Below are 72,089 nucleotides of genomic sequence, written 5' to 3'. Positions count from 1 at the left end.
TGCTTAGTTCAACATTTTTTTTTGGCGATGCAATGCAATGCAATAATCATATGCAAGAAAATAAACGCTCATTTTATTAAAAGGAAAAAAGAAAAAACCTACAACATAAATTTAAGGGAAAAGAAAGGTGCCAATGCTAGACTTATCGGGGAAAGGAAAAAATGAAAAAGAAATAGAAAAAGAGGTCATGAAATCTTGTCGTTGCAGCTCGCCTCTTGTCTTGTGTTGTTTGCTTCATCATCACCTAGTCTTCTCGTTAGCTAGAGGCAATGGGATTTTGTTTGCTTCTATGAGATCTTGAATGAGATTTTGAAACTTGAAGCATTCATCAGTGGTATGACCGTTTCCTCGATGGTACTTGCAATAAGAGTTGAGATTCCATCTCGAAGATCGATTTTCTGGCGTTGGATCCTCGATAGGGCCAATAGGTTTGATTAATCCTCGATCATAGAGACGATCAAAAGCAGCATCGTAGGTCATTCCAATGGATGTGAGTTCTCTCCTGGGTTTCTTTTTATATCCTTGATTATCCATAGCTAAGACACTGTCATGGTCAAAGGTACTAACATTGTTACTAGAGTGGGCGTTTTCGGAAGAAGAAGGATTGTCGTTCTTCTTTTCTTTCCAGCCACTGTGGTTACTATTGTTAGTAGCTTTTTTCTTTGCGAGGTCATCTTCGATTTCAATTCCTATGTCATAAACGGCCTTGAAAGTATTCAAGTTGTGTTGATATTTTAAATGCTACGAATACTTTTCTTGTAAATTTTTTATGAACATCCTCACAGATTCTTTTTCAGAGGGCACCTCAATCATCTTAGCGAAAGTTTCCCTCCACTTATTAAAGAATGAAGTAAAGCCTTCATTCTCTTTTTGTTTTAGCATCTCAAGTTGTCTATAATTGGTTTCAACTTGAATATTACACTTATATCTATCAATGAAAGCATTTACAATAACATCCCAAGTAGAGGTTTTCTCTTTATCAAGAGAAAAGAACCATTATTGACAAACAGTTTCAAGAGATAAGGAAAAAAAGGAATGAAAGACTTTTCTATCAATCCCCTTAATGTTCATTATGGTTTCAAAAGCTCTTAAGTGAAAGTAAGGATTATTTGTTGCCTTGAACTTAGGGATGTCAGTGGCATTGAACTTCTGCGGAAGAAGCTCCTTGTCCACCGAGACCCCTTGCGAGCTAATGCCCTGAAATTTATAGTCATTGGATATTTTGCTCAAGCTCTCTTGCATGAGCTCCATCTGTTGTTGCTTCACAGGGTCATTAATTTGGAGGGTTAAAGTCTTCAACACCTCAGTCACGTCAGCCATTTGCTTCTTAAGCTCATTGACTTCTTCTTGACTTGCCATTATCTTCTTAGCTTTTCTTTTTCGACCAACCGGTTTATCAAAAAGTTGAACTTGAACAAAGGTGTTACCTTTGATTAATCGCCCTTCTCTCCTTGACCAAGTACTGTGGAAAGGGAAATTAGGGATATTCACTGTTAATTATTTGACTCAAACTCTATTCAACATGCAATAGATGGAAGGAGTTTGGAAGAATGAAGGTTGTGATATGGAGAAAGCATGTAGAGAATGGAAAGATAATGTAGATGGAGAGATGAAATATTAGGAATAGAATGTACCCCCAACTCAAATGACGGAAAAAACCGACTCATGCATGAACCTAAGACATGGTCATGGTGCCATATACTCAAAGTGTGTGCTAAGACTAATGAGTGTAGGTGACATGTTAAGACTCTTGTGTAAGACCATGTGGCTAGACTATGTGATTAGACTCAATTAAGGATTTAATAAAGGTATTGTTATTAAGAAAATAATCGAACTGATTAGCAAAATGTTCAATTAGACTCGTCGTGATGACTCGAGTAAAATACTAAACTGTCGCCAAAGCAACAAGACTGTCGCCGCACTCTGCAGTGCAGCACCAGACGACAGAGCTGTCGCCATGCGTTGCACAACATAGTGTGGCATTGAAGTCCAAATTGTGGTGTCGTTACTGGAGCGTTAATCTAGGACTGCTTTCAGTATTTCAACTCTACGGGACATGCCTAAAGTCGTACTAAGACAATTCTGATTAAATTATTAGACTTTAATTACTCAAATTAATTAATTAATTAATTAGGCAAAGTCCTTTTAGTCATTAATTAGTTTATTTTAGTCTTAAACACAAGTCAAACAAACGGTTAGGAAAAACACATAGAGTATGCACAACAAATAATGCACAATTAGGCAAGTAGGCACAATATTATGCAATGAGTTTGCAACCTAACCATGGCTCTAGTTCTCTAAAGTTCGGGATATGGGTTAGTCAAAGAGGGTCCATGGTTAATTGTTCGGATGCACCGCGCGGAAGCTTTACCTTTTGAAGGGTTGGCGCGAGTGGATAGGACACCGTGAGTTAAAAACTCGCTTCCATGGTTTGGTGAATTCAACATTCTCGGATGTACCCTTTGTTGCACAGAGCATTCAATCAAGTAGATGGAGCATGAATTCCCAGAGGGTTATGTCCATATGTAGAACACATATGGGTTTCGGAAAAGTGAGGAAAACTCAATCAGGAAGTAGAATCGAGCAAACGGTGTTAAAAACTGGTTGAAATTAGAACGCACATTTCTGGCTCGGTATTGGAAGAACTCGGCGCCAGCGAACAGAGGTTGTCGCCGCAATATGGCTTTGTCGCCTGGCGATAGAAGTGTCGCCTGGCGATAGAGTCATATCATCGGTGACAGACTCTGTTTTCTAGACGCCAGTTCCTACATGCCTCAGCAGCTTTCTATGCTCGATAAAATTTTCTAATTTCGCGCAGCATTATTTCGATCCTAGTTGTGAAAGATATTCCTCAAATTTCCTACGTGTAAAAATCCTATGTTTTTAACTCATTATAGATGGTCTTTCCAATGAGATCTTTTTTATGCATATGACAATAATGTTAATCAAAATTACGCACATGAAATACTTAGAACTTTTCTAGTCTCATTCACTCATTCTAAATCATTGCCGAAATAAATTTTTAGGAATTAAAATAGAAATCCTCCGAAGCGGAGTCGCCAAAAACTGTAGGGAATATTTCAAGCATTAGCCCAAACTTGAACCCCACTGTGATCATACACTTAAGTATAGTGGCGTCCAAAGGGAAGGAAGCTAGAGCAAAAGAGTCGCCAACAAGTTTTAGGAACTTTTAAACCGTTCACAGGGTGAAGGTTACACCCCTTAACGATCCAGGAGATCGTTAACTCCAATAGGTCTAGAACCAAGACTGGAAGTTCGGTGATGAAGGTACAAATCCAATCTAAAAGAGACTGAACCTGACTAATAATAGGCCTCTACTTTATTCTAATCGTATTCATGTGCGCTTTCTGATTAACATGCAATCCATAGGTTAACCCTAAACCTATTTATCTATGTTGGTTGAATATTAAAGCACAAATAAAACTATTATTGGCGATCACTTGAATTATAATCATATTAACCCTGAACAAGATTATTAATTATCTTATTAAGCGTGATTACAAGTACAAATTCCCTTTAATAATGAATAAAAGGTGTGATCAAGCAATAACAATAAATATCAAGCAACATAATAATAATCAAATTATATATAATCATAATCATAATTATAACCAAAATAATCATGTTAAAAATAAAGCATAATAATAGCAAGATCCTAGGTATGATACTAACAAGATTAATAACAAACCCTAGCATATCACTAAACAAAAAAAAATCAAAGCTTTAGTCCTAACATGATATTAAGAAAGACAATAGGAAGCATCATAGAAATCATAATAAGCATATTTGATACTATAACCTTTTCCCTAAACATGATACTGGGAAGATCAAAATACCCAAACATGACATTAGGAATCATAATAACAACCTAGACATGATTTCTATATCATAATAACAATGCAAACAATTAAAGCACTTACTTGGATGCCTCGTATCTTTTTCTAATAACAAAATACACATGTTAGTAACTTCAAGGAAAATAATAAAACAAAGCAATTAAATCAAATAATTGAAAGAGAGATTTGGGACTAAACCCTCATAAATTAAAACCTTTCACGTCTAGGGCGAAGGCAACTTCGAACTTGGCTAGGTGTCTCTAGATCTTGTGAATGTGGAATTTTGTATGAGAAAAAAGCTAGTTTAGAAAAGAGAGAGAGAATATCAAGAATTTCTTGATGAGAGAGAGAATTGGTAGTTGTTGATGATTGAAAATAGAATTTTAGGAGGCTATTTATAGAGAAAATCATCCGAACATGATAAAAAACGAATCAGGGTTTCGAAAAGAGTAAAACACGACATTATCGCCAAACACGCGCCTGTCGCCAGACATTGCAATCAGTTTTTCCACGCGTTTTCTTATTTTGATAAAATTTAAGCGTACGAGAGGGTAAAACTGTAATTTCCTTAAAAACACTTCTTTTATTCTAATTAAAACTCTTAAAAGTCAATTAAAGTCAATTTATCAATGCTAATCAAATTAGGAATGAAAAGAACCTTCTAGAAGACTCTTGAAGACTATAATAAATCCTAATCGCATTAGGAATGATAAATCATAATAGGCCCTCCTCTAGATCATTGGGCCGTATATAACAATCAAACCGGGCCCAGTGTAGTAATTTGGCCATAACTTCCTCATTATTCATCGGAATTGGGCTTATAATATATCGTTGGAAAGCTCTTTTCGAACCCGACCCAACTACACTATTATTGGACCCTTGCCATAGACCAAACCAAATTGGATTGGATGTTTTCTTAAAATAGGTTTTCAAAAACAGAGGGAAAGAAAAGAATTAAAACTAACCCCAACACAAGACCTTCCACACTTTCACTTCATTCGATTATGATTCGACATGAAAGGTACTCATCATTGGGTTTGGTTTTGGGGAGACACAAATGGGTGTCTACACCACCCTTTGGTCGGGTTTGGGGGAATGTCATTTATCCAGTTGGGCAGATAGACTTGCCCGTCTGTTTTGGCCAGAAGGAGGTAGGAAGGGACATGATTGTCCACTTCCTGGTGGTTTAAGAGCTTACTGTCTGTAATGTCATACTCGTCCGCCCCACACTGAATTCATCTAAGGCAGTCATTGTTCCTCATCTGATGCTGCTAAAGTTTGAAAGGACGGACGGGAAAATTGGATCAATTCAAGGAAGTCAAAAAATGGCTATGGAATGTAACCAGTTGGCTGTTAAGCCAACCATACGCGGACCAAAGTCGTCCGAGCCAAAAGATGGAGGACCCTCACTCCAAGCATACCAGGTCAGCCAGAAGCGTAAGGCGGCCAAGACAGACCAAGCATAACAGTTAATGACCGTCGGCCGGGCAGAAGAGTTAAGGCCCTAGCCAGCCGGCGATCACCAAGATATAGTGCTTGATCCCGATCAACCAAGACGGACGGTCAGTGAAGGCACTATAGCTTTGGTTCTGCTTGGGGATGAATTAGTCCAACTGTTGAGAGAATTCAAAGATGTGTTTGCATTTGAAGTTAGTGAGTTGCGAGGTATAAGTCCTGACCTGGCCGTACACAAATTAGTTGTTAATCTAGTGGTAAAACCTGTTCTCCAGAAGAAAAGAAATCATGGAGAAGAGAGGAACCAAGCGACCGCAGCCGAGGTGAAAAAGCCGTTGGACGCTGGTTTTATTCGGCAATGCTATTACCCTGATTGGGTGGCTAATGTAATCCTTGTGAAGATGCCGAATGGAACTTGAAGGATGTGTGTAGACTATACAGATTTGAACAAGGCATGCCCTAAGGATAGCTTTCCCTTGCCCAAAATTGACAGTCTGGTTGATTCCACGGCCGGGCATGCCCTAATGAGCTTCATGGACGCATACTCCGGATTCCATCAAATTCCTATATGGGAAAAAGATCAAGAGAAAACCGCATTTGTGACTGAGCAGGGGTTGTATTGTTACAGAGTTATGCCATTCGGCCTCAAGAATGCCTTTGCAACTTTTCAGCGACCTGTCAATACAGTCTTTAGATATCAGCTCGGCTGGAACATGGAGGCGTACATCGATGACATGATTGTCAAGTTAAAAGAGTCGGCCGATCATTTGAAGGATCTACGAGAAACTTTTACCGAACTCAGGCGGCATAAGATGATGTTAAACCCGAAGAAGTGTGTCTTTGGTGTTGAGTTCAGTAAATTTCTCGGATTTTTTATTGATCAACGTGGAATTGAGGCTAACCCTGAAAAAATTCAAGTCGTCTTGGACATGAAGTCACCAAGAACAATTAAAGAAGAGCAAAGATTGATCGGCTATTTAGTAGCACTTGGTCAATTTCTGTCAAGATCAGGGAATAAATGCCGATACTTTTCTAAACCATCAAAAAGAAAGCCATGTTCGAGTGAACAGAAGAAGCTGAGGAAACATTTGTACAGTTAAAAAGTCATCTGCATACATTGCCTCGGCTCGTCAGCCCACTCAAGAATGAGAAGCTATACATTTATCTCGCCATCTCTGAACACTCTTTAAGTGTTGTCCTGCTTGCTGAAAGGGACAACCACCAGATTCCAGTCTATTTTATCAGTCATGTATTACACAACGCCAAGCTTAGGTATCCCCCTGTTGAAAAGTTTGGCCTAGCATTGTATATGGCATCAAAGAAGTTGCGACCGTATTTCCTGGCACACTTAATTGTGGTCTACGAAGATCAACAACCCAAGAAGCCATTTGCAACTTTAGAAGCTAGTGGCCGCATGCTTAAATGGGCTTTAGAATTGAGAGGCTTCGACATCACCTTCGAGCCTAGAAAAGATATAAAGGGGCATGCCTTTACTGATTTTTTGGCTGAGATGACATGGCCAGACTTACAGCCGGCTGGATACCAGATCTGGAAAGTATATGTAGATGGTAGCGCAACAGCAACCGGATGTGGTGCTGGAGTTATTTGTCAATCTCCCGAAGGGGACAAGTTTGATTATACGCTGAGATTTCAATTCCAAGCCTCTAACAACGAGGCCGAGTATGAAGCCCTCCTGGCCGGCCTTAGAATGTGTAAAGCAGCAAGAGCAACAAAGGTTGATGTGAGCTCGAAATCCCAGCTAATAGTCGGCCAAGTGAATGGTGACTTTGAAGCAAGGGAGCCAGCCATGACGAAATATTTGAAGAAATTCAAAGAAGAGGCCGGGAGCCTAGAACACTTTACTCTACAACAAGTTCCCCGTTTGCCCAATCATCAAGCGGACGCCCTCTCCAAATTAGCATCCTCGACATCATGTGATACTCCCAGATCAGTGTTTTGGGAAGTAAAGGAAAAGAGGAGTATTGATGTCGAGCCAGTACAAATCATTGATAGAAGCTCAACTTGGATGGATGGAATCATTTCCTACCTAAGGGATGGATTGCTCCCGGCCGATCTGAAAGAGAGCTGGTTGATGAAAAAGAGAGCGGCCTGGTTCGAGATGAAGAAGGGGGAGTTATTTAAGAAAGCTTTTGTGAAGCCTTATCTGAAGTGTATTACCCATAAGAGGGGGCATGATGTGCTAGACGACCTTCACCAAGGGAATTGCGGTTCCCATATTAGAGGGCGAGTCTTGGCTGAAAAGGCCACCCACCTAGGATACTACTGGCCGAGCTTGAAGTCAGACACCATGAAAATGGTAAAGAAATGTGACAAGTGCAAGAAGTTTGTGACCCTAATTCATCGCCCAGCTAACAGTTTGTCGGCCATAAGTAGTCCGCTCCCCTTTGCAAAATGGGGCATGGACATCTTGGGTCCGTATACGCCAGCGTCTGGTCAAAGGCGATATGTGTTAGTAGCAGTTGACTACTTCACAAAGTGGGTTGAAGCCGAGGCCGTCCGAGGCATTAAATGGACGGATGTGTCAGCCTTCATATGGAAGAACATAATTACTCGCTATGGAGTACCTCAGTCAATGGTGTTCGATAATGGACCCCAGTTTAAAACACGCCAGCTTAAGGAATGGTTGGGAGACCAGGGCATAACTCATTACTTTGCCTCAGTCGGCCAACCACAAGCCAACGACCAAGTAGAGTCCTACAACAAGTTGATCTCCAATGGTATCTAGCGCAAGCTTGAAAAAGCAGGCGGCCTGTGGGCCGATGAGTTGGTTAATGTGTTGTGGTCCATACGAACAACAGCAAAAATTTCCACAGGAGACACCCCATTCTTTTTGGTCTATGGTGCCGAAGGAGTTCTCCCAATTGAGATGTACGAGCCTAACCTTCGGGTGATGTTATATGATGAATCGGCCAATTGGGAGGCCATGAAGACCGCCCTGGACTTTCTTCCAAAGGCCAGGGGAAATGTGGCGCTCAGACACAAAATCTATCGTTTAAGGATGACAAGGGCATACAATCGCCGAGTGTCTAAGCGTCCGCTAAAGATGGGGGATCTGGTGTTGAGAAAAATGGAAGCTGTAGGCTGAGAAAATGAGGATGGCAAGTTAACCCCAAACTGGGAAGGGCCGTATCGAATCAGCAAGGAAGTTTGAGATGGTACTTACCGTCTTGAAACCCTAGATGGCCGTCCAATTCCACGAACATGGAACACGGACAATCTCAAAAAAATATTATATGTTTAAGTTTTTTCCTTGTACTTAGCCAAAAAGATGTATATACAGCTAGGTCCTAACGACCGAGCAATGTAATTAAAGTCGTACGACCCCAAGAATGTAACCTTGACAAATTAAGGAAAAAGTCAGGCATTGTTATCTTATTGAGTTATTTGGTTTTGCTTGCATATGCTTTTCGTTATTTAAGCTGAAAGGCCGAGTGAAAATCATATAGTAAGCAGGTCACAAAGGGTCACCTTAATTAAAAAAAAAATTAAAAAATGAAAATGATCACTGGAAAGTCATAGGTAAACGTCTAACCCCCCATCGGGGCGGACGGTAAAGGCACCAGGTATCCTAAGTCTATCAAAGGAATTCACCTCCTAAAATGGGGGCAGGGGCATACCTAGGCATTCTAGCCCGGCTAAACTTAGAAATTTCCGAGTTGAGATATTACTTGAAATTTCCCGAGTATGTTCGAGTGATAGATTCAACGGACGGCTCACATAGGCCCATCAAGCGGCCGCATAAGCTGTTGATTCGGCGTTTCACCTAGTCCAAGGGCAATCATTACTATGATTTTATTAACTCGCTAGTTGTCATACCGGCCTTTAAGGTATAAAAACTACCAAGTCAATCAAACCACTCAAAATATGGACTAGGCGAACGCCGAATAAATGGGCGTGGCAATAAAGCGTAAAAATGCGTAAAAATTTGCTAAGTATGGAACAGATAAAATAAAAACCGCTTAGAAGGCGGCAAAATTAGCATTGATAAAAGCCGCTCAGAAGGCGGTAAAATATCTTACAAAGACGCTCAAAACAGGAGGCACCAAATAAAAATAAAAATGGTTCAACAAAAACAAAAGTTAAACACTAGAAGGCTTGAATTAGGGGACGACCGGTGGAGGACCTGAGCTCTATTTAGCCAAGTCTTTGTCTTGGATAGGTTCCTCGGAGGCAAGAGTGGATGCATCATCAACAGGATTTTTCTCTTTTCCCTCTTCGCCCTCCGCCTCGTCTACCTCATCCTCCTCCTCGTCCAAAGCGGTCGGCGTAACGTCAAGTTTGGGAAAAGGCTGTCCGGCCTTCTTGGCCTCCTCTTTGAGGCAGACAAAGTTGATACGCTTAGTGAAGCGCTCTTGATAATAGGCGGACTCCACTTCCTCCACCATCAGCTCAAACGCCTCGAAGATGTGGCTTTTCAACCTTTCCTTGGTGTTGTGCTCGATGCGGACGACCTCATCTGCACTGGGCGGCCGAGGTGCTTTCAACTGTTCTGTTTAGTCCGAAATGGACTTCTTTACAATTTCCACCTTGGCCCTAAGTGTGTCCGCCTCATCTAAGGCCTCCATGAGGTTCTTTTGAGCCAGGTCCACGTCCCCCTTCAGCTTCTCTGAAGCCTCAAAGCCCTCCTTCTAGCGTTGGCCGTCTAGGATGGCCGCATCCCTCTCTCCTGCCTCATGGTTTCCCTATCCAAAGACTCTTGTTCAAGAGCCTAACCTAATTTGACTAGGTATTTAGCCTGCTGCGCAACCTTGTCGGACAACGCAGTGATTTGGGTTTTGAAGTAGGTTCGCTGGAGTGAGGCCGTTCCAGTGACGGAATCCTCGGCATTTCGGACTTCATTCCAAGCTCTCTTAATCCTCTCATTTTCATTCTTTATCCTTCCATTCTAGGAAGGCGTTAAGGCGGAGGAAGAGCTGCATACAAGACAAATCAAATTAGCAAAACAATAAAGAAAATACTCTAAGTATGAAAGTGCAAAGGGTTGCGAAAAGTTACCTCGGCACTGCAATTAATCATATGACCAAGGAATCCCTCATGGATCCCCCGCAACTTGTCTCGTTGCTTTGGGGGGCGGCTTTGGCCATGGCTTCTCGCATGGCCTTCCTGTCCGCGCTAGTAAGGGACTGCCCGAGCAGCTTCATGTTTAGCTCCTCCGCGATATCTGCATACGACCGCAAAAGGGTGTTAGATCAAGCAATAGGACTTGTATTAAAAACGAGTAAAATTGTGCAACGTTATTTAAACTAACCATCCGAGAAGCTCAAAAGAGAAAGAGTGTTGAAGGTGAAAGGAGGAGGCGGCCTAGGTTCGTCGCCCTCCTCACCGGTGCAGCCGGGTTGATTACCAGTCGACTGAGAGGCCTCAAGCCAATCAGATTCTCTAAATTTCTCAACATGCGGAGTCGAGATGAGGCCAATCGGTTTTTCCGGGGTCGACTTACCCCCGTCGACTGTTTTTACGGACTCATCGTGGACTGACCTAGCGGCTGGATCCACGTCCTTGGAGACCCCGCTATCACCCAGCCGGGGTGGCTCTCCTTTAGACTGCTTCAAAGCAGCCTGCGACTTAGTCTTCGCCGCCGATACAGAAGAGGTCTTGGTGGCGACCGTCTTCCTTTGCTTGGATGCTTTCCCGTCCTTAGCAGCCGAGGACAACTGTTTCCGCTTAGCTTTGGGGGTGGGAGTGGCCAGCTGAAAAGAACAAGTAAAAGTTAGTGAAACAGAAATAAAGCAATGTGTCAGCGTCTGTGTAGACTCATTTAGGAGCTTCCTCCCAACATACCAACAGGACGAAAAGAGTCGTCCATGTGAAACAGGGAAGGAGCCTCCTCCCAGCCTATCAACACGAACGAAAGACTTTGAGAAAGAAACCTATACCTCCTTGGTTTGCTCGTACATCTTTTGACGAGCCTGTATCTGGCCAAGTCGATTTCCGACATGTCCACCTCCCCCTTTTGTTCTTTGTCCAGCATGGCGTACGCGTCCGCTGCAAAATATAGGAAGAAAAAAGTTAGAAAAATTTCAAAGGAAAAACAATGTGCGTACAAGGAAAATCTAAACGTCCCACCTTGGGGAAAATTCTTGTACAGGCCGCAGGCCGACATGATTGTTGGGTCTTGAAGCCAACTGGATAAAGGAATCCAATCCTTTGGGACGACCACCATTTTTCCATATCTCTCCACCCTCTTGACTCCAAAGTAGTCAAGTTGGTGTTCCTGGCTGGGGTGGACGGGAGGCTTGTACGGCTTGTGGTCCCCTCGTCCAAGCTGGATCGGTTTGGACTTGAACCGATTCATCCGCAAATTGAATTCAACGTCCTTGGTCTTGATGCGGTAGAAACGGTTCTTCCAGTCTCGCCACTTGGAGACGCGGTCAACCCCACCATATAATCCTTAGTGGTGCTAAGGATGAACCAGCCGTCCGTGTGCTTCACCAGCTTGGTCATGGAGTACATCTCGCAGAAAACCGAAAAGTTCGGCTTAAAGCCCTTGTAGATGCACGTCACCAAGTACCCAAAAAAATTCAACCAGTTGTTCGGCATCAGTTGGAAGAGAGCAATGTTGTATTCGTCCAAGACTATGCGGACGAAGGGGTGAAGGGGGAAGCGGAGTCCAAAGTCTAGGGCGGCCCTACAGACGCTAAAGGCTTTATGGCGTGGCCGCTCATCCTCCCAAGCAGCCACGGAGTGAGACTTCCTTGGCGTCACCAGCTCAAATCCCATCCCAAGATGGAGGAATGCCTTGTACTCCTCGAACCCGTCATTAAGGTAGCCCAAAGCCGTGCTACCCACCGTACAGGCGTACGAGTCCTTAAAATTATCAACATTGGCGACGTCCCCTTCGGCCGCCGCCTCGCCTTTGGCCACTTCACCTTCGGCTACCTCACCCTCAGCCTCATTTTCTACCTCCTCGTCTTCTTGGTGAGGGGCAGTCCCAAATTCAGAGGACAACACTCTGTCCAAATGTGCTGCCTCGGCCGAGCTTCGGCTCCTGGAGCCATGGCCGCCCCCAGTTGAGGGAAACTCTTCAGGCACTAAGGGACCTTTTCCCTTGTCCTTGGCAGAGGCCGCCCGATTTTCCGAAAAAGGGCCACTACGAGGAGGCAAGTCGGTCGGTTCATTAATGGATATCCCAACTCTTGGTCTGTCCGACCTATTATGTTGGAGATGGGATGGTACAGGAACTGAGACGGACGGACCAACAGCGGCCGCTCGAGAAAGGGAAGAAGGTATCTCTTGCCCTCTCGAGATAGCAACTCGACCGAATTCATGGCCGAGTTGGCATGTTGTGAGGAACTAAGTTCTAGGGTTTTCCCGGACGCTCCCAGAGTAGAGGAAACGCCCTATGTACGTTGGCGCTCTTCAAAAGAAGAAGTTACTTCCACGACCGAGTAATGAGTACCCGTGGAAGCGGTTGTATGGGTAGTAGACCCGGTCTCTACATTTGTGATATTCGGGTCATAAGGGGTCCTAAGATTGACCAGACTTCCGTCTGGATTTCTGGTCGCATGAAGATCATGCGTTTGCATCGTCCTTGCTATGTTCGACTGCAGGGACAAAGAAGAATAGGTGGAGGTGAGTAGGTACGCACTAGAAATGGACCCACACCATGAAGGAGACAACTCGTCTCCGTCCACTCTAGACTCCTCAATCCTTGGCGAACGGCCGGCCTTATGAGGAGAAACGAACGAAGCCGGGTGTTAAGCCAGATTTGAAAAACAAATAACAAAAAGAAAAATAATAATACAAGTAAAGGAGAATGAATAGAAAATAGACGGCCTACCTCTGTTCGTGTAGAAAACTTGAGAAGTTCTTGAGAAGTCTTGAAAGTTGACCGGAAAACTCAAAAATATGCCCAGAAAACTCAATCACACGGCGGAGCTCTTGATGATTCAAAAGAAATCACTTTCTCTCTCTAAAAAGCTTTAATCTTTCTCTAAAATTCGCAAAGTTCCAAAGTGCAAAATGAAGTTAAACCCTCTGTATATATAGGCAAAATTTATGGGGGCATACTAGTAAATTCGACTTTCCTACCTTCAAAATTTAAACGGTTATAATTTGAAAAATTAACCTAGAATTCAAAAAGGTGAAAATATAGTTCTGTCAATTTGGACGGAGAAAGAGACGGGCGAGTAACGGCGCATCCAAATAGACGGTCAAGAAAATGGAATTAAGGTCTTCATCCCCAAAAATCCGGGCGTCCGAGCTCTCCTCCGAAAAATCCAGGTGGCATGATTCGTCCGCCTAATTCTCATAATCAAACGTCCCCTAGGAAAGTTTCAGGCGAACAAGACAAGTCATCTAGCCCGGGGCGACCAACTTTAAAGGGGCGGACAGATCTGTTCGCCTTCTTAGCAACATGCCCAATCTCCATGTACTCGTACACATCAAGATGAGTGGAAGATCAGAGGAGGTGGCTTGTAGCGTACGAGTCACCCCTTCTAAGGGGAAAATGTTTAGGGTTAAAAATACCCCATATACGTGGTCCAATCCCGTAGCGACACGTGACCCTGTCAAAGGGCGACACGTGGCACTATGGGAATATGACGCATGTCTAATGCTCAAAAGAGCACCTGAAATCAGCATAAAAGGCCTTGTTACATCATGGACCAAATCCCGAGAGATATTCTTGAAAACCGCAAACCGGCGCCCCCGTATTGCACGTGGCATCTCCTGATTGCGCAGCCAATCAGGCCACGGAATTTTAGGGTATAAACCCTAAAGGGGCACAAACTCCCACCCCTATAAATACCCCAATCATTTATGATGGGAGGGGTGGATTGTGACATTACACTAAAAGAGCATTAAATAGCTCCAACTTCTCTCTACTTTCTCTCTCTAGCCTTTCCGTTTCAGATCTCTAACTTGATAGTCGGAGGCGAATATTCCGGTAAAGGAATATTCGTTCATTTTGCAAGTGTCCCAGTCTCATTGCCTGAAAAACGTGACCAGTATCCGAGGAAATCCAAAAATCACCCAAAACAACGCCCTCTCTTGTAGGATTAAAGAGAATTTGTACTTGTAATCACGCTTAATGAGATAATTAATAATCTTGTTTAGGCTAATATGATTTTAATTCAAGTGATTCCCAATAATAGATTTGTTAATTCGTTTGTGCATTAATATTCAACCAACATAGATTAAACAAGTTTAGGATTAATATATTGATTGCATGTTAGTCAAAAAACGCACATGAATATGAGAAGAATAAAGTAGATGTCTATCTTTAGGGTAAGTTCAATCTCTTTTAGGTTGGATTTGTACCTTCATCCCCGAATATCCATTCATGGTTCCAGACCACTATGGAGTTAGCGATCTCATGGATCGTGAAGGGGTGTAACCTTCACCCTGTGAACGGTTTACAAGTTCCTAAAACTTGTTGGCGACTCTTTTGCTCTAGCTTCTTTCCCTTTGGACGCCACCATACTTAATTGTATGATCACATTAGGGCTTTAGTGTGGGGTGCTTGAAATATTCCCTACGGGGGGCTTTTTCAAAATAATTAATTATTTTTTTCTTATTTTGTTTAAAAAAATTAAACTTTTGTTAATTTTTTTTAAAAATCGCAGACCGACACGTGTCAGATGACTTGTTATAACAGGTTAGTTGACCTGTTAGAACCATTGGGAGCGGATTGACTATACAGATCAGATTATTTAAAAATAACCCAAAGATAGGATTATTTTGGGCAGACATTCCAAAGGTGGGATTATTCTCGACAATTTTTCCTTTGTTTTAAGTTTATTAAATCTAAGTCATTACGTTCTTAAGCTATTCATAATTTCAGAGTTAAAACTAAATAAATATAAACAAAAAGTAAGAAAAGGAAAAAAGAAAGAAAGAAAAAACCCCAATTGATTATAAAACCATGAAATGTTTCGTATCATACTTCGATCCCTTCATTCTATAATAATTGACATACTTAACATTTTTTTTTTACGTATATTAACTCTATTTAAAATTTTTAACTAACATATAAATAATATAAAAATTATCAAATAGATTATTTTTAAATAGATACACATTTAATTTTCATAATATCAACTTTTTGTAATATTATTAACATTTCATTATACTCTCTCCGTTTCATAATAATTGCAATAATTTGAATTTTGCCCTATTTATGTGATTACTTTGACCATACTTTTTACCAATAGATATATGAAAGGCATAGGTTACCATACAAAATATTTTTGGATTAGTCTTTATATTAACCTTTTATACTTCTTAATACAACATATTATATAATTATAAACATTAATAGTCTAAAGGTGTGTATTGACATGTATCATGTATGTCATTCAAAGTGTTGCAATTATTATGAAACGGATGGAGTATATATATATATATATATATATATATATATATATATATATATATATATATATATATATATATATATATATATATATATATAATGCATGACAATTATGCTAATTATTATGAAACGAATGAAGTACTTTGTAATAATATTCCTTAACTAGAGTCTAGAAGTATAGAAGTATATACTCGTATTGATCAATTAATCAATTCTTGTTAGAAATTTAGAATTGCCCACTTTTGCACTAGTACGAGTACTAGTGTTGTTGGAGGAAGGAAATAGGAGGACAAAGTTGGTCCACGAAATGTGGGAATTGCGAAAATGTGTCAAGCTTCGGTAGGCATTACGCCATGTTGGGCGTCATATTGTTCGCCCACACCACCGGCGCTGTGCATGCATTTGCAAACATTACAGTACATTCTCAATTATTATAAACTATAGCTTTTTTAAACTTTAATTAATACTCGTGGTTATTATAATTAATTAATGATTACACTACCTCTATTATTAAAATAAAAATTACTACGCGGAAGAATTAATAAGGATGGTTTTTGTTGAAAATGGCAATGTCCTTTTCTTGGTAACGCAGTCGAGGATAGCTTGCAATTTTGCAAATGACAACTCTTAACTTTTTTTTAGGCAAATTTTGAGTATTTTAATAGGAGTACTCGTTTCAGTACAATTATGTATGTATATGTATGATGTATTGCTTCACTATACACGATACTGATGAGTACTAATGTCTATGTGCTCATTTTATCATGACACATGTGATCCTTCCATTTTTGGTTTGATTATTTTTTTAAAAAAATATATACTCGGGCATGTCATATTTCGTATGGTAAGTATATGTTCAGTACTAGCGTTTGAGTAGATTTTAGGTAATTTTTAATAGTTTGACTTGGTCAAATCATTATTTAACAAAAAAATGTGAGTGTTTGACAAAGTAGTTGTTAGGGACAAATTAGTGGTTAGGGAAACTTTTAGTGGTGGAGGTAGGTTTTATAAAAAGTTAGAAATATTAACTTTTAAACGTAAAGGTAGTTTTTGAGGTAACTGTTGAAAACTTAATCTATAGTTTTAAATATAAAATATTGATTTTTGTATGTAATAGCTAGTCAACCGCTATTTTACCGAACACTCATACCTAAATTATCTATCTTCAAAGCTACAGCTTGTTCACAGCTAACAACTACCTTCACAGCTATATTTTACCGAAAACGACCATAATCGGTTGTACCTTATAAAATATGCTTATTTGACATATATGAGCAAAACTTGTACTCCGTATAAAAGTTATGGACATAAAAATTTAACTTTGTTCATTTTTATTTATATGAGTAAAAATAATGCTTGTATGGAAAATTTAAAAATTTATTTGGTTGATATTTGGAATTATTATTGTTGTTGTCGGTGTAATATAGTCATATAAGCTTACTTTATTCTATTTATGGTTCATTATTGGACTAGAAAGTAAACAAGAACAAGAGTTTGGACATATTTGCTCAATATCTGCAAATGAGAAAAAAAAAATGCTCTTCTTCAACAAATTAGCCAAAAATAATAATACAACCTTATTTACTTAAGCATAATTTTCAATAAAAAGAGAAAAAAAAAATCCGAAATTTATAACTCAAATTGTTCATTGAACTATTAAATATCAACATATTCAAGTTTATTAACAGCGAAAAAAGAGAAAAAGAATACAGGAGAAAGAAGTGCATATAAATAAATCAAATTGTTCCTTTCAAGAAAAATGAGAAGGAAAAAAAATTGTGCAAATGGGCTGAAAATATATTTACTCATTTCTTAAAAGAAAGTACTAATTATGTGCATGAGGTAGTTAGTAGTTAATGGCTGAGGTCAACCTCAGACATTGTTGGTTCACCCTTTGGAATAATCTGAATTTGGGCTCAATATTAGGTAGTGTGGTTCCAAACCCCCTCTCAATTATTGTTGCGGAGAATCGAACACAGAGTTTGTCTACCAAATACAGTTTCAATCACCACTGAACCAACAACAAGTTGATGCATCTATGAAGATCAAAATCTTTAGTTGATCTCTCCATTCCCTTCCACTGTGGACAAATTTACAAGACCTACAAGCCAGAGGAATTTTTTCTGAACAACCAAGTTATAATGTTGGATAAGGTCCTACTACAGTATAAAAGACTAAAAGAGGCAAAGGAATATTCTCTTACACTTTGGGAATCTCTCATAGTACTTTCTCAACTCCTACCTATAAAATTTAAAAAAACACGGACGTACCCTTAATTTGATAAATTTAATACCTTTTCCAATTATAAAGAAGAATATCCAATTATACACTACAGCAAAAAAAATGCCCCCTTACTAACGTAATGTCCGTTTTTAGCAACTTCCAAAACATCGTTATTCTAATGAGGGAGGGCGAAACTTAGTATTTAGAAAAATGAGTCTGATGTATTTAGAGAGTGAAATAAACTGTATCAATTTATCTCGTTGTTCTATCAAGGACGCCATGAATTGCATCGTTGATACAATGTGCCAGTCTCTTGAAAATTTAGTGACAACAAAGCGAGAAAGCAGCAGGAAGTACAGCGATTGCCGCACAAAGAATTTAGATTGTCTCAGAAAACTCACCAATCCAGTAACATCTGCATTTTAACGAAACAAATCAGGACTCAATATTTTACAAACCATCTACATAAAGCAGCAAAATCTATACCAGAGGGATTAACAGATGCCATATCTCCATCATGCTGATGGTTGCCTGAGAAACAAACTCAAGACACTAATATAGTATCTACTTGAGGTAGAAACAGAAGCACCTCAAATATACGTCTTACATTGGCATAAATAAAAAGCCGGTGATGTACAACTGGAGGGAAACACCCCCCCCCCCCCCCCCCCCCCCTTGATTTCAAGTTCTTCATTAAAGAGATCATACAAATACAAAGAATGTGAGTGAGCAGACTCTGGCTTAAATGATTCCAGTAGCTATGCTAGAAGTTGCGTTGATCTTCAGTGCATTCTCAGGGATATACGTTACATCTGTTTGCAAAGAGCAAATTCGAATAAAATTTAGAATGTATCCAGCTTGAATAGCTTTTCTTATAATTGCACACACACAGACAAACATAAACTGCAAGGAGGGATCTGTTTTACATGATACTAACTGCTAATAATTTTTTTCAGACAAATCCTAGTATAATAAATTAGAAAACAATGCTTTTCAATCTTTGTAGAGGTCCATAACCTGGTTTCAAAAAAAAAAAAGAGGTCCACCTTATATGAGTACTTTGTATAACCATATTAATAATAATTAAAAAAAACGCCCACAAACTGCAAGTTCTAATTGCGTATACAGATATCTTACACTCAAAACAAAGTAAAACAATTGTGTAAAATCAGATAAACATGACATATAGATACAGGTTGTCTTATATAATCAATCACCCAAAAAAACTGTAACCCGAAAATTTTGAATGCATATACAGATAAATTACATTCAAAATTAAGTCACTAGTAAGTGCAAATCAGATAAACATGATAAATTGATAGCTTACCAGGGAAAAAAAGGGGGGTAAAAACCTCCAAAACAAGGTTGGATTGACTAAATTGTCAATTTACCAAAGAAGTGATACTAACTGACAACCTCTCCAACCCGAAGATGAAACAAGGTTACTAAAAAGATAATTCACATCAAACTCTGTTTCATGATGGATGGAGGGAATTCCACCCATGTTAAAATTAGTCTCCATTTCCTTTCTACTCCTAATAACTAAGAAAAGAAGGGACTGGGAACAAGAAATTTTATAAATGCCCAACAATTGGACCATGATAATCGATGAACAGAAAAAACAAGGAACCTACTTTCTGCAAATCTCCATAAACAAGCCATCAATGGATAAGGCAGAATACAAATAGTTCAATCATATAAGTATAACATTTGACTTGGATATTGTTCACTCTCTTACATACAAACTTGGTTTTAAAAAGCGCACCTCACTCCCACGCTCTGGGAAATGGGCCTTAGCTAGGCGAGGCTCAATCACTTACGGAAGGCGCACGCCTCATGCGCCTCAAAGCGCCTTTGGTAAGGCGCGCCTTTGCGCCTCAAGGAAAATAACTAAGATTTGAGTTATAAATTGAAGAATGATGGGCATTTTTTCAAGTTCAGACTACCTTAGCTTTACATATATCATTATTTAATTTATTATGAATCTTTTTAATTGGTATTAAGTACAATCAAAGTAAAAAAAAAAAAAAAATGAAATAAATATATAGATACATGCGCCTTGCATACAAAAGGCACGCGCCTATGCTACAAGGACCATTTGCGCCTTGGTGCGCATTGCGCCTTTTAAACTAAGCATACAAATTCCACTTCTATTCTGGAGCACTTTAACAATTGCACACCTGCCCCTTTAGAACGATACTAGGCTAAAATCCCGTGTAATGCACGGTTGTTAAATATTTTTGACAATAATATTACAAAATATAAGGTATATAAAATATATTCAGCAATCATTTATTTAGGTATATATTAAACATTTTGCGAAAAAAAAAAAAAAAAAAAAAAAAGGGAATAAGTGAAAAAGGTAGGAAAAATTTTCACTAAAGTAATGACAAGTGTTATGGAAGGATTTGCTTTTAGTATAGGTTAATAGATTCATATTTTTTTTAAATAGTAACTGTTCATTAATTTGAAACAATGAAAGCAAGCCATACTTGTATGGCTTGTTTGGATAAGATTTGAGGATGGAAAGGGATAAAAGATAGGGGGAAGGAGAGGGAGGATTCTTTTATTTGGATAACAAAGAAGACGGGGGAAGGGGGATACAGCAAAAGGATTGCAGGGTCTTCTAATTCTATTGATCATCTTCCTTGGCTCCCTTGATCTGATTCATAAAATCCATTATCTCTTCTTTCCACTAGGCATATCTATTCATTGGAATATTGGATGTTCTCTGCTTCTCTCTTACCTAACTCCAGCCAGGAATGCCTATGATCAACATCTTCCCAAATTGTATCTTGGCGGATCCAGCTTAGGGATGGATTCCAAAACCAAATTGAGCTACTAAGCTAGAGTGAGCCCCTACCCCCCGCCCCTATTGTCAACAGATGTGGTTCTTTGACAATTGACCTGCTCTAGTGCAGCTTCTTTTGATTGACTAACTTCTGGGCTGATCAACAATCTCTCTTATGCAACTAGGTTGTTCCCCAATTATCAGCCTATCCTATCGAGTCTGGAAAAGAAGCAGTGCTGATGCACTTTTTTCTATCAAATTAATTCATATTCTTCTTTAACTTGAAAACAAGCCTAAACACAAGGTTTTGGTCTCACATTGAGATGCTGCCTTAGGAAGAGAAATCCAGAACAAGCAAAAATTCCGAAAATGCAAACTTGTCCAATTTGAGATCCTAGCTACAAGCAAAAATAGACTTGCAGCCTGAATTCCCCCGTTTAGATAGCTAAGAAGATGAGGGATGAGTTGTTCTGATCTTCCAAGAGAAGGGTAATAATATGAAAAATTGAGATTATGAGGGAACTTCGTCCTAGTTTGTCCCCAGTATAGGGCGAAGTCCTATCCAACATCAATCAGCAACTAAGTTGACTCAGTTCCATTGAATCACCATGTAACGATTTTACTACCAATAATCCCAATAAGCAAAAGTATTTAAACATGAAAATCAGATTGAGGGAATGCAGGAGGCTTTTTGATTGATGTACAAGGAAGTTTCTTACAAACTGGCTTGAGGCTACCTATCTCCCAAGGTAACTTTAGATCACTACTATCACAATTCATTCACTACAAAAAGCTACCTAAGCCTTACCCTTTTTATATGTACACACCCTCACAGCAAAAGCTTTCAAAAAGATCCTACCTACCCTTGCCAGCCTTCGTCTTCAATCATCTGAAATTGCAGCTCCACTACCTCTTCTTCCCACCGTGGCTGAGCATTTTGACTCGTTGCACACCATTGACCAGTTCGTAACATCTAGAAAATGTCACTCTCTCCTGATCATGTGTATTTATTTGTTTTCACAGTCTATCATTGTAACCCTTGTAATGATAGTAATGGCTTTTCAATTGTTATTATGATCTACACAGATGAGAGAGGGAGAGGAGGAATAGAGAGAATTGGATCATCCAAAGTGGAGGTCTTGCTAATATGCTAGATGATGAGTCAGTCAAGGGTTAAGAAGAGAGTTTTTCAACAAGGGTAAAATTGTGTGATTCCTTTTTATATAGTTTTGTGTCCCATTTTACTGCCAAACGCTTTCCTATTTAGGAGAGATTAGTTTATTCAAGAATGAAGGTAGAAATCCTCTCCAATTCCCTCCCCTCCATTCCCCCTTTCCCTTTCCCTGCCAAACGCTCATTGAAAAATTCTTCCCTCCCTTTCCCTCCCAAGTCCCAATCCAAGTATCCAAACAAACTGTTAGAGTCATAAAACAGATTAAATAGCTTTCCAACTGTGTTAAAATTTCCAAACAGATGACAGTAGAGGAGCATTGTAAGAATAAGCCAACAAGTGAGCTTGACCTCTTCCCACAAAAATCTGCCCTGAAGCAAAATTTAGTTTATTTATAAGAGTAACTTTATCATGCTAAAGCAGAATTTTGCCTTACTTTTCACCACAAACTTCAGAATGAATAACAGCAAAGTTTTCTGGAATGACCTGGCCTTCAACAAAGGCATGGCCAAGTCCAGAGATATTCCAACGCAATGAAAGTGTAAGTTCAATTCAAAACGGAAGACCAAGGGAAAGTCAATAAGGCAAGAGAGTGACATTCAGGATAGCTGCAGCAGGATTCTAAAAGAAATAGAAGCAATTTCAAATTATTGACCAAGCTCAAACTCCTATCCATGGGGAAAAAACACAGGAGTGATATCAGAAGAACAACAATCTCTTTTATGCTCTCATTGAATGGCCAATAATAACACAAAACACCTTTGAAATTTGGAGAGACAAAATTGAACTTTCAAATTTTGATAAGCATCAAGCCCATATTGCCCAGTTCAACTCAAGCTTGAATAGAGGTTTGGACATGTTGAGTTGAGATTGCACAAGTGGATTGAAAAACCATGATTTATATCTACATCAAATGAACTAAATGGAAATCAATCTGTCAAATATACATCTATTGTTAACCCTATAAGATCGATGCTTGGAAGAGCTGATTTATCAATTTGAATCACAAGATTTTTTTATAAACATTCCAATACGATTTTGCTACGTCAAACAGACTTCACAAAATCTTTAAATAATAAACCACACTTGAAATGCTAAGTTGGGTGAATAAGCATCTCATCTATTCTCATAACTTTTATCACAGAAATTTAAACTGCATTAATCTAAAACACACATAAAATAACATCCCTATTCCCCTTTATACAGGCAATATAAATTCTAGAATATTCTAAGATAATTATTCCCTAAACTAAATCACTAACAAAATAAAAGATAAATAATAACTAGTCGCTCTAATAATTAATCAAAAGATAATCAAAGCAAAAATAAATATATTCTACATGACATCATTTGGTAGAAACTGGAAAAAAAAAAGTATCTCAGATATGCCATCACATTCCAAACATTATTAATTGTGACATTACGCGAAGATAAGTTTCTAAGAAAGTCAATTTTCCTATCTAGACAACACCAGAAATGAGCCAAATGAATTTTATCCCACACAGCAGAATTCCAACAAATGAGAGAGATTGAGAACTGAACATAAGCAACATCCCTTGAACCAAACAAAACAACCAAACATTACTAAGGTTTACAAGCCTTCTTAGTTAAGATGATCAACAGATTATGTTGAACACCTAAAAATTTAAATTATGTCATAACCTTCTCCCACCCTCTTCACCATGTTCAGGAAAATAGACTTAACAAAAACAAAAAAGAGATAATAAGTTGATCTATACTCTCTTTCAAAGATGACTATCATCACCCCCACCACCTTTAGAGATCTTTCAATCACAAGACCTCAAAACATAACTCAGTTTTGTCATTAGAAGGAATATTAAACAAGACAAAGACAGACAACTAAACTTGGTAAAATAGAAAGGCATCTAAACTGTAGAAAACCAATAATAATGCTTGTTAATGCTGAATTCATTACTAGATTACAATGGTCTTTTATCTTCAATAGATGTTTCTCAGAAGCCTTGAATAGGGTGAGAACATTTTAACAAAATGTACTACTACTACAACAACAACAACAAAGTCTTAGTCTCAAAAGGTCGGCTAACATGAATCATCATAAGGAACCGTTCGACAAAGAAGAAAGGACATAACAAAATAACCAGTTGAAAAAGTTTGAAAAAAAGTTTATAAAGTGAGAGAAATAAAGAGCATCCAAGTAAAATTTAAGAGAGTTTTAAAAGTGTACCAAGAATAAAATTTAAGAAAGTTTTAAGGAGTGGTAAAACGTGTGAGTAAAAAACATAATGATTGAAAAAAATTATCAAAGGAAATCAGTAAGGCATGGGTTCTTAGAAGAAAGTTGTAACTTACTAGGTAATAGCATATAAGTATACAACACTGACCTTTTAATCTATCTAGCATGACTGTCGTGAGACTAAGCTTATCTATTCAAAATCATGATATATATATATATATATATATATATATATATATATATATATATATATATATATATAATCATTGATGTCATTATGTTGCTATTTTGTGGCTTTCTATAGAGCATCCACACAAATATGGAAAGACGCAATGCTTTGAAAATGATCCTCATCCCTAAAAGAGATGCCACAACTTGCGTCAGGACATGAGGAGCACCTTAACATTGCGAGGAAGACCAAGTGCTGAAACTCCATATTAAGAGACATTCCTTTAAACACCATTGATCACATACCTCTCCAATTACCCTCTTAATACTCCCTTGACTTTCTCATTTTCTACTTCTCAAAGCAAAAAAAAAAAAAAAAAAAAAAAATGATATTCACATATCCCAAAAGCCACCCATTCTCTTTAGATGTTCTTTTTTTTTTAAAAAAAAAAATTGAAAGCCTTAGTCTCAAATTGGGATTGGTTTACACAAATCGTCATAAAGAACTGTAAGATATAGAAAAGGGGACATAGCAAGGTGATCAATTGACAGAGTTTGAAAATAGGTGTGTAAAGTGAGAAGAAAAAAAATGAGCATCCAAGTAAAAGTCGAGCGAGTTTTGAAGGATAACCAAGAATAAAATTCAAGAAAGTCTTAAAGCAGTGGTAAAAACATAAAAGTTTGAGAAAAACTTTAGCAAAGGAAATTTTGCACATGGAATTTTCCATTTTCAAGAATTTTGAGGAAACACCAAGCTCATAGAATCCCCCTCCCTAAAACCCCTTTTTCTATGCCTAACGAATGTAACTTCATAGAAATTCTTCTTGTTTGCAGAAATATATGAAACTATGTTACTCGGACTCTTCATTTAAACAAAAAAAAAAAAAAGTGCAAGAATCTCAACAATAAAAAAAGTGCAAGAATGTAATGTGGGCATACCGGCATAGACACTAACATTGTGTTTGGATAGAGAAAGGGAAAGGAAGAGAAAGGGAAGAGGAGGGTAGGGCAAAATGATGAGTTTTCCTTCCCAATCTCTCCATTATTGGAAAGATTAACTTCTTGCAATTCAATCCCTCTATTTCTCTCCCCTCCGATTCCCTTCTTTTCTCATTTGTTATCCAAATGAAAGATTATCCATCCCTACATTTCCCTTCCTTTCCTTTACCTCCATTTCCTTCAATCCAAACAAAGTGTAAAGCACATTATTTGGGGTCAAATCAAACAAACCTTGACAAATAGAATATTTTGCCTCTCATACACGTTTGAGCACAAGGGGCTTAGTCACATGCATCTGAAAGCGTAAAAGGTCCTAAAAAAATGGAAAATTCTAGATGGTGAGCTCTAATTTTGCATATTCCAGATGGTGAATTTTTTTCCCTGAATTTTCATGGTGACCCTACAATTTTTATTAATATGTATCCATGACCTTACCTTGTAAAGTCTGTTAAAAATCATTTCTTGAATCCTTCCTCTCTACCAACCCAAGTATCACTATCCATCACGCCAACACAACTTCAACAAAGCTTGCAACCACAAAACCCGTCAATTCTTGCTATTGATGTGTGTGATTGTTTCATCAAGAGTCCACCACAGAGGAAGAGGGTTGAAAGAAGAAAATGAAGTTGGGGTGGGGCGCAAGTAATAGGAAGGATATCCTAAGGAGGTTCAAGGAAGATAATATCATCAATCAAAGCCTTAATCCCAAAAGTGGGGTCGGCTAACATGAACCAAATTTGATTATTCCGTGTAGTCATCAACATAAATCTTTCTCCTCCATCCCTTACGATCCAAAACTTCATCCTCACGTAAATCCATGCACTTCATATCCTTCCTCACTCCTTCCAACCAAGTCATCTTTGGTCTCCCTCTTCCTCGTTCAAGGAAGATAATAAAGAGAGATAAATAGTGAAGGGAGGTGGAGGTGGAGGTGATGCAGGAGGAGAGTAAAATAGATTTGAAGAGGGTAGAGGAAGGGTTTTAATAGGGAAGGTGGGTTGGGCGACTGGCATGGAATAGATGAGGAAGGGGGTGGTAAGCAATTGAGATGATTTCTTTTTTTTTTTTTGTTTTTTAACAAAAAGAATTTAGCTATCTAAAAGTTTGCAGGTCACCACCATCTAGCTTTTTCAAACAAAACAATTATTTAGCAGAATCTTTGATGGAATAAATTATTTAAGGTCATGATTAATGTTAAACAAAAACACAAGGTCATCATGGGATTGAAAGATAGATTTCAACCATTTGGAACTAGCAAAACTAAATTGGAGGTCACCATTTTGGTGTTTTAAAAGTGTATATCAAGAACAAGATCTTATTTAACTACTACCCCTATTCTTTTATGTTCTACTCACTACTATAGATTAGCAATTTAAGAATTTGAAAAAGAATACGAGTGGGGAGTAAGATAAAGTAAGAGAGACTGTTAAAAAGTGGGTTTGTATTAAAAAAAAAAAAAAAAAAAAAAAAGGCAATGGTAGAGTATGGAATGGTGTAATTATTGTGGATATTGAAGGAGTAACATCGTTACAGGGGTATGCTATAAATAGAATGAAACAAAATCAGTTGAACATAAAGAACGACCTAAAATGGAAAGTAAGTAAAAAAAAGAACAGAGGGAGTATATTTTTTTCCCTTTGTATAAATCATATTATCACCAAAAATGGTCAAATGAAATATATGTTACAATTGAAAAAGAGCTGTCACTTGGTCCCATGGTGCTCATCCAAGTCAAAATTAGCAATGCAAAACTTAAAACCTACACTCTTAGTCCCCGAGAGCAAAAAATGCAGGCATTTGTGGGTTTGAAAGAGAGGCCCAGTCATATAAATGCAGCACCATAATTACAGGATCAAGTCTCTCTTGACAGTTCATGCAACATTGAGAAATTACACAAAGTTAAAGTTACAAAGAATTCCAAATGAACCAAAGATACAAGGTATGCAATATAAAGGGAGCACACCACACAGCAGAAGCTTGCAATCTGGCAGAAATTATAGAGTGGCCAAGAAGATTTATAGTCATAGAGAGGACTACAATTTTAATTATATAAATATAAAGATTACCTTTCTCCTTAACATAAATCTGCAAAGTGTCAAGTGTAATTATGCCATCAGTCAATGGAAGCAGCTCAAGCTTGATCTTGGCAGTGGAATGAGAAGGAACACATCTGATAAGACCACCATACACCAAGGTCAAAGCCAAACTCTTACATTACAGCTTAATAAGGTAATCAAAATCAGGATAAAAACCATAAAAGCAGTTTAATATGTACCCTAACGGAACTCGACTATGCAACCATAAGTGAGTACAGCTCAAAGCAGTTGTTGGAATGACATCAGAAACTGGAATGCCTTGCTGATCAGAAGAGAGAGACTGTGCACCACTTTGTTTGTTATTCTCCGTAGAACGAGTTACTGTGCTTAATCTTTGAGTTGTAGAAATTCCCCTAAATGGGCTTGCTGGTGTTGATGGTGTAGAATTTAGTGACAGTACTGAAGGTGGAGGTGCAACGGATGCTGGAGCAAGTATAGTCAACGTAAGATTTTCAGATGTAAGGTTTGATGCCTGAAGGGTCAACGCCTGAAATGTTTTAAATCATCAGCCCATGCAATTCTTACTCGAATATAACAAAGATAATATATAGTTGGTGTCGACGAAAGACCTGAACCGGCAGCTGAGAGACTTTTCCAGTAAAATCAAGAGTTTGATTTGATATTTCAGATGCAACTGATATCATAAAGTCCCTTGAGATGCGTGGTCGCCAATCAGTGGGCTTCTTGAAAAATAGTCTTGATTCTATAGAAATTACACAAACTAACTAAAAGAACCATTAACAGAAGTAATAAAATTGGACAAGTTTAAGAGTTACAAGGATTACCAGAGTAGTTACAACGACATGATACCAGTATGGCATACTTGTGAGAAGTAGATGTATTCATTGTTTCTTCAACAGCTACGGGAGGTAGCCGCATACTTGTTGCTTTGCTTCCAGATTTTGAATGCAACTTAGTAAGTTTATCATCAGGTACCTTAGATTTCTTTAAAACTGAAATTGCTGGCTTGAGAATAAAAGAGTGTTCTTCACCTCTCCTGCAAAGAGATGGTTTTCCAAACATAAATTTGCTAACAATAAAATTGGGATAGCCATATCAAAAATATCTATTTTCAAGAAGGTAATATCTATTTTGGCAAAATTTTGGTGTTCCTTTAATAGTAAAATCTTTTTTAAAACTGCGCAACCTAATGCAAATGCATAATTTTTTATTTTAAAGAGTTTGTTATTACTAAGCTACTGAAATTTTCAAAATCCAAGTGAAAAAAATGGTAAACCAACATAATCATTCACAACATTTTTATTATTATTATTATTCTTTTTAATAAAAATTCACATTAATTAAAAAATAAGGCACAATATTACAATATAACTTTTTTTTCCTTTGTTTAATGTTGGTACACAAAGTGTAGGGATAAATATTTGAAATCAAATAAGTTACTCAACTTAAAATTTTGAACAGGGCCAGGTCGGATTTGACACACTTTTTTCAGGTCAGTTTGTTTCTAAATTTGGGATCCTAGTTTAAGACCAAAACTGTTATAGGGTTGATTTTGGATCTGATCAAAATTTGCCGGGGGTAACTTGTTGAAAGGAAGGAGAGAAAATATGAGCGTCTCAAAGTAAAGGCTGAGATGCTGTTAAAATATTTAAATTAAAGGAGAAAAAAAAAAAAAAAAAACCTTACGTTCACAGCTAGATGCATGTCAGAATATATCATGTGTCAACCAGGGAAAAACAAAACACCTTTGTTTCCCTGGGTCTGCTACACAAATAGTCAGCTTATATAGAATAGACAGAGCACAAGGAGAGGGCATGTTCAAGCTATTTATAGCTTGAAAACAGCTAGTGCAGATACTCTAAACCAGCCCTTCCTGTGGCCCCTGCTTTGATGATAACAAAAAAGATTGGGTTTTTCTACATGGTACCCCTGAGTTATTGGGTTTTCTACATTGTACCCTTCTAAATCCTAAGTTTTACAAGGTGCCCTTGAGTTTTTGGGTTTTTCTACATGGTACCCTTGAGTTGTAAATTAAATGACTCTAACTTAATTTGACTCAAACCGACACCATCTAAATGATCTATTTACCACTTCTATATTTATATTAGATGGAGGAATCACCAATCTTCATTATTCGCTATTTAGTGGAACTTTTGTATGATCATTTGAGATGGAAGGTAAGAACTTTTTTTTTTTTTGCTCATACTTTAACTAAAAGAGCTTGTTTTAGAGGGACTCAAGTTGTTAGGGTTTTTTTTTTTTTTTTTTTTTTTTTTTTTTTTTTTTTTTTTTTTTACAATAAACATGTTAGTTGTGTATTTGATGGTGCTAAATAAGTCGTTTAGGTGGTGTGGGTTTGAGTCAAATTAATTTAGAGCCATTTATATTACTACTCAAGGGTACCATATAGAACAATCTAAAAACTCAAGAGTATAATGTAAAATAAACTAATAACTCAAGGTCACCTTGTAAAAATCTAAATTTAGAAGGGTACAAGGTAGAAAACTCAAAAATTCAAGGGTACCATGTAGAAAAACCCAAAAAGATTTACAAGTCAAACTTTATGGGCCACAAAATTTATGCACCTCTGAAAATGATTACTGATTTGAAAGGAGTGTAAAGATTTATTATTCTTTAGCTTTGAGAAGATCATTGACTTAATTAAAGAACTAAAGAAAGTTTCATTTTATCCCCATGTCCACCACATGCCTACAATGACTCACACACGTCAATTTCATTAATTAAACATCCCTAGATCCACTAATTATCCCCAAAACCCATCTAATAAATCTCCCTTATCTTTATAACCCCTGTCTTTCCACTCTATTTAACATTTTCCATCAATTCTACCATTCAACTAAAAAAAAAAAAAATTAAGAATATGAAAAAAGGAGAAGCTTCTTCAACTAATAAATATAATTAACCTGGTCTTGGCTCTTGTTAGGAAAGAGAGTGGTGTAGTGTTTGATTAATGTGGAACAAGTCAATGAAAAATAGAAAAGAGAAAAAACATTAGAAAATGAACAACAAAGATTCAAAGACACAAGGATTTATGTGGTTTGGTCAAATTAGATAGTTGGGAATTCAAGAGCTTTTTCACTATAATGGAGAAAAACAAAGCCCTAATTTTAATGGCTCTCTAGGGTGTGATCTAATTGATCACAAGGACACAAGGATTTATGTGGTTTGGTCAAATTAGATAGTCGGGGATTCAAGAGCTTCTTCACTATAATGGAGAAAAACAACGAGAATATACAAGGAGCCTAATTTTAATGGCTCTCAAGGGTGTAATCTAATTATCACCTAAAGGGTCCTTTTATAACATAAGAAAACCCTAATAAAACCTTAAGTACTCCCCAAGTGTAACTCAAATAACCATAATAGATGAGATATGGTTTTAGTAAACATTCCATAAAACACGTCATGCTTAAATCAAAGTATCAGACTAAAAAACGCCTCACTCGACAAGGAGCAAGTCCGTGCCCCTTCCAAAAGGTCGATGCTCAAAAAATGAAGTTTCCGATCACGCGCCCCTCGGTTGAGCACCAGCAAATTCCAGCTTTGTCAATTCTTCGTAAAACAGCCATAACTATCTAATAGGAATTAGGCATATGACCGGTCGTTGGAATGCTCTTAAAACAAGCTATTACATTCAACATGAATCACCTCAAGATCACTTATAGATTTAGAGATATGTGCATTCAAAGTCAGCCCTACCAGATTTCAAGTCACAAATAACGCCTCCATTCTTAAAGGTCCAACTCAATTTTACTGATTTTGACAACCCCATATTACTAACTTATCCCCTTTACCCTGCAATATGTCCCCCTTTCCACTTAATCTTTTACTTACACCCACCAAATTCTAAACTCCATTTCTCATACTTTATTCACTTTTTCCGTACATCCACTCACTTTTTCCAAACAGTCAAAGACACAAGAGTCTACAATAATTGTGTCAAACTTTAGGAAACGTAGGGAATACATAAAATTATGCATGTCTTCTCAAAAACTAGTGATGTTAGCAAGGTCCTTTATCAAATAAAAATAGCTACATCTGCCAAAATTTTAACCTAAACCAACATACTATTGACCATAACAAACAAACAAACAAAAAAAGGAGATCACGATAAAGAGAGGGTTACAATTGTAGGGAGGAAAGCCATGGTGACTTGGTGAAGGAGATGAGAGAAGAACCGCTGATTAGAGAGTACCTGAGTTGGAAATTGGGAGAGAGAGAGAGAGAGAGAGTAGGTGGTTACAGTGGCAAGACTGTGGGAGGGAGAAATAGGTAGTGCATTTAACTTGGGTTACTCGGACAAATTTTCAACAAATTTTCCAAAATCAAACAAACCTCTTGCCTATTTCCGGTCTAAGGTAACATATATGCACCTTCTAGTGACCCAGAGTGTATGTGTAGCCTCATTAAAGGCACTACAGCAAGAAAGGCCAGAAACAATAGTCCTTTGAATTTGAAATTCCAGCATAACGTTAATGCAGAAAGAAATAAGATAAGAAACCAAATGAATGTAAATCTAAACAACCACAGCAGGACGTGAGTTGAGGCACATCACGATGGGTCCACTTCTAAGGCCCACTCACACAAGCAGGAGAGAAATTTTTTAAACAGGTAAAGTTGTCACATAAACCAGCTCCACAAGACAGAAGAGCCACACAAGGTGCTTATTAAAGGATAGTGTTCTACCCATAGCCCTGCAACACCTGAATACATTTTTTATACATTTTTTTTAGGAAAAATTGGTAAAAATGATCCCAACTTTCACGTATTCTATTTAAATCATCCCAACTATGGATTATTTTTTAAAAAATCTAAACTTTGGGGTGCATTGACTTTCTTTGGTCCCTAACCGGTTATAAAAGTTTTTGTACACGTGGCATCACGTAATTAGTAAAATGTTTTTTTTTTTTTTTAAAAAAGTTTAAAATAAAAATATTAAACATTGAAAAAAAATTCAAAAAAATTAAAAAGAAAAAAAAATTGTCACCACCTATGAACCACCTTCCCCACCACCACCGTAGCGGCCAAATTCCTCTTCCCCACCCACGCACCAGCCTCCCCTGCGCCGGTCAGCTCCCCTTTACACGCAAAACAGGGCATTTACATTTTTTTTTTCCAATTGGAAGCTTATTTTGGATCCATAAAGAGCCCAAATGACCGCCAAAACCTTAACTGAACAATTTACATTGTTAAAAAAAACGACATGCAAATTGTGATATTTCTCGACACAAAACGGGACATCTATGTTATTTATTTGCCAATTCTAAGCTTAAATTGGTTTCATAAATGATAAAAATGACCCTCAAAACCTTACCCGACCAATTTTCATGGCTAAAAAATAACGACGTGCTAATTGAGATATTTTTCGATGCATAAATCGAGGTACTTACGTTTTTATTTTATTTTTTTACCAATTCCAAGCTTAATTTGAACCCATAAAAAGAATCAATGACTCCCAAAACTTTACCCGAACAATTATCGTCACGAAAATCGAGATACAATGTTATCTTAATTAATTAAAATAAATTATTAAAATTAACCAATCATATAGTGACACGTGTCATGATATAAATCCTAATGACTAACAAAGTTAACGGTCGTTGGTCATTAATGGCATTTGGTGAAATTTTTCAAACGCTCGATGGCATTTGGTGAATTTATTAAAACATCATAGAATTTAATGAATTTTTAAAAAAAAACTCAGTGGCATTTGGTGAAATTGCCATTTTTTTTAACATTTCAACCAATCATGTGGTGACACGTGTCACCTAAACTTTTAAAAAAAAATTACCTCATTAATAGGTTACCGGTTACTTGGGACCATTTTGAGCGAATGACTCCAAAAGTTTGGATTATTTAAAAATAATTCATCCAAAGTTGGAATTATTTAAAGCGAATACGAGAAAGTAGGGATTATTTTTACCAATTTTCCCTTTCTTCTATCTCAATACCCCACCCCACAAATTAAGAGACACTGTGAATCTATTCCCTAAACAACCAAAATTTAAAAAGCTTCAAAGGATAAGAACCTCAGGGCCAAATTTGGAAGACTATGATCATTTCCAGCTTCAATACATGCAATTGGAACAGACAAAGGTGGACCTGCTTCATTTGATGCCTCCTCCAAGATAATGGTTATAGCATCAATGTATACAACAATATCTGGAACATGTGCTGGACATATATTCTGCAAACAAAAGCAGAATTTTCAAACCACCTGTAATGACATTATGGGTGAACCCATTTAATATACACATAAAAACAAAAGCTTGACTGTTAAAATTGACAACTTACCTTTATCTGAACACAAAGCAAATCATCTGTATTGCAGTTTGCAGCAAATGAGTGGATATCAACTGGTTGAATGATTTCAAGCGGCTTTCTCCACCTTCTTCCTGGTATATATATGCCTTCTAATCCGCAACAAACAGAGAACCTTTCAGGCTCTAACGGAACTCCTCGGAAGGACAGCAGACCTTGGCATCCAGTTCTTGGACTCTTCAGGGATTTTTGAGACCCAAAACGATTCCAATCTTCTAAATCAACATTTGGTTTCGCAGAAGCAGTAGAACCTGATGGTGATGCAGAAGGTGCGGTATTTTGTGGTAGAGACGACATAGAGTAACTTCTAAAGTGATTAAATGAAAAAAGCTGTGAACCACTTGAAGCAGAAAAACTCGTTTTGTGGGACGAATTAAGCAAAGGTGGGGATAAAGGTCGATTTACAGGAAGCTGAGAGTTGTCCAAAGGAAGCAACCATTTTAACAATTCCCCACAGGTATTATGCTCTTCTTTAACTGGTAAATCACTGTCTAAAGTCGTAGGTATATCATTATGTTTCTCAAATTGAAGAATCTCTAGTGTAGGATCTCTCAAAGAATCAACACCAACATTCACTTGTAAAAGAACCTGCATCCTTCCAAACAAGAATGGGAATAAGAGAAAATAAGTGAGATAAGAATAAGAAAACAAAATGTCAATTTCAGATCAAACGAAGAATAAATTAAACTGTAGGCAACATAAAATCCATGCAAACATAACAGAAAAGATGTAAGCACGCAAAGGGAAGCATGAATAGGACGGTAATCATACCAAGACAAAAATTACCAGCACATTTAGCAGCCTAAAAACACTACATAAAACTGTAAAGAAAAAGCATGAAAACCGAAATAGAGGTAGAAAACTGCCTATATTTCAAGCAGCAATATTCAAGTTTAACATTTATCATAGAGCATCCTGCTGCAGCCTAAAATGTCCAGACAATTAGACTCATACAAACTCGATTGCAGGCAAAACAAAACTATAATATCGTCTAGTATCAAAAAGAAACATAGTTGAAGGATTGAAAATAGTATTATCACCACATGCAATAAAATTAAAAACAAAAAAATTATTCCCAGAAATTTGCCCTTATATGAGAAGATTCTTTTAAAACCAAAAAACTTTTCATTTCTTAAATATTATTTACAGTCGTATTATCAAAACTTTATCCATTTATACTAGAACAGCAATACTTCACCAACAAATTTACTAATTTTGTGCACACAACATCAGCCACAAACTCCACACTGTGACCTCTGTAATATCCAACAAATAGGAAATACAAATTACATAAAGGTAATGCAGCATTATTTCTAATAAATACTTTTTGAAATTAGGAATCATAATGACATGCAGATGCAATAAGATTTTTTGAAACATACCACTATATCTCCATTAGTGAGTGAACAGCACTTAATAGAATTTCTTGCCACACCACCAGAAGCCCGGGCATCAAACCTTCCACTATCAATTACTGCACTTATAGAGGTTCTTGAGCCAGCAGTTTTATTGTTATCCATGCTATCAGTGTCATCTACTGTATCAGGTTCTTCTATTGTGCTTCTGTCTGACCATAGAAGCTCTCCTGCCTCAGCAATTCGCACAAAAAAATGGGATTCCTTAAATCTCTGTAGCAACGTTTGCACTTGTCTTCTATGATTCTCCATTCTAAGGTAAGACTCACTGGCGGATACATCTACTTGATGCCTATTTACATTCTTTGCATCTACGTTATCATCAAGCTCCATTGGCTGAGTTCCAGAATGTGATTCTTGTTCTGCAACATTTCCATTTTGGACCTTGGGACCTTGTGCATAGCCATTTTTGTTCATCACAGCAGCAACTTTGAACGGCGTTATGATTTCAGTGTCCTGTTTGGATGCAGACAAGCATGCTAATATATGTACCTGTTCCCCTGCATTATCAGGTATGGGCTCACACTCAGCTTACAGATGTGCAAACAATAAAAATGCACATTAGAATTGTACGAATCAAGATCACAAGAGGATGGTACCAGGGAAAACAAAAGAGCGGTCCAAAGAGTGAAATGATTGTATATCAGGAGCACCATCCCAATCATCAGGCAGTTTCTCTGCAGATCCATACTAGGTATTAGAAACAACGTGGATTAAGAACAATTTACAATCTACAAACAGACCAGGAAAAGGGAGAGAGAGAGAGAGAGAGAGAGAAAGAAAGAGATAAAGCAACCAGATAGAACCCATCTGAATTGACTATTTGACTCGTTTAAAAAAATACATACACTATCCAGCCCATTAAGCATGGTAACAGCATATCAAAATGTTGCAAAATCAACAAAATATAAAGCAAGAGCACAAGGGCGTATCAGAATTTGCGAAGAAGACAAATGTACTCGTGGTGGATATGACCTTTAACATTAGTATAAAAAACTCAAAGAGATAGACTGACAAGAAATTAAAAGTCAAAATGTGGCTCTAGTTGTCAGTCAAATAAACGAAATGTACAAACAAACCAAAACTTGGAAACAAATGCAATGTTCAGAACCTGCAATAAACTCCCATTACTCACCAAGTAGTGTACCTAAACTAGTTCTAATCTGTGTGAGCAACTGAGCACGTGACAGATAGAATGTTGCATTGAGCAATAAACAGATTCAAAAAGGCCTTTAACAGGCAATTGTTCAGCATTGTATTTCAACAAGCTAAATTACAGACCTCGTGTGACAATGATCTATTTCCTGTATGGCTATATGTAGTTGTCAATAAGTTTTTAACAATGAAAAGGTCATTCTAAACCCTATTCAATGCTTTTCCAGTGAAGAAGTTAACTCTATACCAAAAAAAAAAGTGAAGAAGTTAACAGGGAAAACTGATCAATGATCTCGAAACAAAACTAACATAAATGTCACCTCTCCACACCCTACAGTAAAGTTCTGTTCTCCTGTGACACAACTAGCTCTCGGCACAATAGGGATTTCAATTCCCAAACTACATAACTTCTTTGTGACAACAAACTGTTGTTTCTAATTTACTCTTTGTATACATACACTAGTGGTATACGCTACCTGTGCTGCATTAGGAATAGAGTTAGGGAAACAAAATTCCCCAAAACATTTACCAAATGGTTATCAAACATATCAACATACTTGAAAAGTATGCAAATCAGATATAATGTGACATCTTCACTACTAATAAACAGATTAATAATAGGCAGAGGCGAACTGCATAAGTATAAACCTCCAATAGGAGGAAACGCACATATGTCCAGTTGTCCACTTTACATACGGATGTATCACGCACCCGCCACCCGCTACCCGCTACATCCTCACAAGCTCATTCAGAACTCCCCGAATTGAACGAACGAGCAAAAAAATAAAAGAGCACGGTGCATACGAAACGAAAATTACAAACTATGATCATCGGTAGCAAAAAAACCAATGACACAAATCATCATCAAATTCGACAATTTAAACTGAAAATTAAAGGAGAGAGAAATCAACATACTATGAGGAATTGTGATCCATCCTTCATCTTCCATAACATCAACATGCTTATCAGCAAGAGGAGCAAAATCCTTACTAGATGCAGAAGAAATCATATCAACATTATCAACAGTAAACGAATCACGATTGCTTGTACTAGAATGATCCACTGAATTCGACTTATTTTCCGCAATCAATCCTTCTAATGTCGTAACACTTTGTGACGGAGTTTTCTTCAGCCACGGCGATACCGGCGGGAGCTGATCGGTGGCGGCTGGAGGTGGTGCTGCGGCGGAGCTAGGGTTTTGTCCCCGCAGCAAAAAGTTCATTGTTCTACTTCCACCACTGTTCTGCAATCAAATTATATTCAAATCAGAATCAATATCAAATGAAATCATCGCCATTTTTGTTGACATTGAAGATGAATTTGGATTTTAAGCTTACCTCGATTGATCTTTGCTGAATTCTGAAGATTTTAGGGATTTAATTGCGATTAAATTGTGGAATTTGGTAAGCAATTGATTGAATTTTTTTCATCAGTGTTTTGGTGTGAGCTTAGGGCTTGATTCGATTACATTGAATATTGATCGGAGGAGAGAGAAAATGGAAGCCATGGTGCCGCGCGATCTATTTTGTGCCGTTGGATTCAATCAAACGGTTATTGGCCGTTGGATATGAATTAAGGAAATTAGCAATTACTTTTCGATGCGCCGAGTTTTTAAATACTTGCTCCATTTCTCAAATTGGAAAGTGGAGCAAGTATTTAAAAACGGAGAGAGTACATTTTAATTATTCAAAAAAAAAAAATTGTTCGGAATAATACCACCTTTGGGGCATCCGCAAAAAATAATTTCACCTCTGACGTATTTTTAAATAATCTCACCTTTGATATCAATCCGCTTTAAATGGTACCAAGTTAGGGGTGAGCATGGGACGGGTACCCGTACCGTCAGTACTAACGGTTCGGGTACCCGATAACCAAAATCACTAAAAGTGATACCCATAACCGAAACCGATAAGTTTGAGTACCCGAATTTTGGGTACCCGGATTTTCGGATCGGTTATCAGATATCCAATAATGATAATTAAACTTAGTTATGTAGTTATTATGATATAATTTACAACTAATTAAAAACAATACCATATGATCTTGACCAAATTATTAATAATATTACTAATCATTGATATTATAAAGTGATTATGAAGTAAAGTAAAAGTTTAGATTTATATTAATAGATTTAAGTAGGGAAAAAAAGCAAAAATAAAATGTTTATCGGATCGGATCGGGTAACCGTTAATTTTAAAATGATACCCATAACCATACCCGATAACAAATTATCGGAACGGGTACCCGAACCGTTATTATCGGATCGGGTACCCTAATTTTCAAAACGGTTACGGATCAGTTTTTCGGGTTTTCGATTTTTCGGGTAGTTTTGCTCAGCCCTAGTACCAACCGGCCATGTAACTTGTTATAACAAGTTACTTAACACGTGTCGGCTTGTAATTTGTCAAAAAAAAAATTAAAAAAATTGATTTTTTTAAAAGAAAAAAAAATAAATTTAATACTGTAATTATTTAAAAACCACCACCAGCCCAAGCCTTCCCTGCCGCCCCTGACAACCCTGCCCCGTGGCTCCGGTCTCCCAGACCCCCAATCTCTTTGAAAATAAATAAATAAAAACACCCCTACCAGCCTAATAACCACCTATCACGGCAGCCCACTCCCACCAGCCCAACCACATGCCGGCCTCTCAATGCATGAGCGACGCGCAGTGCTGCTACGACCATCGTACCCATTCCCTTGAGCACGCCGACCTCCGTATCCCCACCCAGATCCAACGTATAAACGCCCCCCCCCCCCCCCCCCCCTTCCTCGATTCGCCGACCCCAAAACATTAAACCCTACCCAAAACAACCCAGATAAAAAACCAAACGTGAAGTGAAGATGGGTAAGGTGAGTTTCACCGGCGGGAAAGGGGGGAAATTTGCCGGCGGGAGAGGGGGAAATGAGTCGGCCAGCCAAGGAGTGGGCCATCTCGCCGCCGGCGACAGTCGGCGATAGGGCTGGCAGTGGCAGTGGTTGGGCTGGTTGGTGTTTTTTTATTAATTTACTTTTTGTTTTTTATTAATTTTTTTTAATTTTAGACAAATCAAGTAGTGACACGTGTAAAATTAAACTTAATAAAAAAAATTAACCTCTTCAACCGGTTACTGGTCACCCGGGACCACTTAAAGCGGATTGATATCAAAGGTGGGATTATTTAAAAATATGCCAAAGGTGGAATTATTTTTTACGGACGCCCCAAAGGTGGGATTATTCCGGGCTATTTTTCCAAAAAAAAAAAAAAAGTATACATTTTGACTTTCAATAAGAAGTATTATTTACATATGTTGCTATCTAGCTAAGCTTATACCTTTTGGCACCGAGCAAACTTGGATTAAGCATTGTCCCCAAGTGATAGTTCCTTATGTACTCGTGGATCGTATTGTTTCTAATTAATATATTTAAGCTTGGCTTGTCTTTGCTTAGCTTTTTGACAGGCTAAAGTCGTATCACCTAATCAAAAGTAATTCCTAAATCCTCTAACTAATGTAGATAGGGAAGTAGGGTCGAATCCACAGGGAAACAAGTCTTTCTATTCCTAATTAATTAAAGTAATCTAAATTATCAAGTAACCAATATATTATAATCAAGGGAAACTAAACTACGGAGATTAGGAGTAAAGAGAAAACAATGAATAAAAGATCTAGGGCATAGGTTCACCAATAAATAATATTCCAAGGTAAAACATAATAATCAATCATCAATGCATAAATTAATCAGATCATAAAGGGCTTTCACTACGTATTACAATCACACAATTAATTTACCGGTATTAAATCTCATCTCTCGAATCTCGACTTAACCATTTATAAATTAACCTGCCTATTGAAACTAAACCTTAACATCAATTCTCATTTCTCGAATCTCGAATCAATATTGTCAAACTCATGCATAAAAGATCGGGTCTAATCTAGTCACAGAGCATTAAATCAATCAATAGGAAATTAATCTAGCATTGATAATCAACAACAATAAATTACCCCTTCATATTATTTATGGATCCCCACAAACCCTAGAAATAAAACTACTCACACATAATTAAATCTAAACTAATTAAAGTAATAAAACAAGACATGATCAAAGGAATAAAATAAATAACTAAGATTAAGAGAAGAGAAATCGTTACCAAAGAAATCTGGAATTAAGAATAGAGTTAAGAACAAAGTATTGGAGAGAGAAACTAATCTAAAAGCTAAGTAGAGAGAGAAATTCTAAGAGAAGAATTAAAAGAGAGTAAAAGAAGTTCCTAAACTCGCTTACCGGAGAAGTATTTATATTAAGCAAGAATCCTAAACTAAAACAAACTTAAACGACGATAATTAACTCCTAAAAATAACACGCGCCCGATCGGGCGAGGCACCGCCCGATCGGGCGCGCCTTTTCTCAACAGGTACGTTCCTCACGCCCGGCCGGGCGCGCCTTCGGGCGGTAGCTCCTTTGGCCGGGCGGCACTCTTAGGCCACTATTTGGACTTTGATTGGGCTCCAATTCTTCGGGCCAATCCGAATTTCCTCTTCGGGTCTTGAATACTCGGTCCAAATGCCCCGGTGTAGACACCAAAAAAATGTCTCCCCAAAACCAAGCCCGATGATAAATAACCTTTCACCGCCACTGTTGGTCGGGTTTAGTATTTAATCCCGAGAGTGCTTAAAAAATCGTATTTTATTAAATTCATATTTTTGAAAGGTCCATGGACCAGTCTTGGTGTTTGGTAAAAGCATAGTTTTAATTTAAGCCCAAACCTTTTTATTTTATTATTATTTTTGGCCCAAATATTTTATTTTATTTATTTATTATTTTAGCCCGAATATTAAAAGTCAGAAAAAAAGCCCGTAATTATCAATCGGCACTCAAAAAGCCGAAAGAAATTAGGGTTAAAAATGAATTTAGACGGAAAAGTGGACTGGAGTTGACCGTGTCACGGTCAGGCTTGACCGTGTCACGGGAACTCTTCCCGTCTGACGGTGGGACTTCCCGTGACACGGGAGGTCTGCCGTGACACGGGAAGCTCCGCGTCCTTTCCGCGCAAACCCTTAACGCGTTTTCCGTTCCGTTTTCTGAAAATTTCCCGCGACACTCCAAAGACTGACCGTGTCACGGGAACTTGTACCGTCTGACGGTGCAGTCTAACCGTGTCACGGTACGGTCTGACCGTGTCACGGGATATTTTTTAGGGTTTTTATCATTTTAGGGTTCCGTGTGCTCCCTCAGCACATTTCCCTATAAATACCCCCTCATTTCTGATGAACGGGGCAACGAGAATTCTATTATTCTTATTTTTCCTCTCCTCTATGCTCTTAACCTAAACACTAGCCTACCCTTTTCACTTCAAAATTCCCTCTTCAAGCACTCAAAGGAGTCCATATTTTACTCGAGGTTCTGTCCTTAAACCAAGGCGTGAAAGGTAGAATCGTTTGAGGGTTTGGCCCCAAAATTAACTTTGTTTTTATTTAATTTAATTTAATTGTTGTTTTATTATTTCCTTGAAGTTACTAACTCGTTTTATTATTTTGTAGTTGCAAGCAAACAGATTCAAAGTAAGAGTTATGCTCTTTTTATTATTATTTTTCTAACAATTTTTCTGTTGTTAGAATTATGATTAAATTGGTTCTTTTTATGTTCATATTGATTCTATTATTTATTTTGATCACCATATTGCATGTTAAAGGGAATATGTAATTGAAAATCACGCCTAATAAGATAATTTGGACAACCGGTTTAGGTTCCTTTTAATCTTGTTATTTAATCAAGTGATCATTAAATATTTAGAATTATGTGTGCATTAATTTTGAACCAATTTAGTTAAATAATAGTTTGGAGCAAATTGAATTATTGTTTGTATGCCTTTGAGATCACGGGAATACTTTTCACTATAAGAATCGAGTAGAGGCCAATACGGGCGAATGTGACTCCATGACTCACTTCGTACCATCATCCCCGATCCTCCTTTCGTGGTTCCGAACCATATGGAGTTAGTAATCTCATGGATTATGAATGGGGTGTAACCTTCACGGGTCAATCGTTGTTGCCTATCGTTGTCCCTTATCGTGGTTGCCTTTTTATGATCCGTGAATGGTTTACAAGTTCCTAAAAAAACTTGTTGGCGGCTCCCTACTTTATTTGTCCCTAATCGTATATGTCAATTCCCACTTCCTATGAGTGCCATGCATATTCACAACATGCTTTTTAACGTAGGCGCACTTCGAACGACGCCTACACCCGGTATCACATATACCGAGCCCTTAGTCACCGGTTCGATGGCTCTAACCGGTCCTGGGCTATATAAACTGGTCGTGCTTCTCCAATACTCGTAGTTGCTCCATAATATCTCGGGAAAATGCTCCAAAAGTGCAAATCCCTACAAAAGTCAACCAAATCTACGAAAACACTAGAAAACACCAATTAGTAATAAAAGTGGCTCTAAAGAGCCAAAAACACTACTAATTATGACCAAGGGACGGGGGTAAAATACTATATAAAATAGACATATCACTTTTGTGATTTATAAATATTTAATAAGCTTAAACATACTCCTAGTTATGTGAGATCTTATTGGAATCTTTTTAATGAGAATTTTCAAAATATCAAATTTTTACTTATTTTTACTCGAAATTAGATAAATTTACAGTTTAATTTATGTATAGGCAAATGTGATAAAAAAAAATGTATTAGCTAAATTATCTACCTTATAAAATGTATGAGAAAACTCTTATGAATAATACTAGGTTATATCTCATACCATGCACGGTAATTTTAATAATTATTATTATAATTAGTTTTTTATAAACAAAACAAACTAATAAATTTATTGTTGACAAATTTTGATCAAAATAAAGGATTATGAAAGATTTCTTAGATATAAAATGATGTACGTATATAATGATCGATGTGTTATGATAATTGTAAAATAATACTCCCTCTGTGTTTAAATACTTGCTCCATTTCTCCATGCGCGGAGTTTTAGGAGAAATTGGATAAAGTAATAGAATATGGAGGTAGTGGGGCAGTTGAGAAATTAAAATATTGTAAAAAGTAAAAGTAGTAGAAGAATAGGAGGAGAGAGAGTATTATGTTGGGTCTACTAAGTGTGAGAAATGAATTAAATATTGTAAAAAATTTCCATAAAAGGAAATGGAGCAAGTATTTAAAAACGACCGAAAATGGAAAGTGGAGCAAATATTTAAAAACAGAGGGAGTATTTAAATATTGAAATGTATGAGAAAGAAATTTTATTGGTTTGTGTAAGACAAATTTGTATTATTAGTTACAAAGAGTTTTGTGTGAGACTGGACTCACGTGAGACCGGGCTGTAAATGAAAAAGGCGCAGGCCTGATAAACCCGATCAAAGCTCGCACGCCATTTAATAAAATGTCTGAATTTTTTTGTTTTAATCATTTTCCTAAAATTTTGAGCGCCGTTATTTTCTCAAAATTTCGCACTCCTTCATTTCGACGAAATTCAACGACTGCATTTCCTCAAATTTCAGAGCATTCAAATCTTCAAATTTCAAACAATTCAAATCAAAAAAATGGAGAAATCAAACAACACAATGATGACTGAAGTAGAATCCGTTTCACCCATAGAATCAATTTCTAGCTTAATTACTGCTAAAAAAGGTAAATTACAATTCATAATTTCAAATTGTTTTTAATTTCAAATAATATTTGTGAAACGTAATATTGAATTTGTATGATGAATTTCGATTTATAATTTATATGCAAGCCAAATTGAATTTCAGATCGTATTAAATTTCGATTTAATTTCCGATCATATGTAAATTTGAGTAATTTAGACCTATAATATGCAATCAATGCTTATGAAATTACAGATCGTTATTAATTCAGAATGAAGCATAATTTAATTCAGTTTCAAATCGTAGTTAATTTCGACTTATAATTTAAAATCAATGCTAATTATATTCTGATAGCATTTAAGTTCGACAAATAACTTGCAATAAAAGCTATTTTAATTCGAATTGTATATATAACATGTCGTAGAAAATTAATTTAAATTTGAATCTATTTTTCTGATAATTTTAAAGTAAAATTCAAATATACTAATGCTAATAATGTATGCAGCAGATAATGTAATTATAGAAGACAACATCAATGAAGAAAGAGATGCTGAAGAAAGAGATGAAGATGCTGCTATAATAGGTATATTGATAATTAAATGCTCTTTCATTTAATGATGTATGCAGCAGATAATTTAATATAGTTTAATTTCTGACAAAAACAATATAATTTTGACTTATAGAATCTATTTCCCGACTAATTTGGTAATTTGTGAAAATAATCTGATTCTGACAAGTTCAAAATGTTTATTATTACTGGATTGAAAAATCTAATTCCTGTATGCTATAATTTAACTGACTATTTTTATATTGAACCTGTTTATAATTATCTATTTCATGACTATTATTATCTAATTCCTTACAATTTCAATGTATTTATGACTAAATTAAAAAATCCAACTGACTATTATTATATGAAACCTGATTATTATTATCTATTTCCTGACTAATGCTATCTATATCTTTTTCATTTCCTATATAATTCCTGACTTTAATTATTTTATTCCTGACTAATATTATACTTGACTGTGATAATTTATTTCTTGACTAATATATTGTAATTCCTGATTTGGATAATCTAATTCCTGACTAAGAAATGCTAATTCCTGAGTGTTATAAATTTTAAAAAATATTTAATTACTGTGTATAATAATGTAATTCCTGACAAAAATACGATATGATATGAGTTATATTTACTTTTATTGCAGATTATTTCAAATATGACAAGGATGAAAACATAAGTAGATGTTTAGTAGGTTATACTGTGTTGGACTACAATGATGGATTTTTTTTTATACAAAGCTCATTCAAGATCACTTGGTTTCAGTGTTAGAAAATCAACAAAAAGAAGAGATACCAATGATAAACTATATGAGTTATATTTTAGATGCTCTAAAGAAGGACATACAAAGAGTAAAATGAAGATAGCTGGTGAACAACAATTAATAGAAATACCCATATTGGTTAAAACTGATGAAAGAAAGAGAAAAGAAAGGGAGGTAAATGAAACAAGAACTGGATGCAAAGCTCATATTCGTTTTAAGAAAAATACAGAAGGTAGATTTGCTGTTCTTACACATGAGTTGGAACATAATCATGAACTGGTAATAACAGTTCAAAGACATCACTTAAGATCAGAAAGGCAAATATCAGCTCCAATGGGTGAGCTAATTGAGAGCATGATTGAGAGTGGTATTAAACCAATGGATGCTTATAATTATATAAGCAATGAAGCTGGAGGAGAAGAATGTGTAGGTCATACTAAGAGAGATCACCTTAATTATGTATCAAGGGTGAAAATGAGTATGGTTGAAGGTGGAGACATGCAAAATGTATTAGACACCCTTCAAGAAAGAGCAGATCAAAATCCCTCATTCTTTTATAGATTGAAATTTGGAGAAGAAAATAATGTTGTGAGCTATTTTTGGCGTGACTCCCAAATGCTTGAAGATTTCAAAGCTTATGGTGATGTTTTAATCTTCGATACAACATACAGAACAAACAAATATGGGTTGATATGTGCTCCATTTGTTGGTATAAACAATCACTGGAAAACAACAATGTTTGGATGTGCATTCATAACTGATGAAAAGACTGATACATTTGTTTGGTTGCTTTCAATCTTCAAAAAGTCAATGTGTGGAATTGAACCAAAATCAATCTTCACTGATCAAGATCTTGCAATGAGCAACGCCATACCAGAGGTAAGCAGTTTCAGCTTAATATTTGTATTTGTATTTTATATTGGGATATGTTTTGTATCAAATAACATAATCTTGAATTTTTTATTTAATTCCTGATAATTATAAACTAACTATATAATGTATTACCTGAAAAAAATATTAAGCCTGACTTAAATCAATCAATGCCTAAGATAAAACAAATTATATCTGACTAATATTTTCTAATTCCTGTCTAAGTTAAATGTATTTCTGAGTTAAAAATATCAAATACTAAACACTAATTAAACTCTGAAATATTTAAATCCTGACTAAAATATTGTTATATCTGACAAGAATTATTTTATATCTGACTATAATATACGAATAGATGACTAAAATTTTATATTTAATTTAAACATTTTAATACCTGACTAATAAACTGTTATACCTCACAAAAATAAATTAAAAACTAACGTGAGTTATTTAATATCTGACTTTAACTCTTTAATACCTGACAAAAATATGTCAATTACTGCCATGATTTATATAATATCTGACTGTAAAATGAAATTATTTGATTTATGCAGTCTAAGTAATGATTATAACTTTACTAATACCTAATGAATATCATGTAATATCTGATGAAAATAATATAAAAACTGATGAAGAAAATAGATTTATAATTGACATTATATATTTAATATGTAATTAAAACACTTTAATTCTTGACTAACAAATTGTTATGCTTGACAAAAATAGATTAATAACTGACATGAGTTATATAATATCTGACTTTGACTCTATAATACCTAACAAAAATTTATTAATTATTACCATTATTTATTTAATATCTGACTATAAAATGAACAAAGAAGCAGAAAGGTCATTTCAATAACTGACGTCCTCGATTACAAAAAAAAAAAATTAAATCAGCTTAATTCCTATTATATGAAAATTTTAATCTATTATCTGACTAAAATACTTTAATTGGTGACTAATATATTATTATGCCTTACAAAAATAGTTTATAACTGATGTAAATTATATAATACCAGACTGTTACCCTTTAATTCCTGACTAAAATATTATTATTCTTGACTAAAATATTATTATGCTTCACATAAATCAACAAATACTAAAGATAAATCAAATTATATCTGACAAATAATATCTAATTCCTGTCTAAGTTTAGCTTATTTCTGAGTTTAAACCGATCAAGAAAATAGATTTATAATTGACATTATTTATTTAATATGTGATTAAAACACTTCAATTTATTCCTGACTAATAAAGTGTTATGCCTGACTTTGACTCTATAATACCTGACAAAAATTTATTAATTACTGCCATTACTTATCTAATATCTGACTATAAAATGAAACTATTTGAATATCATGTAATTCCTTATGAATTTCATGTAATTTCTGATCAAAATAATCTAAAAACTGACTAATATATGGTTATGCCTGACAAAAATAGATTAATAACTGACGTAAATCAAATAACATATTAACACTAATTAAACTCTGAAAATATTTAAATCCTGGCTAAAATATAGTAATATCTGTCTAAAATCATTTTATATCTGACTTTAATATAAGAATAGCTGAATTAAATTTTATCATTCATTAGAAAAACACAACAAAAATAATTTTCTGAGAGATATGATTTATTTCCTGCCCTAAATAATATAATACCTGACTAAAAATATAATAATCATGAAAGAAATAATATTATTTCTGATTTTTAATACAATGGGAATGACTTAAATCACCTTAATTCCTATTATATGAAACTTTTAATCTATTATATGACTATCATACTTTAATTGCTGACTAATATATTATTATGCCTGACAAAAATAGAATAATAACTGACGTTAATTATATAATATCTGACTGTTACTCTTTAATTCCTGACTAAAATATTATTATTCTTGAGTAAAATATTATTATGCCTGACATAAATCAACCAATACCAAAAATGAAACATATTATATCTGACTAATAAAATCTAATTCCTGTCTAAGTTAAGCTTATTTCTAAGTTAAAAATATTAATTCCAAAATACTAATCAAAATCTGAATATATTTAAATACTGATTAAAATATAGTAATATCTGACAAAAATTATCTAATATCTGACTTTAAAATATGAAAACTGAATTAAATTTTACAATTCCTTACACAAATACAACAAAAATAATTTCTAAGAAATATGATTTAATTCCTGCCATAAATAATATAATAACTGAGTAAAAGAATAATAATCCTGAAAAAAATAATATTATTCCTGATAAAAAAACTATGTTAAATCCTGCATAAATTAGTATAATTCCAGACTAAAATAAAACTGTTCCTGATGAAATTAATCTAATTTCTGAACGAAAGAATTATATTCCTTATTGAGGTAACATAGTGCAATTATTCAGAAGTGTTTTTTCATTCACCAACATTATGCACATAAAAGAAAATTAACAAAAACAAAAACATAAGTCCAAATTAGTATATATTTCTTCATTTAATTCATAATATTTTGTCATACTTGTGACAATGCCTTACAAAAGCAAATGAACACTGTCACTTTAAACTATATAAGATCATAACAATTCTATACAAAACATTGCTTTTTAATTAAAGAAAAACATATTTACAGGGCATTTAAGCTAGCCTAATCTTCTTCTGCGGCCCACCAGGTTGAATAGCTTCCTCCCTTTTTCTTTTCTTACTCCACATATCTTCCTCATCCCTAAATAGCCATCGCAACCCATCCAGAAATTCAGCCCAATCTTGAACCATTGAATTATGAAAGCCATATATCAATTATGCCTCATGATATCAGTTGCAAGCCACCACCTTTCACTGTCCTGTCTGACTCTAACTACATGAGGAATCCAGGTATTTAAAAACCATAAGTCATTCCAATGCCTACAAACACAATTACACATCGCTTGCGCTCGAGGGGTGCACTTAGGAAAAATATACATGCATAAGATTTCAGGAACAGATAATGCATGTGGAGCATCCTCTAGAGCAGCCATGTAATGAGGGTCGTCTATTGGATCCATTTGAAATACTACTTTACAATATACTTGAATTCGAATAAAAATTGAACAAAACTGCTAAATATTCTTTGTTGAAAAACTGGAAATGGATGGTTTTTATTTAACAAACAGAAGAGAAATATGAAAGGGTGTATAGATTTTTTTGAGAGTATGATGTTTGAAATACTTTATTTATATCAGTTTTCACTGCGCGTTTTCCCAAGTAATTTAATTCTAAATCAATCAATTCATCATTTTCTGACTTTTTATCTGCCCACGTAATAATACTCAGTCCTAACATAAAATATTGTAATATAATAACTGATTATATTTCTAATTTCTGATAAATTTAAACCATTATATGAAAATTTAAATCTATTATCTGACTAAATATATAAAATTTTTACTAACAAGTATTATATATTTTTTTTATTATAATTGACATTATTAATCTAATATCTGACTAAAACACTTTAATTCCTTACTAATATATTGTTATATCTGAGAAAAATATATTAATAACTTACGTGACTTGTATAATATCTGACTTTGACTCTTTAATTCTTGATTATAATATTATAATTATTGACAAAAAAAATAACTTATTATATGAAAATTTAAATATACTAATTTTTTACCAACAAGTATTTTACTGAAAAAAAAAAGACAATACATGAGAAACCAAAATAAGATCAAAGTACATTACTGAAATATACTTGATTTCATATACTATTTCGAAAAATATAATATATCAAAAAAAAAAAAAACCCTAGAATCTTAATCATCTTCTTGAGATTTTAAACTTGTTTTTTTCTTTTGATCTTCTTTTTCTTCTTCTTGTTTCTTATTTTGTTGATCGTCTTCTTTCTTTTTTTTGTTTTGTTCTTCCTGGAATTTTTCTTCAACCCTATTTCTCTTCCTCGGTTCTTCGATTTCGTTCTTCTCAACCTTTTCATACAACTTCATCAACCCATTCTTCACTCTATCTCTTCTCTCAAGTAGATCATTTAATCTCTTTTCAAAGTTATCAAAAATATTTTCTTCTGGATCGTTTGATGAAGTAGAAGACTGAGAATTGTTTTCCATATTTGAGGAATAAAGAAAAAGAGTATGTTTTAGGAGAGAGAATATACAGGAACACAAACATGCAAAATGTATGACCAATTCTTGGTTTTATAGACAAATATAAGAGATTAAAAAAATATTTTACTTTTAGAATAATTTTCTACGAATAATTCTTATTCTTACATTTTTGTCATTTTTATCCAAAAGTCTAGGTAAATATCTTTATGTTAAATATCTTTATTTTAAATATCTTTATCCAAATCACAAAGTACTGAAATAAGCAACTCTAAGTAAAATCAAACACTAGTAAAACAATTTTTGCTTGATATAAGTTATCTAATATATGACAAAAATGTGCTAATTTCTGCATTAAAAAATGTTTTCCCTGAAAAAAATACTACAATACTTGATTTAAGGTATCTAATATCTGACTAAACCAATCTAATTACTGACTATAATTATTAGATAGTACAACAATTACTTAGATAAATTAAAAAATGCGAACTATTAGACTTTTTTGTTATTCCCGAACAAAATAGAATTATTATTGACATTATTTATTTAATATCTGACTTAAACAGTTTAATTCCCGACTAATAAATTGTTATGCCTAACAAAAATATATTAATAACTAATGTGTATTATTTAATATCTGACTTTGACTCTTTAATACCTGATAAAAATATATCAATTACTGCCATGATTTATATAATATCTGACTGTAAAATGAAATTATTTGATTTATGTTGTCTAAGTAATGACTATAACTTTACTAATTCCTAATGAATTTCATGTAATTCCTGATAAATATAATCTAAAAACTGATAAAAATAATCAAATTGTTTTATAATTGTTGAAGAAAATAAATATATAATTGACATTATATGTTTTATATGTGATTAAAACACTTTAATTTCTGACTAATAAATTGGTATGCCTGACAAAAATAGATTAATAAATGACGTGAGTTATATAATATCTAACTTTGACTCTTTAATACTTGACAAAAAATTATTAATTACTGCCATTATATATCTAATATCTGACTATAAAATGAAATTATTTGATTTATGTTGTCTAAGTAATGACTATAACTTTGCTAATTCCTAATGAATATCATGTAACTCCTGATAAATATAATCTAAAAACTGATAAAAATAAATCAAATTGTTCTATAATTGTTGAAGAAAATAAATATATAATTGACATTATTTGTTTAATATGTGATTAAAACACTTTAATTCCTGACTAATAAATTGTTATGCCTGACAAAAATAGATTAATAACCGACTTGAGTTATATAATATCTAACTTTGACTCTTTAATACCTGACAAAAATTTATTAATTACTGCCATTATTTATCTAATATCTGACTATAAAATGAAATTATTTGAATATCACTTAATTCCTTATGAATATCATGTAATTTCTGATCAAAATAATATGGCTTGAATACAAGCACACCAATCTTGACAAACAGGGGATTAAAAGAATAAAATGAGAAATGAGAAGAAAAATAAGAGGAAGAAAAATCAAAATAAGAAGAAAAGGGAAAGAATTTACAACTTCTCTCTACTTGTTCTTTGGGCAACATAAATCTTTTAGAATGAACATCAAGGTCCAATTTGCCACCGTCATGCAATGGAGATACTTCTTTTAAAATCTTGTCAACACAAGAGTTTTTAGCTTGAAGTTTTGTAACTAATGGTTCCTCAACCACTAATTCATCAAATAATGGCTCATCATCCTCAAAAATATCACACATAACCATCTTGTTCTCATCCTGAACATCTATTAATTCATAAACGCTCTCTTGAAAATTTTCATTCTTAATCCACCCTTCATCATCATCATAAATGTATGGTATGACACTAGATTTTACAATAGAATGCACTTCATACTTGGGAGAGAGATTCGGAACGTGCATGAAAGAGTTATTGTAAGAACAAGAAGAGACATCATGATCATATGAATTGCAATGGGGACAATAGCAAGAGGATGGAGTATTGGTCAAATTAGTGAAGGAAAAGAAATTTTCTTGAGTTGGTTTAGCATACAATGTCATTTCCCACTCATATGTATCTCTAGCAAACCACTCAATAAAATCCCAACCAAAAGTTCTTCACTACATATAGACTTAACAATATGCCTAGTTTCTTCATTTAGACCCTCATAAATCACTAAGCACATATCCCATTCTTCAATTCCATGATTAGGGCCAACAAAGTCACCAAGCCTATAATAATATCTCCAAAATACCTCATTCTCAAATTGTGGAAAATAAAAAATAGCCATTAAAATAAATCCACAAAAGAGCAAGAGCACCTGCAAACACAAGAATAAGTAGAGAAGAAAAAAAAAAGAAAAAAAAATATACAGATTAGTCTCACCAAATAAGAAGCTAAATAAAATTAAGCCGTCTCCCCGGCAACGGCGCCAAAATTTGATAGGTTGTCGTACACCTGTCAAAAATAAATTCCTAACAAAACCATCTAACAATGTAGTAGGGTAAGTAGGGTCGAATCCACAGGGAGATGGTATTCAATCTAACCTCTAAGAAATGGAAAAACTAAACTATGTCACGAAATTGGGATAGGGAAGTAGTCAAAATTAAAATAGGAATAAAACAATTGATAAAAAGACCTAGGGTTGTGGTTCACCATGTTTATAGCTCTAAAACTATCAAATATCAATAAAAATTCAATCAATCAATTATCTAGAGCAATTGCTAAGCCTACGGCCGGGTCTTAACGCTCTCAATTCAACATATGCAGTACGGTCGCTAACATAATCAGAATTGCTAATTGTAGGGAAAAGCCTCTAAAAGTAAGATCTTTCGATTCAAACTTTTATTAACATGAATTAATCAAACAATTGATCAGGTTGCAAGATTATCAATAAAAACACTATCGATTAGAGATATGAATAATCAAAATATTAAAATTATCAATCAAGATTCATAATACAAACATGGATTCCCAAACTCTAGAAATAAAATTACTCTAGCATGAAATAAATAAATAAAACTAGATCTAAGGAATAAAACATAATAAAAAGCAAGAAAATAGAAATAAAATACCTCAATGAATTAAAATAGTAAACCCAAGAATCATCCATGGAAGAATCCATGGAGATGCCATGAGAAACTAGGGTTCAAAAGAGAAAACTCAAAAGAACGTAAACTAATAAAAAATATAAAAGGCATAAAGGAAAATAATGATCCCTTGAGATATTTATAAACTTCCTAAATCTAATCTAAAGATAAATAAAGAAAATATAAATTACATAAGTTGAATTATTATTGGACGATAGAAGAGGACGTGTCACGAATAAGATCGACGAAATCGAGGGACAAGTGAAGGACGTGTAGCGATGAAGCCTCGTGGGCTGCTTGGGCTGGTCGTGTACTCGCCATATCCTGCGGCCGCAGGTCATCCCGCGCCCTGGCAGTAGCTACGGAGCCTCGATTGGGCGCGGGGTATGGTCACAGGCTACAAAGTTCGGATTAAAATAGCCATAACTTTTTTTCTAGGAGGCTTCTCGGGTCATGTGACCTATCATTGGAAAGCTATTCAAGTCTAGTTTCCAACGCAATTTGAATCGCATCAATTCGATCTATAGAACTCAAGTTATGATCAAAAGAGTGGACAAAGGTCAGTTTTGCCACTTTGTAAAATATCGTTTAATTTCGTTTCTAACTCAAATTCAATTCCGAAAAGTGCATAACAACCCTTGTGGATGCTATATTCATTCCTCATGCATATAAATCTCAAATTCAACATTCACAAACATGGTATCTACGATTAATAAGCTCGATTCGTCGGCTTCCATCTAAATATCATCCGAATAAACTCCAAACACTTCGAAAGCGTCCAAATGACTATAAAATCACCTGAAACATCAAGACAAACACAAACGGAGCGTAATAGAGCAAAAAACAAACAACTTATGCATTTGCGTCCTAAAAAGCAACAAAAGACCTAAAAAGCTACTATAAACTTAGCATAAACGTGCCTATAAACTCTATATAAATATGACTCATCACTATGGCATTTACAAAAGAATTTTGTATCACAATTTGGAACTTTAAAAAACAACCCTGAATTCAAGAATATGTTTCACAAGTGCTTAAGTGGCTGTGATTCAGAATCAGAATTCGAAGATGTCTGGAACAAGATAGTTCAAAAACATGGATTAGAAAAAAAAGAGTGGTTTGATAGGTTGTTCGGGCTACGAGAAAAATGGTGCACTGCTTTGAGCAAGGATATTTTCTCTGCGGGAATCCTTTCATCTCAAAGAGTAGAAGTAACAAACAGAGCAATTTCATTTAAGGCCAACAGAACCACTAAACTTTTGGAGTTCTTTCATATATTTGAAGCTACTGTGAGAAGATGGAGAAGCACTGAAAAGAGTGACAACTTCAGATGTACTACTGAGAAACCAAAAACAACAACAAATATCTTAAAACATGCTGCTGAAGTTTATACTCTGAACTTATACAAGGATTTTAAGTTGGAATTTGACACCAACCTAGGAGCATATGCAAAGGAAAAGCCAACTTCAATGTAATACGTCAAATTCTTTGATGTTTATCTTGATGAAGATTATATGCACACCTATCAAGTCATATATCACTGTCAAAATAATGAATTTATGTGTTCTTGTATGTGCTTCACAGAGACCGGATTGCTGTGCTTTCACATTCTCAAGATAATGCAAATGTACAGCATACATGCTATACTAGAGAGATACATTCTGAAACGTCGGACAAAGCTTGCTAAATCAATGATATGGGATGAGAATGAATCAGGTACGTACATACTTTGTTATTTTAAAATTCATTATTTGTTAATTAAATATAAAATAAAAGTATTATTACTCCTAATTATAAAAACTTATTCCTGACAAATATTATATTATTCCCGACGAATCTTGTCCTTTTTCTGAAACAAATATTGTTAAAATCTGATAAAACAATTTAATTATGGCAAACATAATTTTATACCTGCTATAAATATTATTATTTTTTATTAATATAAACTTATTTATTACAAACTTATTATAAACTTATTAATATAATCTTTACTAATAAACTTATACATTAATACCATTTTCTGCTTCATTAGGAACCCTCTCATTATCATCAGGACGAAAAACTCTAATGTAAAAATTTGAATCATTATCATGATAAATATCCAGTCTTTCTCCTTCAACAATATTATTTGATGATACAAAGCTTGTCCAACCATCATCAATTAAAAAACCACCACAAGTTCCTGTATTTTGTGGTACACTTAACACTCTAACCTCCCAAAATCTTCCATTATTTCCACGATATACTCAAATGGGACCTGTGAATCTTAACAGAAAACTTTTTCAATCTGCAGGAAGTGGCTAAAATAAAAAAAAAACAAAATAGAATTAAAACATTAAATATTTACTAAGATACAAAACAAAAAAATAAGTATAAAGCTAAATGTTTTTACCAAACTAAGCCGATAAATTGATCTAAACTTAACAGAACATTTTGCCAAATTTTCATAGAAATCAGCCATTGTCTTCAAAATTGTACAAAAGAAAAAATAGGACTCAACCTTATATAGAAACAATAGAGGTTGTTAATTTAAGGTTTTTAATAGAAAAAGCTTGATTTAAACAACCTTTAAATAGAAAATATGTTATGTATGAACAACAATAATTGACATGTAATTTAACAGAAGAAATTATGACTTTTGTCTGTTTTTTTATGACTTTTTCATGATGGAATAAATTACTTTGAAATTATATGACTTCTTCAGTTTTATCTGATTAGTATGACTTTTTGATAATGTAATTAAATACTTTTTCAGTTTTTTAAAGATATTTATGACTTTTTGAAGTTGCAATTAAATACTTTTTCAGTTTTATATAACTTTATTTTGACTTTAGTCAAATTTGTATAACTTTTTTATCATAAAATATATTATATTTTCATATTTTACAACTTTTTATGATACATGAACACTTATGACTCAAGGGGAAAACAAAATTGTTTTTACTGAAAACTTTAACATTATTCCTGACATTTAGATTCTTATTTCTGATTATACATATCTTATTCATACTTATACGTATCTTATTCCTGATATTGTAATATTATTCCTGATATAGATATATTGTTATGACTGACAATAAAGATATTATTCCTGATACAGATATATTTATTCCTGGCCTATATTATTTTATGACAAATGTAATAATTTTTTTATTTTTTTTTTGTTAGGAAATGCAACTACAGATCATTCATTAATAAACACTCTTTGGAGGCAATCAATAACAAAGAATTTCTACAACCTTGTAAGTATATGTCAAGGGAATGAAGAAGCAACAAAATTATGTGACGATGCTTTGGAACAAATGTACAAATCTGTAAGAAAAGTGTTCCAAGCAAATGAAGTAAAAATTCGTGAGCTTGATGAAGAACAAGAGAGAAGGAATGCTGTAAAAGATCCAAAACTACCAAAAACAAAAGGAAGGCCAAAGAAAAACAAAAGAATTAGAGCGCATTTTGAAAGAAGAAGAACAACAACTAGAGATCCAAATGAGTTTGGTACCAAAACTCCAAATCCACAACTCATTTAATATTGAGAGATTCATCAAATAATTTTTATTCATTAAAAATATTTGTAAAAAATATTATTTTTAATTCTAGTATATTTTGATTTGATATTTTAGATTTATAATCAAAATTAAGTTTTGATAATTTTTATTATTCCTGACAGAATTAATCAAATTTCTGAAGAAAATAATTCTATTCCTGACTAACATGTTTTATTTCCTGATAAACATCACTCATTTCTTAAATATAATTTATGAACATAGTAATGATATTGCTGACTAATATGATTTATTCCCTGATAATATTCTCTCATTCCTTGAATATTATCTCCTAACCGAGTTTTGTTTTTCTTGATAAAAATAAACTAACTTATGCAAAAACACGCATGTACACCTGATTGATAATATTAAGGAAAAGCAAAATATATACATATATAAATAACTATATAAACAAAGTTTATCAACCAAAACAAACCTAATATTTAACTACAAAAAGGTAATATATATACAAAATAAAATTATCTAACTTTGGTCTATATTCTGCTGTTTTTCCATTTCCTTTAGTTTCTTCTGCTCCAACTTGTATCTCCTATCCTTTTCTTTCTGTATAGCTTCTACATCCTTTTTATATTGAGCCTCAAGCTTCTTCCTTGCAGGCTGAGCTTTTAAAATTTTGTCTTTGTTAATAGAAAATTCAATGCAAGAATTCCATAATTGCTTGCGCAAAAAATTGTCTTCTCTATTAACCAAATTATATGCTATTCTGCATCTATACAACTTCCGATTTTGTTTCTGCAAATTTATACAAAAATAAAGAAATAACAAAACTAAAAAAATAATTAGTTTAAATAACAAAAAATATCAAGACAGAAAAACACTTACACTTTTTAAATCAACTAGTCCTCCATCAAATCCATTGTATTTTTGCATACACATTAATGCAAAAAGCCCACAATCATAATTTTCAGTGCTAGTCTTCCAAGTAAAAACTGGAGTATTCCATGTCAAGTCAGGAACTATTTCCGCTAAAGGATGTTCTTTATTTCGCAAAAAAACGATGAACAACTCTGATCTGTAAATATAAATATATATATATTTATATATATAAGCATCCAAAAGTGTAATATTTAAGAAACAAAATGAAATAGTTACTAGACAAAAAACTTACCAAATACTTATCAATTAAATCCAAGTGAGATCGATCAATGTCAGTCCTGTTATTTATCCAATCTATACGTGGAGTTATATCAGGAATAAATTGAAAACCATCAGAGTATAGTGATTTTTGTACCAAATGGGAAAGATTAACTGCAACAATAAAACAAAAAAAAGATAAATTATTATAAGTTATAAACCAATACCTGACTTAAAATTTTATATTTTTATCTGTTAATTTTATAAATCATAAGAGTCTAGTTTTATATGAGTTTTATATTACAATATCTGACTGAATGATAAATGACATAAATAACCTAATACTTGATAATTCCTGACAAATAATATCTAATTACTGATTATAATAATATAATTCCTGACAAAATATTGAAATCTTTGATAATTCCTGACTAAAAATATCTAATTACTGATTATAATAATATAATTTTTGACTAAATATAATAATATATTATCTTAAACTTGACAATGTTAAATCCAAAACTTGAACTCTTAGACTATAAATTATTAATATCTGACTAAAATTTAATTCCTAATCAATATACCTTAATTCCTGAATAGAATAATAATATTTAAGACTTAAATTGTTAAGTCTGACAAAATACAACAATACATGATATAAATCATCTAATATCTGACTAAGCATAGTAATTCCTGACTAATAAAATCTTATTCCTGATTATAATAATCAAATTCATGATTAAATATTGTAATGTTAATCCAACACTCTAAAATATAAGATTGTCTAATTACTACATTAAATATCTTTATACATGAAAAAATTAGATTAATACCTGATTATAAAAGCTAGTATTTGAATTTAAAAATATATTACCTGAGTAAAAACAACAAAATAAATTTAATAACTTACCAACTCTGCTTCTGCTATGTTTAACTTTGGAAAACGATCAACCCATTTTTCAATGGAAGCATAAACATCATTAGCATCATGTTTTTTCAATTCCATATTGAGCTCTAATTTTTTCAACTTCTCCTTAAAAGTTGCATATTCTTCTGGATTATTTTCCAAAGAATTCAAAATTTTTTCCTGTTCTTTTATCTTCTTGACATCTTTTTTGTAATTTTCTCTCTTTATTAAATATCTCTGTACAGAGTCCTACAAAACAAAAAAAATTGAAACATATATTATGTTATATACATAAAAATTCTAAACATTATAAGTAAAGATAAAAAAAAAACCTTACACCAACTCCAGTAAAAAAAACAAATCTTTTGTACTGAAATATTCCTCTGTCAGCTATTTGGCTCTCTTCAAGATTCAAAGCAGAAGCCCAAGTATCATGAATAGCACTATTAATCTAGACAGAGGGGCGCACCGAACAAAACTCCTCTTTCACCAAAATAATATCGCTTTGGGAAAGATCTTCAGTTTTAAACTGACAGATAAACATCACCTGTATCTTGCACATACAGACTATTGTTACGCGCCTTAACTCCCTCATCTTCTCCTGTAGGATCTAACTCATACAACTCATCGTATTTTCTAAAAAAGAGGAAGTCACACATATATCTTTCATGCTCAGTTAAATTTTTCAGATACAAAGGCTTATTTTCCTGCAAACTCCTAGAGACAATCATTTCTCGATTTTGAATCGGAATCTTATCAATAGGGGGATCTACCCAATCAGAATCCAAACTAGATGCTTCCAAATTAGCCTGCAATTCCAACAGCTGTTTATCTCTTAGATATTGCGATCTCTCAGCCTTTTTTTCAGCATATGCATCAGCAGCAATAAATTTAATTTCAGGAGGGACATTTTTATCAGTAGGAAATTTGTCCACATCAATTAACTGAATGTGAGTTTTAGGAGGCTGAGATCCTATTTCCATAAACTCATCTTGAGATAATTCAGCAGCAGTAGGAGTAGGAGTTTTATCTATTACAATAAGGGTAGGATGAGGAGCACTAGGAGATTTTACAACTTCAGTTGGAACATATTCATTAGCAACCGTTTCCGTTTCAACATATTTATTTCTCAATAAATCTAAAACTTCAGTTGTATCTCTAGGCTGAGCTTCCTACAGAAAAAATAATATGTATTAAAATAAAAAACAAATAACTTAAATACAAACAATAATAACCTATATTAATTAATGAACTAAAATTTCTAATTCCTGATAGGAATATTCTTATTACTGACAAAATTAATCTAATAGCTGATTGAATAAATCTTTTTCCTGATTAAGAATGTATTATTTTGAAAAAAAGAAGTTAATTTTCTGATCAAAAAATTATTATTCCTGACTTAAATATTCTTACTACAGATAGAGGTAATCTAATAACTGACAATGACAACTTTATTCCTGATGAACAACTAGAGTTATAATTTACATCTGAACAAAATTTTATCATTTCCTGCACAAATCATCTAATAACTAACTAAAATATAATTATTCCTGATACAGTAAATCTAATTAAAAACCCAACAACTATATTTTAAATCCTGACAAAAATATTTCAATTACTGACAAAACTTATATAATATATGATAAAATAAATCTAATTCCTGACCAGAATAATTTAATTCGTGAAAAAAATAACAATAAAAATTACCTGATTCACAACATCAATAGGTGATTGATGTTCTTCTGTAACTTTACTCTGACCAACATCATCAGATTTAGTAAAAACCTGAAAACATATGTATAACAGAAATAAAAAATAAATAAATTTATTTATATAAAATATTCAATTTTAATACAATAATTACTAGTATTTTAATAAATTATTCAAATAAAATACAAATATTAGACCTTAGATGTGCTGTCATCATCTTTGTCATCTTTTGTTTCTTCTTCAACAGTTACTGGAATTTCTTTTTCGGTAACTTCTGCAATTTGCTCCTTTGATGGTTGAGGAGAAGGTGGAGTAGGGGTAATTAAATTAAATTTTGGCATAGACTAATCTCCCATTGAAAAACTCCTACCTTCTTGCACAATCCTAGCCTGATTATCATTCAAACCAGCAGAATAAACTTTATTGAGTCCCCTAGCTTTCCTTGGTGTCCTAGGAGGTGATGTTGAAGAACCAAGAACACCCTCCTTACCAACTGAACTAACCACATTTTCACCTGGTGCTGTGACAGGTTCAGAATTTACAGCAGTAGTTTCAACAACATCTGAAACAGCAACATCAGTTACTTTGTCAACAGCAGCAACTTCTGCACCAAGTGAAACATCAGCGACAGGTCCTTGGTGAACAGCAGCAGCTTCTGAACCAAGTGAAACATCAGCTTCATCTTCATTTTTCTCTGGTATCTGTTCAGGGATACCAGTTTCAGGTACATCAAATTCTTCTTCTTCTTCAGATTCTTTTTCTTCATTTCTATCTTCTAATTTATCACTTTTAGGTATATCTTGACTAAAGACTTTTGACAAATCAAGATCAGCAATAACATTATTCACCTGTATAAAATAAACATTAATATCAAAAATAAAAATTAAGTTAAATTTCATATAAAAAATAAAGATAAAGGTAATAAAACTTACAATTTCATCAGACTTAAGCTTAAGATCAAAATTATCCAATTCGGTGGCTAACTCATTGCTCTTCATAGCAGCTAACACTATTTCATCAATTTTAGCTAAGAACCGTGGATTGGAATATATATCATCATCTCCTTGAGTTTGAGATTCTTGTGAACTTTTGATTGCTTCATCCTTCAAGTTAGTAGCAAAGTGAATTTGGTTCTCTGATACAATCTTCAAGTCACGACCAAATTTCATCATTTTCTTTTTCACAACCTGATAAAAAAAATTGAGTTTAAAAAATGAATGAGTTAAATATAATAACATATCCAACAGAAAAGACACTCAATATTCTAATTCCTGATAAAAATTAAATAATTTCTGAATAAAACAACATTATTCCTGAAACTGATACCTTATTTCCTGACTATAAAAATTAATTCCTGACAAAAAATAACACATTCCTGAAAAAAATAATGTTATTCCTGTTAAAAGTAATATAATTTCTAATTTAAACAATGTTTTACCTAATTGAGATATATTTTTTAACCATTCTAATTCCTGACTAATATTATATAATTCCTGATCATACTAATCTTATTTCTGACTTGAACTTGCTAATTCCTGAAATTTAGAATGTTATGCCTAACTAAAATAAACCAAGAACTTAATTAAATTATCTAATATATGAAGAAAACAAACTAAATCCTGATTATGATAATCTTATTTCTGGACTAAACTTGTTAAATAGAAAACAGTTACTATTGACATCATCAATTGGGTATTTAATTTTTTTATTACTGATAAACATATATCAATTCCTGATATAAATATTTTTATATATGACTTAATAATTTCTAACTTTTAGAATTATATGTAAGACTTGAATGCAATTGAGATATAAGTTATTTCCTGACTAAAATTATTCCATTCCTGAAAAAAACTACGATATTCCTGATCAACATTCTCATATTAATAATGATATCAAATTTCTTACTCCTAATAAAACTAAACTAAACTAAACTTAATAACAGGTTATAATAAAAAAGCTTTCAGTATTATAAAATAAGGGGAAAAGGGAGAGGATTAGAGAGAGATGTAGATGGTAATTGTATTCTCTATCCTTTGATTTGTCCATGCTATATATATATACATAATGTAAGTATGTAACCTTCATGGAAATTAAGATTCCATTTAAGCGGGGGTTACAATAGAGGTAATTACATATGGGGGTTACAATGGGTGGCATAATACTAGGGAGTTACAAATGATAATGAACATCCACATAGAATATATTTTGTAACACTTCCCCTTGGATGGGCATTATCTAAAATATATTTAATGCGCATATATGCTGCCTCATTAAAAACCTTTCCAGGAAAAACCCAGTGGGAAAAAAAACCATGGATAAGGGAAAAAGAGTGCAGCGCGCAATTACTCCCCCTCATTATTATATCACTGAAGATCTTTGAGACGACGCAATCCAATACGATAAACTAACTTTTTAAAGGTTGCGGTTGGAAGAGCCTTAGTGAATAGGTCTGCTAAATTCTCACTTGAATGAATCTGCAAAACATTTTATATCTCCATTCTTCTGAAGATCATGAGTGAAGAAAAATTTGGGTAAGATGTGCTTTGTTTTGTCACCTTTGATGTATCCTTCCTTAAGTTGAGCAATACAAGCTGCATTATCCTCGTATAAAGTTGTCGGTGCCTCTTTCCCAGATGATAAACCACAAACTTCTTTTATATGTTGAACTACCGACCTTAACCATACACATTCACGACTAGCCTCGTGAATTGCTAAAATCTCAGAATGATTGGAAGACGTAGCTGCAATGGTTTGTTTCATAGAACGCCAAGAAATGGCAGTACCACCATATGTGAACACATATCCAGTTTGTGATCGACTATTATGAGGATCAGATAAATAACCTGCATCTGCAAAACCAATCAAATTTTCTTTGGACAACTTTGGGAAAAATAAACCCATATCCTTCGTACCTTGAAGATAACGAAGTAAATGTTTAATCCCATTCCAATGCCTCCGGGTTGGACATGAACTAAACCTTGCTAATAAATTAACTGAAAATGATATGTCGGGTCGTGTATGACTTGCAAGGTACATTAGTGCTCCAATTGCACTAAGATATGGTACTTCAGGACCCAGAATTTCTTCATCATTTTCCCGAGGTCGGAATGGATCTTTCTCTACTTCAAGTGATCTTACAACCATAGGACTGCTCAATGGATGTGCTGTATCCATAGAAAATCTTTTAAGAACCTTTTCTATGTATGTTGATTGATGCACAAGGATTCCATTCTCTAGGTGCTCTATTTGTAACCCTAAGCAAAATTTTGTCTTTCCAAGATCTTTAATTTCGAATTCTTTCTTTAAATAATTGACAGTCACTGAAATCTCTTCAGGAGTTCCAATGATATTCAAATCATCAACATACACTGCAATTATAACAAATCCCGATCCAAATTTCTTTACAAAAATACATGGGCAAATAGGATCATTCTTATAACCTTCCTTTGACAAATACTCACTTAGACGGTTATACCACATACGCCCAGATTGTTTCAATCCATAAAGAGATTTGTTCAATTTAATACAGAAATGTTCTCGAGAACTAGATTTTGCTGCTTCTGGCAGCTTGAATCCTTCTGGGAGCTTCATGTAAATGTCATTATCCAGTGGGCCATATAAATAAGCTGTGACTACATCCATCAAACGTAAGTCAAGTCCTTCTCTTATTGCCAGACTAATAAAAAATCTAAAAGTAGTTGCATCCACCATAGGAGAATATGTCTCCTCATAATCAATACCAGGTCTTTGTGAGAATCCTTGTGCAACTAAGCGTGCCTTATATCTTATAACTTCACCCTTTTCATTTCTCTTTCGCACAAAAACCCATTTATATCCCACTGGTTTTACACCTTCAGGTGTACGGACTACAGGTCCGAATACTTCTCTTTTTCCAAGAGATTTTAATTCTGATTCAATTGCTTCTTTCCATTTTGGCCAATCATTTCTTTGTCTAAATTCTTCAATGGATTTTGGTTCATGATCCTCATTATTATCCATAACATCTAATGCTACATTGCATGCAAAAACATCATCGACGTCGATTTGATTTCGGTTCCATGTAATTCCAGACATGATATAATTTGTTGAAATTTCTTCATTATCAGGTACCTGAATTTCTTCTTGTATCATGTCTAAATTCTCTTTTGGAGATCCTTCGGAAATTGTTTCTTCAATTTGACCATCATCAATCAATGCTCCTTTTCTTTTCCGAGGATTCTTATCTTTGGAACCTATTGGTCTTCCACGTTTCTGACGTGGTTTAGACTCATTAGAAAATTTATTTTGTCCTTCCGGGACATCTATTTTAAATGGAGCATTTACAGCTGGAATATGTGACTTGGTCACTCTTTTGGGGTCAGCAAACGAGTCTGGCAATTGATTTGCTAAACTTTGTAAATGAATTATCTTTTGGACTTCCAGTTCACATTGTTTAGTTCGAGGATTAAGAAAAGATAACGATAATTCATTCCATTTAATTTCTTTTTCCAGCTCTCTCTTTTCTCCCCCTAATGTTGGGAAAAGTGACTCGTTAAAATGACAATCTGCAAAACAAGCCGTAAATAAATCCCCTGTTGTAGGCTCAAGATATTTAATTATTGACGGGGATTCAAACCCAACATATATTCCCATCCTCCTTTGAGGACCCATCTTAGAGCGTTGTGGTGGAGCTATTGGAACATAAACCACACATCCAAAACTTCTTAGATGCCATAACCCAATTGTAATGGGGAGAACTTGTGATAACTTGTTGGCCTAATGCAAATTAGTGCTGCTGCATGTAATATAGCATGTCCCCAAGCAGAAATTGGGAGATTGGATTTCATAAGCAATGGTCTAGCAATTAACTGAATACGTTTAATTAATGACTCTGCCAAACCGTTTTGTGTATGAACATGAGCTACAGGATGTTCAACATTTATCCCAATGGACATGCAATAATCATTGAAAGCTTGAGATGTAAATTCACCAGCATTATCAAGCCGAATAGTCTTAATGGGAGTATCTGGAAAATGTGCCCGTAACTTAATCAATTGGGCAAGTAATCTCGCAAACGCCAGGTTACGAGTTGATAACAAAGACACATGTGACCATCTAGTTGATGCATCAATTAAAACCATAAAATATCTAAATGGTCCACATAGGGGATGTATGGGCCCACAAATATCTCCTTGTATACGTTCCAGAAAACTAATTGATTCAAAATTAATTTTAGCTGGTGATGGGAGAATTATCAACTTGCCTTCTGAGCAAGCAGCACATGAAAAATTATTATGAAGAATCTGCTGGCTCTTCAAAGAATGTCCACATGAATTCGTAATTATTTTTCGCATCATTATTGAACCGGGATGGCCTAACCGGTCATGCCAAACAACAAAATTATCAGTAAACTTCTGGTTTACTATAGCATGAGTTTCAATAGTATTGATTTTTGTGTAGTACAAACCACTGAAGAATGTAGGGAGTTTCTCCAAAACATATTTTGTGCCTTGAGTTATATTTGTGATTTGAAGGAATTCGTTATTTTCTTCATTGATTGTCTCAATATGATAACCATTGTTGCGAATATCCTTAAAACTTAATAAATTTCTTTGAGACAATGGGGAGTATAAAGCATCAATTATTTTAATTTCAGTTCCCCAAGGCAGTTTTATAGTGGCTCTTCCGGAGCCCTCAATGATATTTGTACTACCCGATATGGTACTCACATTAATCCTTTTCATCATCAAATTAGAGAAATATTTTTTATTTCTAAGTATTGTATGAGTAGTTGCACTGTCAGCAAGACATAATTCTTCACCATTCATAGCAAACTGAACTTGAGTAATATCCATGTTCTTCATAAAATAAAATATATGTCAAAATGTTAAAAATAAAGATGATAAATAAATAAATCAATAAAAACACCCAAATAGTTCATAAATTCATAAAGCAAAAGTCCTTATTACAACCATAGAAATTAAAATAAGTAAATAACTAGATAAAGTCTAATACTTAAAGTTGACACAAAATAATATAAATTTAATTATTCCCTTCCGGGGCATTGAAGAAATCACCAACTTCTAAATGAGTTGTACTGCCAAAATCAAAATTATTCCCTTCTGGGGAAGTAAGGAAATCAGCAACATCAAAATGATTTGCATTGCCAAAATCAAAATCACCTTCACCATCCTCAAGAACAAGGTTTGCCTCCACTTTCTTTCCTTTCTTCAATGATTCTTGATAAAGTTCAACAAGATGCTTTGGAGTTCTACAAACCCGAGACCAATGGCCTTTTCCTCCACAACGGTAACATATATTGGTCTCACTTTTCTCTTTATCATCCCTACGTTCCCACTTCTAGTGGGAATGTGAATTTGGGTAATGACCTCCACGACCTCTACCATATCCACTAAAACCACGCCCACGACCGCGACCACGCCATTGGCCACGACTGCGACCACGACCTCTACCTCGACCACTATTGTTGGAATGGTCTCTGTTTTTAGTTTCTTTCCCGTTATGGGTTGTCACATTCGCTTCAGGGAATGGAGTAGAGCTAGTAGGACGTGATTCATGATTTTTCATTAACAGCTCGTTATTTTGCTCAGCCACAAGAAGACAAGATATTAATTCAGAATATTTTTTAAAACCTTTTTCTCTATATTGTGTCTGTAGGACAATATTATTTGCATGGAAAGTGGAGTAATTCTTTTCAAGCATTTCTGAATCAGTAATATCTTCTCCACATAATTGCAACTTAGAAGTGATTTTAAACATAGCTAAGTTATATTCACTAACAGATTTAAAATCTTGCAATCTCAAATTCAACCAATCATAACGAGCTCTAGGTAGTATCACCGTTTTTTGGTGGTCATACCTTTCCTTTAGATTACTCCAAAGGATTTGTGGGTCTTTCACAGTTAAATATTCATTTTTGAGTCCTTCATGGAGGTGATGGCGAAGGAATATCATGGCCTTTGCCTTATCTTGGAGTGTTGCTTTATTACCCTCCTTAATGGTCTCACCAAGGCCTTTAGCATCTAGGTGTATTTCAGCATCTAACACCCATGATAAATAGTTCTTTCCAGTAATATCAAGGGCCACAAATTCAAGCTTGGCAAGATTCGACATTTTTCACTATATAAAATAATAAGCAAAATTAGATCTCATAAAATATCAAACATATACATATCATAACATAATGGTTGATAAGAAAAATGTATGCAAATAAAATAACATGGCTAAGCTCATTCGTACAAGCACAAAAGCATATTACAACCACAATTAGAGTAGTATGTGGTATCACAAATTATGTTATAGCATAATTAATACCCAAGTCAGAAATCTAATAATCAGGAACATAATACGCAAGTCACAATTAGAGTAGTATATTATAACATAATTTGATAGTCAGGAACAAGTCAGGAGCAAAATTAATACGCAAGAAATCTAATAATCATAAACTAATAATCATAAAAGCATATTGTAACCTAACATACAACCTTGTAAAAAAAAACAAAACCGAAGGTGTATAAGGTGAAGGATATGAATGACATATATAGACACGTATATTTAGAAGCCAATATTGATGAAATCTTTAGAAGGTATGTAACCACGACATCAGATCAAGATATGAAACAGTTCCTAGCATCATATAATACCTTTGGACTTTTTTCTTGGCTAGTATACTTACGGAGTGATCAATGTAATAGTTTCGTTTAGAGTATGGTGCTGATAACGTATTATAAAATAAGGGGAAAAGGGAGAGGATTAGAGAGAGATGTAGATGGTAATTGTATTGTCTATCCTTTGATTTGTCCATGCTATATATATATATACATAATGTAAGTATGTAACCTTCATGGAAATTAAGATTCCATTTAAGCGGGGGTTACAATAGAGGTAATTACATATGGGGGTTACAATGGGTGGCATAATACTAGGGAGTTACAAATGATAATGAACATCCACATAGAATATATTTTGTAACATTCAGAATTTAGTGCATAATAACAGATAATAAATAATGAACTCTTGAATTAAAAGCTTTAATAAATTAATAAAAAAAAGAGATTTTAAACTTACATCAATATCCATTTTATCAATCTCATCACCAGTTGGGTATTCTTTAGGAATTTTGTACATGACATATCTAGCTTTGTCATCATCAACTTTGAACTCAATTGGGGCAGATTGTAAACCCTGACCATCCTTATTTTCACCAGAATCAATTAGGGCAGATTGTACACCCTGACCTTCCATATTTCCACCAGAATCTTCATCATCATTAGTATCTTCAAGTTTAAACTCAATGTATCCAGCTGAAAAGATTTAAGAATCTCCTGTTCACTTTTGCCAGCATACTGTAATGGTAATGTCCGAGGATACAATTTCACAGAACCATAATCAATATTTTCAGCAACGACTTTAATCCGCTCATTCAGAGATTCACATGACCAATTCATTACAAATGGCTTCCTATCTAAAGTGGTCCCAAACTCAAACTTTTGCAAAAAAGCAATTATAAAGGCAACCAGACAGCCATTTACTTGTTTTGATTTACTTTTCAATTCTTGTCCTTCCTTCTTCTTCAAAACAAAGGACTAAAACTCTGCTATAGATGTACATAACCAATCCATCACATAACCAGCTCAGTTGTAAGTCTTTATGAAACGTACATCTTCCAAATACTTTATGATGTTAAAATTAGGGGACTTATCACCAATTGGAGCCAAAAAATTAGAAACAGCAAACATAACAAAGAGTCTCTTAAATTCATAACCTCCACCCCTATATTTCTCAAACAATGATTGATAAGTAAGAAAATTAACATACGTCTTCTTCTTCTTACTTTGAGCTGGTCTTTCAGATTCCTTCTTCTTGCTTTCAATACCTTTTTTAGATTCATCACCAGTTTTCCTCTTCTTTTTTTTGTTACTTTCAGATTCATTTTCTTTTTCCAAATCTTCTTCTCCATCCAAACCTAAAAATTTCCTCCACTCTGATTTCAAATAATCATCAGGATTAAAACCTTTTTTGTTTTTGGAAATCTCTTTTACAGGTATATCAGTAAAAGGAATGCCCAAAACATCAGCAATATCAGAACTGTCAATATGAATGGCATGTTCTTTTTTTACCAACAATCAGATTTCTTGCCTTAGGATTATAATGAGTTACCATATAACCATACAACTGGTGACTGATATTATCCTTCAAGTTCATATTAAGCAACCCACCAAACCCAATATCTTTCACATCCTTTTTTTGCTGATCACTTAAATCTTCCATGATTTGGCAAAGATGATTAGGACCAGATTTATTACCAAGCTCTAAGTCTTCAATATCATCTTCACTAAGAATTCTGAAAGTTTGAAAAGTAAAAAATCACATTAAAATTGAGAGATTTTTAAAACATTTATTTAAGATAAAAATCTTTAAGCAAATCACAAAGTACTGAGAACCACTCTGAGTAAAATAAAAGACTAATAACTGACAAAATTAATTTAATATCTGACTAAAATGTGCTAAATGCTGACGTTTAAATTGTTATTCCTGAATAAAATTAACCAAAGCATGAGATTTATTTTCTTACCATTCTAATTCCTGACTAATAATATTTAATTCCTGATTATATTAATCTTATTTCTGTCTTGAACTTGCTAATTCCTGAAATTTAGAATGTTATGCCAGACCAGAATAGACAAAGAACTTAATTAAATTATCTAATATATGAAGAAAGCAAACTAATTCCTGATTAAAATAATATTATTTCTGGCTTCAAATTTTTAAATACAAAACTGTAATTATTGACATCATCAATTGAGTATTTTATTTTTTTAATTACTGATAAACCTAGATCGATTCCTGATATAAATTTGCTAATATCTAACTAAAACTTGATAATTTCTAACTTTTAAAAATATATGTCTGACTTGAATACACCAATTCCTTAAGCACACTATCTAATATCTGACTACGCAATCCTAATTCCTGGCTAATAAAATATAATTCTTGAAAATAATAATCTTATTCCTGACTTAAAAATGCAAAAATCATAAATATTCACATCATAATATAGCATTATGACTAGTGAAACAACCATTTCCATAACAAAGGGCAAAACAACAAAAGATAATCCTGACAAATATAATCTATTACCAATATACAATATAATAACCACATATGTGTGTTTATTTCCCAAGAAAATATACAAGTATTCAATATGAAACAACAAATACAAAATGCTATGTCTTTTTGCGAAATAAATAGAATACAATTTCACACCTAACAGGTCGACTTCGTTTAGACCCAGGTTTAGGACCACGCTTCTTCAGTGGTGGTTCTGAATCGACCCTACAAAACGGAATAATAAATTATAAAAATGATTGTTAAAAAAAAAAAACTGAAGTATAACCTAAAAAAAACTGAAGTATAATAAGCCTTTCATCCATTGCAACTGTATTCTCTTTTTTTCGAGCTTGTTTACTTCGTTTATGATAAACTTTTAAGGGAGAAGAATCTTTAATCGACGAAATGGTAGACATTAATTGAGTCGAAAATGAAGAATGTTAGGGTTTATAAAGAAGTAAAAATTAAGTCGATAGTAATGGAGTGAAATTAAAGCTAGATTATGAAGTAGTTATGCGAATTATTCGGAAACGTGAAATTAAGTCGATAGTAATGGAGTGTAACTGTTAAAAATGGAGTGGAAATGCATAAAATGTGGGTGAGAAGAAGAAGGAGGAAGGCGGAACGATGAATTAGTTTGAAGAAAAAAAAGAGAGCTATTTAAGGTTCGGGCCGCTCGCGGGCTAATCTTTAATAAACAGGCCGAGCGCGGGCCAGTAAATAGAACGGACTCACATGAGTCCGTTCTACACAATATTTTTCGTATTAGTTAATAGGAAGATTTGTAAAATAAATTATTTTGGAGATTTTTTTATTCTTTTAGAAGCATTGAAAAAAAGAAAAATATTGAGAATGAAGAAGAAAATATTAACAATAGTAAATTACTATTTGTTATTTTAATAGTTTTGCATATATATTTTTGGAGATATTTTCATTCTCATTTGTAACATAATAATATTTTAATATTTTTAAAATTTAATAAATTTAAATGTAGTAGAATTATAAATTCTTTTTGTAGAATGTATTGCAAATTATGTTAAGAATGTTTTTCCTTTTCTTTATAGCTATAAATATTTGTTTTAAAGAATGTCAAAACTATTAATTTAAGTAATTATAAGTATATAAGATTAGAAAATTATTTTTGTATAAGATTTATTTCTGTAATAGAATTTTATCAAGCAAAAAAAAAAAAAAAAAAATTCTAAAAACACATCAGGAGATGACATGTGTCATTGCTCGTGTGTCTTTTAGTATATAATTATTGATTGATTGATGATTATTGATATTGATGAAGACAATTATATCCCTTAGCTCAAAATGTTTGTTTACCAATTTGTCCCCAATTAAAATTTGATACCTTTTATCTTTCCCTTCTCACTCCTATGTATGCCTTTGTTGGTTCATCTTCTCTCAATCATATTTCATTATTTCTCTTCTCTCTAATTTCTAATACAAAACTTATTGCTCTATGGCACATTCTCCTATCTTTACTCATCTTCTCCATCTCTTTGGTCATTTTTTTGGCCTCGATTGTTTATTTGATTCTTCTAATATAAACATGTACTAATATATAATATTTACATTATTGGATTAGTTAAATGTT

General features: G+C 34.2%; 1 protein-coding gene across 2 annotated transcripts; it reads right to left on the bottom strand.

The window, feature by feature from the left end:
• Positions 1-18,545: 18,545 nt before the first annotated feature.
• LOC145566775 (uncharacterized) lies at positions 18,546-37,656 on the bottom strand. Of its 2 annotated transcripts, none has more exons than XM_081626102.1 (11): positions 37,519-37,656; positions 37,097-37,424; positions 35,626-35,703; positions 34,994-35,526; positions 33,585-34,199; positions 33,320-33,477; positions 28,097-28,308; positions 27,881-28,014; positions 27,491-27,798; positions 27,282-27,385; positions 18,546-18,683 (listed from the first exon to the last, which is right to left on the bottom strand). In XM_081626102.1, exons 2-11 carry the CDS (start codon positions 37,401-37,403, stop codon positions 18,613-18,615), a joined length of 2,520 nt encoding a protein of 839 aa, XP_081482228.1. In that variant the 5' UTR covers positions 37,404-37,424; positions 37,519-37,656; the 3' UTR covers positions 18,546-18,612. The 2 variants fall into 2 exon arrangements, with proteins under 2 accessions (XP_081482228.1, XP_081482258.1); XM_081626132.1 differs by having other exon boundaries at positions 37,097-37,419; positions 37,519-37,635.
• Positions 37,657-72,089: the final 34,433 nt, after the last annotated feature.

The sequence above is a fragment of the Chenopodium album genome, chromosome 1 (assembly GCF_948465745.1).
Source record: "Chenopodium album chromosome 1, dcCheAlbu1.1, whole genome shotgun sequence".
Classification (NCBI taxonomy): domain Eukaryota; kingdom Viridiplantae; phylum Streptophyta; class Magnoliopsida; order Caryophyllales; family Amaranthaceae; genus Chenopodium; species Chenopodium album.
This window is presented reverse-complemented; position numbering and strand designations above follow the sequence as displayed.

Coding starts and splice junctions, on each gene's coding strand:
- LOC145566775 (XM_081626102.1), bottom strand. CDS start 37,403: ATGAACTTTTTGCTGCGGGGACAAAACCCTAGCTCCGCCGCAGCACCA. Junction 33,478..33,584: donor TGCTTTGTGTTCAGATAAAG/GTAAGTTGTCAA, acceptor TTTTGTTTGCAG/AATATATGTCCAGCACATGT. Junction 28,309..33,319: donor CTTCCAAATTTGGCCCTGAG/GTTCTTATCCTT, acceptor ATCTCTTTGCAG/GAGAGGTGAAGAACACTCTT.